This window comes from Gigantopelta aegis, chromosome 15 (assembly GCF_016097555.1).
Source record: "Gigantopelta aegis isolate Gae_Host chromosome 15, Gae_host_genome, whole genome shotgun sequence".
NCBI lineage: Eukaryota > Metazoa > Mollusca > Gastropoda > Neomphalida > Peltospiridae > Gigantopelta > Gigantopelta aegis.
Genome location: NC_054713.1, coordinates 44,409,598 through 44,478,749, shown reverse-complemented (window position 1 = coordinate 44,478,749; position 69,152 = coordinate 44,409,598). Strand labels below are relative to the sequence as shown.

Here is a 69,152-nt window from a genome sequence, read left to right as displayed (position 1 = left end):
TTAATTATTGAATGGTGAGTCCGATAATTACCAAATGTTGCAGGATTGTTCACAATTCACTCTAGTCCATTGTGAGTCAGTGATAGGACACACCACCAAGGTCAAGGTCATCTGGAGTCAATACCGGGTGTGGCCTCCGCGTGTGTTGAGAACTGCCTGGCACCGCCTGCCCATTGAAGCAACCAGAGTACGGATGAGGTCCCGGGGGATGGTGGCCCACTCGGCCTGCAAGGCTGCTGCCAGCTCGGGCAGGGTCTGGGGGTGTGGTTGTCGTTGTCGGAGGCGTCGGTCCAACTCGTCCCATAGATTCTCAATTGGGTTCAAATCCGGTGATATCGATGGCCAAGGAAGGACATTAATGTTGTTGTTCTGTAGGAAAGCCGTTGTGAGACGTGCTGTGTGAGGCCTGGCGTTGTCATGTTGGAACACTGCGTTGGCGTTGGCCATAACTGGAACGATGTGTGGCCGGAGGATCTGGTCAATGTAGCCCTGTGCATTCAGGTTGCCCTGCACGTGGACCAGGTCAGTTCTGCCAGTGTGTGAGATGGCTGCCCACACTATGACACTACCCCCGCCGAATCTGTCCACTTCCTGCACGCAGTTTGCCGCATAACGTTCACCACGACGCCTATACACGCGACATCTTCCATCATGACGTCGGAGCAGAAATCGGGACTCGTCACTGAACCACACCTGTCTCCATCGCATTTGAGGCCATTGTCGATGAATCTGGCACCACTGCAGTCGGAGTCGACGGTGTTGTGGTGTTAAGATGACACCTCGAACTGGACGTCTGGCACGAATTCCTACCTCACGTAGGCGGTTCCGTACGGTCTGGTCGGATATCCTGCGCAAACCTGGTATTGCTGCGGCTGTGGAGGTGGCAGTAGTCAATCGTTCCCGAAGGTGGCGTACCCGGATGTAGCGGTCCTGCCCGGGGGTAGTGACCCGTGGTCGACCGGATCTAGGGAGGTCACGTGTTGATCCATGTTGCTGGTAACGGTCCCCCAGTCTGGAGATGGTACTTGGGGACACATGGAATGCCCTGGCAACGGCCGTTCTGGATTCGCCTGCGTCTAGTCGGCCGATGGCATTGTTTCTCTGCGGTTCACTGAGACGTGGCATGTCCTGGATTGTCAACTGTCGGCCAGATACAGAGGCCAGGTAAGCGAACACCCTGCACTTTTATACTGTCGGTGTTCATGTTGCACGTGCAGACAACGCACGTGCAGACAACGCACGTGCAGTGGTGACATGGTTTGCACGTGGCTGCGTTTTTGCGAATATTCACATTTTGGAACTTTATTGTACAGTAGCTGCGTTTTATCGAATGTAACCGTGGGAATGTGTTTGGGACATGCAATGACCTTATATTCACAAAGCATGAACCGGTAGGAAACATAAAATCGGAGTTATAACCCATTTGTACCCTTTTGCGTTTCTTTTTTTGAAGAGTATATATATATATATGTTGTATTTTGCCAATGGCAATGTTTCGCCCCAGCCATTGCACCGCGCCTGTTATACCAAATACCGTGGTATGTGCTATCGTATTTGTGCATATAAACGACTCCTTGCTACTAATGGAAAAAAAGTAGCGGGTTTCCTCTCTAAGAATATATGTTTAAATCACTGTGCTCTAGTGCTGTCGTTAAACAAAACAAACTTTAACTTTAGGCAATGTTTGTGTTAGCTAAAAGTGAAGCTATATAGTTTAGCTTAACGGCTGTTTGACCGAATGATGCCCAGGTTACTGATCTGTAACCAGACCAATGACCTGTCCATTTGTAATTGTAGAGTAACGTTTTCGAAAAGATCGAGGCAACTTCTACTCTTACAACTTGATTGCCTGACCGATTAGTTATTAGAGAGAGAGAGAGAGAGAGAGAGAGAGGGAGAGAGAGAGAGAGAGAGAGAGAGAGAGAGAGAGAGAGAGAGAGAGAGAGAGAGAGAGAGAGAGAGAGAGAGAGAGAGAGAGAGAGAGAGAGAGATTTTCAACTTAGACTTACCTCTTAGATTTCATTTGCTGCCTCTTGGTCTAGCTGTGCGTAAAAAGTGCTCTGTTGATCAAATTCTGGGGACGATGCTATGTATATATAAATATCTATCTAGACCTCCGCGACGGCTCGCCCTATTGCATTGCACCAACATCCGGTTGTTAGCCATCTTCTGTGGATACCTATTTCCATTAATTCGAGTGTCCCGTCTTTAATGGAAAAGCACCGGCAATCACTGCCGTCTCTCATTGTTACAATTTTGTTCTACGGAATTGTGTCTTTGGGTTCTAACTGCCGGTCTTCTGAATGGGTTTTGTTTGAAATTCCGTTACACCGTGCATCATTTAGTAGATTGCTGTCGTGCACTGTTGTTTAAGACGTCATATCTGTGTATTAAAGGTCGGGATTTTTTATTTTTTATTAAAAGGTATTGGCTTGGTTCCATCAGGATTCCATTGTTTCTCTTTTTATTATAATGCTACAGGACTCGCTTGTCCTCATTGTATACCATCTTTTACTAACACAAACAGAACCACATGCATAATAAACTCAGTGTTTTGTCATGTCTCCACTTCACCATCAACAGATAAGATCTAGATACAGTCAATTCAGAACCATACTGTGACCTAGACTTGGAGAGCGAGTTTTGTCTACATGTTCCCTAGAAACCTACATGTAAACTAACAGCCCACTATTGTACTGTAAAACATGTTTTAGCCTCAACGGTGGTGGGTGTGGGTTTCGTTCAAATCCTCGCAGCCTATGCCCTTACAACTGCCCATGTAATTATCAAGTGTCGTCGCCATTTTGTTAACTACGAAACAAGTCTACAATTATATTATTATAGAAAGAAAGAAATATTTTATTTAACGACGCACTCAACACATTTTATTTACGGTTATATGGCGTCAGACATGGTTAAGGACCACACATATTTTGAGAGGAAACCCGCTGTCGCCACTACATGGGCCACTCTTTCCGATTAGCAGCAAGGGATATTTTATTTGCGCTTCCCACAGGCAGGACAGCACAAACCATGGCCTTTGTTGAATCAGTTATGGATCACTGGTCGGTGCAAGTGGTTTACACCTACCAATTGAGCCTTGCGGAGCACACGCTCAGGGTTTGGAGTCGGTATCTGGATTAAAAATCCCATGCCTCGATTGGGATCCGAACCCAGTACCTACCAGCCTTTGGCCGATGGCCTAACCACGGCGACACCGAGGCCGGTCATATTATTATAGATATAGGTGGTCTCTGATCTGACCAGAATTGCAAAATTCAGACCAGGACTGGAATGTGGAGGTGGACAGCGAAAGAAGATGAAAGATAGGAGCTGCCAGATCGGGAAGAAATGAGATGGAATTCAGACCAGGACTGGGATGTGGAGGTGGACAGCGAAAGAAGATGAAAGATAGGAGCTGCCAGATCGGGAAGAAATGAGATGGAATTCAGACCAGGACTGGGATGTGGAGGTGGACAGCGAAAGAAGATGAAAGATAGGAGGAGCTGCCAGATCGGGAAGAAATGAGATGGAATTCAGACCAGGACTGGGATGTGGAGGTGGACAGCGAAAGAAGATGAAAGATAGGAGGAGCTGCCAGATCGGGAAGAAATGAGATGGAATTCAGACCAGGACTGGGATGTGGAGGTGGACAGCGAAAGAAGATGAAAGATAGGAGGAGCTGCCAGATCGGGAAGAAATGAGATGGAATTCAGACCAGGACTGGGATGTGGAGGTGGACAGCGAAAGAAGATGAAAGATAGGAGGAGCTGCCAGATCGGGAAGAAATGAGATGGAATTCAGACCAGGACTGGGATGTGGAGGTGGACAGCGAAAGAAGATGAAAGATAGGAGGAGCTGCCAGATCGGGAAGAAATGAGATGGAATTCAGACCAGGACTGGGATGTGGAGGTGGACAGCGAAAGAAGATGAAAGATAGGAGGAGCTGCCAGATCGGGAAGAAATGAGATGGAATTCAGACCAGGACTGGGATGTGGAGGTGGACAGCGAAAGAAGATGAAAGATAGGAGGAGCTGCCAGATCGGGAAGAAATGAGATGGAATTCAGACCAGGACTGGGATGTGGAGGTGGACAGCGAAAGAAGATGAAAGATAGGAGGAGCTGCCAGATCGGGAAGAAATGAGATGGAATTCAGACCAGGACTGGGATGTGGAGGTGGACAGCGAAAGAAGATGAAAGATAGGAGGAGCTGCCAGATCGGGAAGAAATGAGATGGAATTCAGACCAGGACTGGGATGTGGAGGTGGACAGCGAAAGAAGATGAAAGATTGGAGGAGCTGCCAGATCGGGAAGAAATGAGATGGAATTCAGACCAGGACTGGGATGTGGAGGTGGACAGCGAAAGAAGATGAAAGATAGGAGGAGCTGCCAGATCGGGAAGAAATGAGATGGAATTCAGACCAGGACTGGGATGTGGAGGTGGACAGCGAAAGAAGATGAAAGATAGGAGGAGCTGCCAGATCGGGAAGAAATGAGATGGAATTCAGACCAGGACTGGGATGTGGAGGTGGACAGCGAAAGAAGATGAAAGATAGGAGCTGCCAGATCGGGAAGAAATGAGATGGAATTCAGACCAGGACTGGGATGTGGAGGTGGACAGCGAAAGAAGATGAAAGATAGGAGGAGCTGCCAGATCGGGAAGAAATGAGATGGAATTCAGACCAGGACTGGGATGTGGAGGTGGACAGCGAAAGAAGATGAAAGATAGGAGGAGCTGCCAGATCGGGAAGAAATGAGATGGAATTCAGACCAGGACTGGGATGTGGAGGTGGACAGCGAAAGAAGATGAAAGATAGGAGGAGCTGCCAGATCGGGAAGAAATGAGATGGAATTCAGACCAGGACTGGGATGTGGAGGTGGACAGCGAAAGAAGATGAAAGATAGGAGGAGCTGCCAGATCGGGAAGAAATGAGATGGAATTCAGACCAGGACTGGGATGTGGAGGTGGACAGCGAAAGAAGATGAAAGATAGGAGGAGCTGCCAGATCGGGAAGAAATGAGATGGAATTCAGACCAGGACTGGGATGTGGAGGTGGACAGCGAAAGAAGATGAAAGATAGGAGGAGCTGCCAGATCGGGAAGAAATGAGATGGAATTCAGACCAGGACTGGGATGTGGAGGTGGACAGCGAAAGAAGATGAAAGATAGGAGGAGCTGCCAGATCGGGAAGAAATGAGATGGAATTCAGACCAGGACTGGGATGTGGAGGTGGACAGCGAAAGAAGATGAAAGATAGGAGGAGCTGCCAGATCGGGAAGAAATGAGATGGAATTCAGACCAGGACTGGGATGTGGAGGTGGACAGCGAAAGAAGATGAAAGATAGGAGGAGCTGCCAGATCGGGAAGAAATGAGATGGAATTCAGACCAGGACTGGGATGTGGAGGTGGACAGCGAAAGAAGATGAAAGATAGGAGGAGCTGCCAGATCGGGAAGAAATGAGATGGAATTCAGACCAGGACTGGGATGTGGAGGTGGACAGCGAAAGAAGATGAAAGATAGGAGCTGCCAGATCGGGAAGAAATGAGATGGAATTCAGACCAGGACTGGGATGTGGAGGTGGACAGCGAAAGAAGATGAAAGATAGGAGGAGCTGCCAGATCGGGAAGAAATGAGATGGAATTCAGACCAGGACTGGGATGTGGAGGTGGACAGCGAAAGAAGATGAAAGATAGGAGGAGCTGCCAGATCGGGAAGAAATGAGATGGAATTCAGACCAGGACTGGGATGTGGAGGTGGACAGCGAAAGAAGATGAAAGATAGGAGGAGCTGCCAGATCGGGAAGAAATGAGATGGAATTCAGACCAGGACTGGGATGTGGAGGTGGACAGCGAAAGAAGATGAAAGATAGGAGGAGCTGCCAGATCGGGAAGAAATGAGATGGAATTCAGACCAGGACTGGGATGTGGAGGTGGACAGCGAAAGAAGATGAAAGATAGGAGGCGTTGCCAGATCGGGAAGAAATGAGATGGAATTCAGACCAGGACTGGGATGTGGAGGTGGACAGCGAAAGAAGATGAAAGATAGGAGGCGTTGCCAGATCGGGAAGAAATGAGATAGAATTCAAAGGAGTAAAGGGAAAGGGCAGTGGGATAAAAAAAAAAAAAAAAAAAAAAAAAGAGATAAAAAAAAAGTTGCAGAATTCCCCCCCTCCCCCCCATGTTCTTCTCACTGCCAATGGTGAATCCTCATTTTCCATTGTAGGCCTAACTAAAATGCTTTGCTTCCAAATGACGTCATGGTGCGACACGATATTGTTCGAGGCAGCGCTGCATTATACTAGGCACAAATTACCAAGTATAAACTGTCACGACGGAGTTGGCCAACTGGCCAATTTTTCGACTTGGTCCGTAACCATGTCTGACGCCATATAACCGTAAATATAATGTGTTGAGTGCGTCGTTAAATAAAAATAAAAAATTCTTCTTTCTATTCTTACAACTAGATTCCCTGACCGATTAGTTGTTAATCTGAGCGCACCCATTTTAGTCGGGAGTTGGGGAAATTACAACGTAAGCATCGAGTTGGCAAACACCGCCGTGGCAGCTGATAGTCTAATACTAGCATTGATATGGTATGGATGGTGCTGTTGTAGTTACCGCGAGAAATTTAAGGTAAGAAAAGTTGACACGAGACCTGCAATATATAAATTTATGCATGTATGTTACTTGTGTATGTACGCACGCACACACACACACACACACAAACACACACAGATACTAATATTTATTTGCCTAATGTAAAACACATATTTTAATGAACAAACATATTTCTCAAGCAGTTTGGTGATGAGATGCGAGAGGCAGCTTCAGGCTACTAGTATATGTGAGCCTTTACCCCCCAAGTAGTATAAAATACTCAATACCCAGTTGAATTGAAACAGGTCATTTATTGGCGACTTGAGAAACGACAATAACCGACACTATTGAAATAATGTACATGTATAATTATAGTTAATTACAAAACTATATTATGTGATAAATTAAATTTAACTACATACATCTCTCTCAGTCTCCCTCTCTTTCTCTCAGAATATCTTTCTTTCTTTCGCTCTCTGATACAGTACGTCTTCCATTCCCCCTTTCTCGACCAAAGTAATGTTAAAATAACCATGCTAGACAGCACATATAATCTAAAACGTGCTCATGTATTACTAACCAAACGTTCCTCTCCTTTCATTCCTTGATGACATTCCAACCGATTCCCATCTCGAGTCTCCATGACTACTCGAGCACTGGCAGAGTCTAGCAAGACTCGAGTACCCGTGCAAGGAAGACAACTCTAATTTAAAAACAATTAATGTTACGTCATTTTGCCCAATGCTTGCCAGCTGTTACATTATAGGGCTATGAGACCTGGAGACAAACAAAAGTTGAATGTGTGGAATGAGTTACAACGTCATGATTTGACATCCATGTTCAGCGCTAGAATTAAGATGCATTTAATGCTATATATTTTACTATATTACGTAGTCTCGTTATCATCTAGTGTAAGTGTCGGGTATGAGTCGAGTTCGAAACTCGAGTACTCGAGTCCAGTACTGCCAACATTGATTAATCTTTGAGCAGTGCAGGATGGATGTCCTGTCCAGTAAAGGAACTCCTCGGGAGTGGCTGTCCTCATATGAACGAGACACTAGATAGAGATTCATAGAATCAACCACTATTTCGCCACTCGACTTTGCATTGTGCAGATGTACGGTCTTAATCATAGATAATGGTTTTATCGTCCAGATTAGCTGTACATCTTTTATTTTGTTCTTCAATAATATAATGAAACTCCACACGTTAAGTCCAGGCGCGTTTCGGGAGTATAAACCCCTCCATGTTCAAACAAATTTTCTTTTTTCTCAATATATTTTCTGGGACATCTGGATCCATATTCACAAAATATCGTAAGCCTAGTTTTACACGTAAACGTAAATCTACGACTGAAGAGCTATTCACGAAACAACGAAAACGTAAGTTACGTGTAAAGTTGGACGTAAATATAAGAGTGCCTCAGGTTGCAAGTAACGCTGCACGTAAGTTGTGTACATATAATAAATCAAGCACGATCGCCGTTATTTACTATTATTTACAAAAACTAGCAGTATTTCCAATAAATGAAGCAGTTTGCGATGGCGAACGCCCAGGGATTGAACATATTTTTGTTCGTGATCGAACGGATGTTTTCGACTCGGCCAATTTCTCCTGAGTTATCTTTTCCTTTTTAAGAAATGTCCCCAAGTTCGTACCAAAACGCGGATCCCCACCAATACCAAAATGCCATGGTTCACTGTTCGCAATGTTATTGTTAGCAGACGACAAACAAAATTGCGTTTTGCGCATTTGTTATTTACCCGGTAGCCATCGTTTTTTTAATGTGTTTTTATTAATTACTCCAGTGAGAATGTTAAATCGTAGATTTACGTCCAACTAAGTTACGTTTACATTTACGACCATCTTTGAGAATAAGGTGCTTCTTGCACGTAAACGTAAATCTACGGCACACGTAAGTGCTAGTCGTAGACGTAAATTTACACTTTTTTTGTGAATATGGGTCCAGGACTCTACCTTCTATTAACTTCTAGCCTTACATTCTAGATACCCCCACCCGTGCGAAAATTCCGACTACCCCCTATAAACTACCGGCGCCACAGTCAAGATATCTCTGATAAAATCCCGACTCTACCCCCTATAAACCTCTGGCGCCAGTGAAGACACCCCTGATAAAATTCCGACTCTACACCCTATAACCTAGCGCCACAGTCTAAACCCACCCCCTCTTGTTAAAATTCCGACTCTACCCCTATGATTTGCTATCGCACCAATTTAAACCCACCCTCGCCCTTGCTAAATATTCTACACACGCGCCTGCATTTGAATTTTTAAGATATCCCAAATTTGATATGGCGAATACGGACCCCCAGTCAAAACACCCCTCCTAAAATTCCGACTACCACCTATAAACTCCTGGCGCAACAGTCAAGACACCCCTGATACAAATCCGACTCTACCCCCTCCCCCATAAACTTCTGGCGCAACAATCATGACACCCCTGATAAAATTCCGACTCTACCCTCCTATAAACTTCAAGCGCCAGTCTAATACCCATCCAACCCCCCTTGTTAAAATTACTGCTGGCGCGCCTTTGAATTTTTTAAATATCCCAAACATCATGGCGAATACGGTTCTTCCACACAAGCTGGAAGCACTTTTAGTATTGGGCAGCGGCTGGGATTTTCATCAGCGATCATCAGTTTTAATCGGGTTTGGACAAATCAGTCACCTTTCGATTATATCGGAATGACAAAACCGTATTCGGTGATCAAAATCGACCTTTCCACAAGGCAGAGTCGAAAAGATATTTTAAGCAAATTCGTGATCCACCATCAGTTGCTCGTCAGCCTCTCCCGTAGCAGGATGTTTTGACATCCGTCTTGCAACATCAGGGTTTCTGCCAGAAAGAAATTTTTAGGTATGGCGCTATGGAATTGAATATTTACAATGTGTGTGCTAATGCAAACACAGTGGACAGGGGTTATGGGTGGCCTCCCACCGAAAGAAAATGCGTTAGGTTTAGAGTGAGGGTTAAAATAAAAAAATCATAACTATGTCAAAAGGTTAACTTAAAAAAAAAAAATAATAAAAAAAAAATCTGTAAGATTTGGGTATGGCGCGATACCCGTTTTACCCACTGGCGGAAATCCTGACCAGTTAGGAATGTATGAACTGAAGGAGGATTTCAATTATTATAACGATCTATTGTCGTGCAAGTCGGGACAAATAACCCTACAAATGACTCATTTTACAATTAAAGGGACATTTAAAGGGATTTACTGCATTTTACGATGTTTCCGACTAATAAAATATTTCTACGATTAAACTTTCACATTAAATATATTTTCATATTTAGAATATCCGTGTCTGTATGTTCAATGCGTTTCTGGTTGTCTTAATATTTGTATGAAGCCCAAACTGGATTTCGTCTTCAAATACTAGTAATTTTGTACATACGAAAAAACAACAACCCATAATTAAGAAATATAATGAAATTTAAACCTAGTACAAATATTAGAACGATCAGAAACACGTTTAATATACAGCCACTAATATGTTATGCAGAAAAATATATTTGATTTATAATAAAAAACGTTAAAACGTATGTTAGTCGATAACATCTTAAAAAATGCAGCAAACTCAGGAATGTCCCTTTAAGAAAAACAAACTATAATCTTTAACTTTTAGTATCTATTCAATATCTGTTTTATTCACGTATATTTGAAAACAAACAGAAATTTCAGCTTATTTACAACAAAGTTTGTTTTGTTTAACGACACCACTAGAGCACATTGATTTATTAATCAACGGCTACTGGACGTCAAACATATTATGGTCATTTTGAGAGAAAACCAGTTACATTTTTCCATTAGTAGCAAGGGATCTTTTATGTGCATCATTCCACAGACAGGATAGCACATACCACGACCTTTGATATACCAGTCGTGGTGCACTGGCTGGAACGAGAAACAGCTCAATGGGCCCACCGACGGGGATCGATCATAGACCGACCGCGCAGCAGGCGAACGCTTTTCGACTGGATTACGTCCCGCCCAGGTTATTTACAACACTGTCATCATCTAAACTGTAAGAACAACCACGGGTGCCATTTTTTTTTCACAACTTATTACAAACTTTTACAATCGATATTCCCGTATAGAAACCAACCGATAAATTTTCGATTACTGTCGATCATTGGACTAGTTCTAACTTTGTGGCGGAAAATATGGGGGATTCCCCAAAATCCTATTTACTTATTCATACGCTATTTCTCGCTGTTTACTTGGACGTACTTACTTTTAAAATACCAATGTTAAGTCTTTTTTTCTGACCATTCGCGGGCGTTAATGTTTATTTTACAGTCGCAAATATCCGTTTTACCATCTTCGCTCCACAACAAAGCTAATCGGTTTGAAAAGAGACAGTCCCAGATTAACAGAGTCCACAACCTTACCCGCTGGGCAACCGGGATTTGAAAAATGGAAACCCAATTAACCGTAGTTGAGGAAGTGTGCTGGCAAACACTCGGTCTAAAACTAATGTAATAATTTGGTATTAATATACAATTAATATGTTGAAATCTGCATACATTATTTTACTGCTGACATGCCAAACATTTGAAACACTAAATGCGCTGTGATGCGCACTGAGTACGGTTTATCTTTCAGTTGTTCCAACATCATCTTCGGTTACGAAGTACTTTGATGCATGTCTAATCTACTGAACATCCTTATATTACTATGTGCAAGTTGGAATTCACATCCAGCTCATTTCGTTGTGGTTTTCTTTTTAACGAAATTAAAACGGAACCAGAACTTGGAATTGACTTCCAGTTCTGCTGGGTTGTGTTTTTTTCAATGACGGGTAAAATCTCCAGTAAAGGATCTCCCCGGGAGTGACTGTCCTCCTATACAATGAGCCACTATTTTGCCAAAATGCCCAAGAGATATGACCCTGGGCTCCGTTTTGCGAAGCGATCTAAGCACTAAGATCATCACAAGTGCATAAGGTAGCTATGCACTTAAGATGGTCTTAGCGCTAAGATCGTTTCGTAAAAAGGGGCCCTGGTCACGTATTACGGTTTTGTCGTTCAGATCTGGTGTGTCATCGGTGAATGACAGAATGCGATTCTAATTGCTTGCAGTTATACGAAAGCAATGACAGATTCCCAAACATGACGTCATAATGAAAGAATAGGACCCTCCTCTTGTATCACAACCGTATTCTGTTTATTGCATCAGTTTTGCAGCAATGCGCTTTCGCGGCCGGCGTGACGAGGGTTAACATCAAGGAATCCACTTCCCGTTCACTACTGATTGATTGATTAATTAATCATCGGCTATTGGATGTCTTCCAGTTCAAAGCGCACCAGAGGACATCGATGCGCATTCGACAAACCAAACGTGTTGTGTCAACCGCATTTGTTCAACTTAAAAAAAAAACCAGTGTGAGGTTTAGCCGAAAATGGCCGTGTCGTTGATTTTCAATGATTTCAAGAGTTGTTTGAAGTCCGTGTCCATCCAGAGGTCGGCGGACGTAGCCACTGACTTGTGGCTGCTGCTGTGTGGACTGAAACGAAAAGAAGAATAAATTAAAATAAACATTAAAGGAACATTCCTGAATTTGCTGCAATTTTTAATATGTTATCGACTAACAGACTTTTTGACGACTGTAATTACATATCAAGTATATTTTTCTGCATAAAATATTAGTGGCTGTATATTAAACGTGTTTCTAATCGTTCTAATATCTGTACTAGGTTAAATTTCATTGTATTTCCCAATTCCTTGTACGTACGAAATTATTTGAAGACAAAATCCAGTGTGGGCTTCTTACAAATATTAAGACGACCAGAAACACATTGAATATATAGACACTGACATTCTAAACAAGAACATATATTTAATATGTAAGTTTAATCGTAGAAATATTTATTAGTTGGAAACATCTTACAATGCTGCAAACTCGGGAATGTTCCTTTAACAAGGGTCACAAGTCAAGGGTAACCTTTGTACAGCCATAATAAATTTCAGGACGTGTGTGTTTTTATTTAGTAAACTAGTCTGTGAGTGACAGTCCTCTTTTTTTGGCAGTGCTGGAAGGATGTATTGTCCAGTAAAAGATCCTGTAGACAATCAGGAGTGACTGTCCCGTAGACAACCAGGAGTGACTGTCCCGTAGACAACCAGGAGTGACTGTCCCGTAGACAATCAGGAGTGGCTGTCCCGTAGACAACCAGGAGTGACTGTCCTGTAGACGAGACACTAGACAGAGATTCATGGAAATCCCTATTTGGGCTAAGCCCCGTTAGACTCTGCATTGTACGGAGATATGGTTTTGATAGTGGATAACGGCTTTGTCGTTCAGATTTGTAAATTCTTTGGTAATTGAAAATACACTGTTGAACCACGACAAGCAAGATGTCCACAGAAGTAAAGGGTTCGCCTGCCAGTCACTGTCTCGGTGCGACTGTGATGTACAAACTTAGGTCCTAGTAAAAACCAAGTTTCACTGATCTAAGACTTACTGATTTAAATGCAAAACTTTTAACACAAAGGTTGATGCTTAAGCAATACTTAATTATGGTCACTTTTTGTTTTTGAAACTCTGTAACACATTTGGGTTACAATAGAGTGAAAGAAGAGTCTGTGACGCTAAAATGGGGAAATATAAAAACAACAATCTCCATGACTTCATGTTGACGGGGTCACTGAATGTGACCAACAACAACTACAAAACAACAACAACAACAATAAATACAATACCAACAACCACCGAGGCCAGTATTGTAACACTTTAATGATTATTATTTATTTCAAATTTTTTTGCTGGACTGTCAAGCGTTAAAATCATTGACCTTAGTGACAATACTCAATGTACGACTCCCACTACTATGACTACTACTACAAATACAACACCAACTACAACTCTAACTACAACTACTATAACACCAACAACTACTACAATAACTACAACTACTACAACAACTACAAGCACTACTACTACTACAACTACTACTACTAAAACACCAACAACAACTACTACTACAACACCTAAACAACTAGAACACAAACAACAACTACTACAACTACAACAACTAAACACCAACAACACAAACAACACTACTACTACAAAAACTGCAACAACTACAACTACTACTGTGACTACAACTACAAGATCAACTACAATTACTACAACAACTACTACAACAACTACAACAACACCAACTACTACAAAACTCTGACTGACTTGATGTTGACGGGGTCGTTGAATGTGACGAGGATGTCGGTGGTGAAGGCCGGTAGCCGGAAGAGGCCGAGGTGGATGTTGACGGTGTTCTTTGCGGCCTCCTTGAATTTGGCAATCTTCTGTTGCCCGCGAACGTAGAACGCCTTCTCGCATCTGGAATACGCAACAAACACACAGGTCTTGGAGAGGAAACATGATACATTTTTAGTACCCAGCAGCAAGGGATGTTTTTATATACACGATCTCACAGACAGGATAACACATCACACAGCCTTTGATATACCAGTCGTGGAGCACTGGCTGGAGCGAGAAATATCCCAGTATGACTACCGACGCGGATGGATCCCAGACCGACCGCGCATCAGGCGATAGCTGTACCACTGGGCTACATCCCGACCCCTTGTAGCATAGGTTTGAGCGGGCAATCACCAAATACCAGCAGATTGATGTATTAATCATCGGCTATTGGATGTCAAACATTTGGTAATTTCGACATATGGTCTTGGAGAGGAAACCTGCTATATTTTTCCATTAGTAGCAAGGGATCTTTTATATGCACCATCCCACAGACAGGATAGCACAGCCTTTGGTGTACCAGTCGTGGTGGACTGGCTGGAATGAGAAACAGCCAAATGGTCCTAGTGATGGGGATTGATCCCAGAACGACAACGAAGCCACTAACAAAACAAAAAGCTTCAAAGTCCAATTTCTCAAGCAATATCTATAAAGATTTTTTTTTTTTTAAACAATATTTATTGACGTTTGTGTTAACGTTGGGGATTGACCAACAGATGCCTTTATTAAAGAGACATTCCCGAGTTTGCTGCATTGTAAGATGTTGTCGACTAATAAAATATTTCTACGATTAAACTTACATATTAAATATATTTTCTTGTTTAGAATATCAGAATTCAGTGTGATTCTGGTCATGTTAATATTTGTAAGAAGCCCAAACTGGATTTTGTCTTCAAATAATTTCGTACATACGAAAAAACTATATTTTAGGAAATAAGAGCAAATTTAACCTAGTACAAATATTAGAACGATCAGAAACACGTTCAATATACAGCCACTAATATTTTATCCAGAAAAATATATTTGATATGTAACTATAGTTGTTAAAAAGTCTCTGTTAGTCGATAACATCTTAAACGTTGCAGCAAACTCGGGAATGTCCCTTTAAGGTCTCGCACACTGATTGTGATGGATTTTTATTTTTTATTATTACTGTTTTTTAAAAACACACTGTTTATGGGGGATGTACTGTAGTTTACAGATGCTGATATAGAAGCTAGAGCCCCTCGTCCACCCCCACTCCTCAAAAGGCAAAAAAAAAAAAAAAAGAGAAAAAGGCAACAAAAAAACCCCAAAAAAACCCAGACAAAAAGACTAGTGATTAACAATGAGGTGATAAATGCCAGGTCGTCTGAAGAAAACCCATTGTGTGTTGAAAATAATGGGTAGCTGAGCCCGATAACCGGGCTTTTGGGCCTACGAGTTGGGTTTTCAGTTGGCCGCTGTGCTGACTAAAATCAAACATGTGAGCTGTCAGAGGAAACATGTGAGACGAGAAGAGACCATCCCGAGCACAGAAGTCTTTGACCGGCAGCTGTCACTGGGTCACTGGGCTGTGACCGGTCCGAGATTTGAGAACTAATGTGCTTGCCTCTTGTTATGTGGCGTTTGTTATTAAAGGCTAAAAGATTCTGTCCCGAGACATGTTCGAAGCTCTAGTGGCATATGAGCATGTTCAAAACGTACCCGACCCGACTAAAACATTGGCTGCGTCTACTAAAGACTTAATTAAGCATTTGTTTAAATCAGGGCGGGACAGACCCCAGTGGTATAGCGCTCATCTAATGCACAGTCAGTCTGGGATCGATCCCCATCGATGGGCCCATTGGGCTATTTCTCATTCCAGCCAGTGCACCACGATTGGTATATCAAAGGCAGAGGTATGTGCTATCCTGTCTGCTGGATGGTGCATATAAAAGATCCTTTGCTACTAATGAAAAAATAAATGTAGTGGGTTTCTTTTCTAAGACTACATGTACATCTACATGAACAATTGCTATTACTATTTACCCGGTATATTACTTATTAATAACAAAACAAAGAACTAGCATGAATAAAATGGCACTAATAAGTATCACTTAAAAAAAAAAAAAAAAAAAAATCTAAACTTATCACCGGTCATTTACAATGTAGCTATGGGTCGTTGTGATCAAGTGACAGTATTAAAATTATTAGCGCAAAATAAGCAGCTTATGAATAAGTTTTCATTGAGCAACTTAAATTTTAATTTAAATATAGATATATAGAAGTATATATACACATTTAATAAGGAAACCGACGAACTGGCATGCAACTTCATAATGAAGAAAGTTAAAATTCATATAAAAACAATTGATTAACTTTTGAACCCATACCAACTCAAATAACAATTTTTGAAAAATAAATCCAGTATATATAAATATATATATATATATTTTTTTTTTTTTTATTATTATTTTTTTTTTTTTTACAGATTACCATTAAATTATACAGATTAAATCTCATTTATAATACAGGGGTGAAGACAAAATGATAGAACAGCCAAGGTTTGCACCTTGACTTGCATTGTTTCAGAAGTATGTAGTACAGAGACTAAAGTTAGACCTGCGCGTACAATTAGTCTGGGAGTGGCAGTCCTCTGTGTGGCTATGCAAGAGGGATGAAATCGCTAGTAAAGGATTTCCTCGGAGTGGCTGTCCTCCTATATACGAGGCACTATATAGAGATATTATAAATGCTACAGTAGTACGCTACTAATAAAATAAATAAGAAAAGAAATATAAATTTGTGAACCCCCCCCCCCCCCCCAAAAAAAAAACCCACACAAAAAAAAACCCCAAAACCCCCCAGCAGCATTGTATCAGTTTAAACACCCCTGCGTGTGCTGTAACCTCACCGTGGTGCAGGGGTGTAACATTCTCTTTGAGAATGGCCAATACAGCACAAAATTGAAGTTTTGAGTAAAATTCAGTATCCGTAAAATTCTGTGATATTTGTGTTTTTGCACAGTTCTTTACACTGTTTTAGTTTGTCTTGAATTTTTATATTGATGTTGATCATCACTTTATTTATTTGCATTACCATAGTTTGCCACCCAATAGCCGATGTATTGTTCGTGCTGGGGTGTCGTTAAACATTCATTCATTCATTCATTCATTCAGTTTAAACAAGCATCTGAGGGTAATGCTAAAGCAATACATGTCCCCTACCGAACCTAGGAATTTTTTGTATCTCCCAAGTTCAAGGGCCATAACTCCCTTTCTCAAATTTGATCTGTAACAGCACATGATAAGGCTATAAATAAAATTTCAGCTCAATATCTCAAGGCTTCCTGCAAAAAAACAAAGAGTCCGGAATTTTTTTTTTTACATCTCCTAAGTTCAAGGGCTATAACTTCATCGAGAATGGTTAACTCGCCATGAAAGTCAAACTTGATCTGCAACAGTACATGATAAAGCTATACACAAAATTTCAGCTAAATATTTTGACAATTTCCAGGAAGGTCGATTAATCACTGTGGAACATTATTTCTGTCAATCTAACACACACACCCCCCCCCCCCCCCCCCCCCCCACCAAATATTTGGTGGTCATAAAACCTACCATAATACTGAACTACCGGTTGTAATATTTGCCCAATTAATTCACTATTATCATATAACCATTCCCCACAGCAAATATACCTTACAATTTTAGCAATTATAAATTCTTATTAGAGTTCCCCGACTTTTTTTCGAAGAGTATATTTCCTCCCCGACACATCCTTACAATATGTATTCCCACTGTAAGGCAATGATGCAAGGATCGCCAACCTTCACATTGTAGTCCAGTGGTCCAGTGGTAAAGCGCTCAATTGATGCATGGTTGGTTTGGGATCAATTCCCATCAATGAGCCCATTGGGCTATTTCTTGTTCCAGACAGTGCACCACGACTGGTATATCAAAGATCATGGTATGTGCTATCCTGTATGTGGGATGGTGCTTATAAAAGATCCCTTGTTACTAATGGAAAAATGTCTCCTCTCTAAGACTATATGTGAAAATTACCAAAATGTTTGACATCCAGTAGCCGATGATTAATAAATCCATGTGCTCTAATGATGTCGTTAAAGAAAACTTTAATTCTACTCATCTAACTTTATTTCACTTTGACTGTCATCAAACAAGCAGGCACAACAGTTACTGTGTCAGAATATCAAATTGCATATTCTTTGCAGAAGGGAACTGGCTTCAATATTGTTTATATAAAGTGACCAGCAGTGGTGGACTTGTCATAACACTACCTGAAAATTTTAATCGCTTTATGTCTAATTCAGTATTCAGTGGCCATTTTGGAAGACAAATATAAAAAATTAAAAAACTGTCCTGCCTCTCGTGAATGAGAACAAGTACAACTACACATACTGAGCCATGGCCAGCTGATCGGCGGGAATCACCTCCACGACATGGATCTGGGAATCGTCGGCACTCACAGCATCATTACTGTCCGCCAGATCATCAAAGTGAGTCCTGGAGATAAAAAACAATCACACGGTAAAACAGTCACACTGTAAAACAGTCACACTGTAAAACAATCACTGTAAAACATAAAACAGTCACATTGTAAAAAATCATACTGTAAAACATAAAACAGTCATACACACTGTAAAACATAAAACAGTCACACTGTAAAACATAAAACAGTTACACTGTAAAAAATCATACTTTAAAACATAAAACAGTCATACACGCTGTAAAACATAAAACAGTCACACTGTAAAACATAAAACAGTCACACTGTAAAACAATCACTGTAAAACATAAAACAGTCACACTGTAAAACAATCACTGTAAAACATAAAACAGTCACACTGTAAAACAATCACTGTAAAACATAAAACAGTCACACTGTAAAACAATCACTGTAAAACATAAAACAATCACACTGTAAAATAGTCACACTGTAAAACATAAAACAGTCACACTGTAAAACAGTCACACTGTAAAACATAAAACAGTCACACTGTAAAACAATCACAATGTAAAACAGTGACACTGCAAAACAGTCGCATGGTAAAACGAATGAATGAACGTTTAACGACACCCCAGCACAAAAAATACATCGGCTGTTGGGTGTCCAGGAGCCAGGTCGATTTATCAATGTCAGAGAGTCAGGAAGTTTTGAACAAAGATTCTTATGTAAAAGTATGTGTAGATTTCAGATCTGCAACTCTTACTTGTCTAAACCTGTACGTTAATTGGGAATTGGCATATTTTTAATGGTACGTTAAAGTAAATTTGTTTGTAAATGTTTTTGTGATGCTTAATACCAAACTTTCCATTTTGATTTGCTGGACTTTCATAATTGGTCAATTTGACCTACATTTTCAAGGTCAAATGAAGGACATTGTTTCTGAATATATAATATGCTGTAAATGACACAAATCATTCCTTTCTTTTAATTATTTCCAATAATATTGATCAATAATGTTCATATTATGACTTTGGTTTATAGATATATCCATTACACATCTAGTAGGGGTGCTTTCTGGTTGAAATTTCAGGGGCAGATCCATAATTCAATGAAAGGGGGACATGTTTAGGAAAAGGTTATGTCCACATGTTGGAGCATGGTTTATTAGAAATTAGATGGGGATCAATGCTTTCCGAGGTCTGTACAGGGTATGATTTATGGCGAGGATGGATGCAGTTTATGATGACGATGGATGTGGTTTATGGTGAGGTAGGTACCCATGCAAAAGTGACCTTTAAAGGTAATTTTGGGGGTCATTTAAGGCCATTTAACGTAAAATTAGGAAAAATTAACTTTTCACAACTTTGAGGGTAGGGCTTTTTACAAATATGCTACATAAGGTTCACTCTTCATACATGTAGATATGATTACATTAGAATTTAGATAGGAAATCCGCTACATTACCCAGGGATCTTTTATATGCACCACCCCACGGACAGAATAGAACATACCACAACATATTATGGGGAATCTTGATATTAAAATCAATTTATCTCGAAACAATGTGTCTAAAACATGTCTTTTAAAAAAACATAATGGTACACATGCTTATTGTGGTCTGTGCAGGGTAAGGTTTATGGTGAGGGTAGGTACCCATGCTAAATTGACCTTTATTGAGATCTATGTAGAGTATGGTTTATGGTAAAGGTAGGTACTCATGTCATTTTGATCTTTGGGTGTTATTTTAGAAGCTAGTTGGGGTCAAAATCGAAATGTTTATTTTTTTTATCTGTAAGTCTATATTATTTCCAGAAAGTGCTATTAAAAGTTTACTTTTGATTATTAAATGTATCTAATTGGTCAGTATAATCTGCATGTTAACTGGGAAATCTGGAATAAAAAATGCATTTATTTTACAGTATAAATTTTGTGCGATACATTCTTCTAAATATTGTATGTAATTTGGAAATATGAAACGAAAAATGCATTTATTTTACAATACTAATTTCGTGCAATACATTCTTCCAGATACTGTATGTAGATAACTGGTTCTACAATGCATACAAACTGACAGGCTATTATAATTTGCATTGGTATAGCAGTACGTTAACTGGGAATGTGCATGAAAGAAATGTTTTATTTAACGACGCACTCAACACATTTTATTTACAGTTATATGGCGTCAGACATATGGTTAAGGACCACACAGATTTTGAGAGGAAACCCGCTGTCGCCACTACATGGGCTACTCTTCCGATTAGCAGCAAGGGATCTTTTATTTGTCCTTCCCACAGGCAGGATAGCACAAACCATGACCTTTGTTGAACCAGTTATGGATCACTGGTTGGTGCAAGTGGTTTACACCTACCCATTGAGTCTTGCGGAGCACTCACTCAGGGTATGGAGTCGGTATCTGGATTAAAAATCCCATTCCTCGACTGGGATCCGAACCCAGTACCTACCAGCCTGTAGACCTATGGCCTGCCACGATGCCACCGAAGCCGGTCGGAGAATGTGCATGTTTTTAATTGTATGTCGAAATTGTTTCCTCTGTCAGCCACTACCCAAAGACAAAGAAGTACTCACTAAATCGACTGTTTCTCACCCTGAATAAAGTCAAATGCTATTTTTAAGTGAACCAATTGTTCGAAAGATGTTTATGAATAAAAATATGAAATATAAATTTATACATGTTTTGTTTAGTCTTTGGTTTTGGTGTAGAATGAAATGAAATATGCTTCATATAATATTATTGGGGATTTAAACAGATCCCATCTGCCTTTCGAAACGAGTAGGCAAATACAATTTCAGGCATGTTTTGTTAGAAATGGGGACACATGCTTAATGTTATATAGTGTAAGATTTACAAAGAGGGTAGGTACCCCGTCATGTTAAGATCATTTGAAGTAATTTGGCATAAATTAAGGAAAATTATTATTATTATTATTATTATTATTATTATTGTTATAATTATTGGGCGGTTTTTTTTGGGGGGGTGGTGGTGGTTGAATATCATCAATATTTAAGATATAATGTTATTATCTAATTAAAGACAATATCACTGTTTATTCTATCAACAATTAAAATGGTATGTCTTAATTGGTTTCTATGATTAAACTTATCATTCAACATGAACAAATGTCATATAACTAATCGGTTTTATATTATGATTGATAGATAGCATCACTGGACTGTAGTACATGTGTATTCTGGAATACATATCTGCCTTGTTTTGCTACATTCAAATTAGTTTTCCAATCTCCTTAAGCAGGAGGTAGACTACTGTCAAATTATGGAATGCTTTAAAAGTATGTTTAGAAATTAGCTCTTTTCAAATGTGGAAACACCTCCAGAGCCTTCTCTCCATCTTGGCTTTATCAATGATGTCGTATCACCATACAAATTATCAACTGGTTCAGGAAATCCACAATGTCTACTGCGATCCGTGACATCAATGTGTTTCAAGTGGAGTATGTCCTGTCCAGTATTTGATGACTACCCAAATGGTATCAAAGCTATAACCTTTAGGGTGACCAATATAGCAAGTCATTAATAGTGTTCTGGGGCATAGCCAGAGAGGAAAAAAACGTCTGTTTAATAAATATCAGTGTCATGAGAAAAATAAAATAAAGCTACGCCATTGGTGTTATGTGTCTGTCTGCATTCAACCTCGAGAATATGCTTCATGCTTGGATGAAAAATTGTGTATATATAGCTGCATCATAATTTCCTATTTGGTTGAATGTGCTATTTTTGGATCCACAACCATCTCCAATGATGAGCCCATACTTACAAACTAATATAACCCCATGTTCCATAGAATACTGAATAGAAACGAAAAAACATTGTTACTCTGATCCTGCATGATCAACTGGGATAATACTTGTGGAAAGGAAATCATCCGAATGCTACGTAGAGCGATAATTTGTAGACTGACAGTTTTCTTACCTTACATGTTTGATGGTTATGCTCTGATCTATGCATTAAACAAACCAATTGCAAACACATTTGTCAACATAGTTTTGGGAAAGATTGATGGTTCCATCAGAAAAGATGATATTATCTTTAACACTCATATTGAGAAACTGCCGCCCCAGTTCCGACGCCTCTGAAAACTGAAATTATTTACGAAAAAGTTTTATAGAATGATGGGACAAACTATAGCTGCAACACCTTTCATGGTAATATTTGTGCATCCATACAGGACGCAATTATTTATTATCGACTATTCGTAGAATATGTCAAACAGTATTCACATATCAGCATTACAAAACAAAAAATTTAATGGTTTCGTGCACAGATTTTTTGTATTGTGGTCCCATGTGTCGGCTTGGGGCCAAACGCACCAGAGCCGAAATGTCTTGAAAGTGTCTGTATCATTCTCTTTGATTACCGGCATGTAGCCAAGCCCTGTTGTGACGTCACACGTCATTATGTAACTCGGTGTGTAGCTTCGAGTGTTTTTTCCAGAGAAGGCTAAAAATGTGATCGATTATTACTAACATACATATATATAAAAAAAAAACCCGGCTTTTCAGATCTTTTTAAAATTTGGTAGGATTCATATACATTGTAAACATGATATATAAGTACCAAAAGATAGCAAAATATGTGTTTCATTACAGAGACACTTTAAACAGCAGTTGTCTTATTATAATCTTTATAAAAAAAAAAAAAAACATTTTAAATGTATCCATTAATTTCTAAGATGTTAGGTATGTAATTTTACTCTTCGTACCCTCTGGAAGAAACCCCCGACATCAGATCATGGGCAAACATCTCTCATACTCAGACAGACCGACACAAACATTGTATTTATTTCTTACTAGACAGCCTCTTCATCATCCTGGTCAACATATTCTAAAATCTCAATGATAATACTCTGATCTGTCACACTGTAAGTACATCTTATACACAGACCGACATTGTATTTATGATGTCATTCTTACTTGACAGCCTCTTCATCATCCTGGTCAACATATTCTAAAATCTCAACGATAATACTCTGATCGGTCAGATTGTGGGCAAATATTTCCTGGTTGTCAGGAATTTCTCGTATTGTACTGAAAAAAAGAGAGAAAAAACCCCCATTTCATTTCAACTTATTTTCGAGCTTACATCAAATTAAGGTTACACCTACCCATCGAGTCATTAAAACTTGCTCTAGGTGAGAGACGGTACCCTACAATACCTACCTGCCTTAAATCCGATGGCCTAACCACTTGACCACTGAGGCCAGTCATACCATCACCGAGTAACAGCAGCGCAGCTCCCTATTAATACCTAGGTGTGAGATACATGGACATTCCCATCATAGGTGTTATTTCGAGTCAGTCTAATTACCAGACTACGACTACATGTACATTGAACCTGTAGTATCTAAGCAATGGCTACCGTGTATAACAACGTAGCAACATAATGTGCCATACCCTAGTTTCTAACCGCTACTTAGGTATACTTATTTGAACTAGTGGAGATTGTCTTCAATAACTGAAATCAGATTTTGCATATAATATTTTATTGTTTAGATTAAAGGGGAAAGTAAACTCAAACATGAGCCTTATGTGTTGGAAAGATGCATACCCGGACGACCAACACATACTGACACTTTAAAGGGACAATAAACTCAAACATGAGCCTTGTGTGTTGGAAAGATGCATACCCGGACGACCAACACATACCGACACTTTAAAGGGAGAGTAAACTCAAACATGAGCCTTGTGTGTTGGAAAGATGCATACCCGGACCACCAACACATACCGACACTTTAAAGGGAGAGTAAACTCAAACATGAGCCTTGTGTGTTGGAAAGATGCATACCCGGACCACCAACACATACTGACACTTTAAAGGGACAGTAAACTCAAACATGAGCCTTGTGTGTTGGAAAGATGCATACCCGGACGACCAACACATACCGACACTTTAAAGGGAGAGTAAACTCAAACATGAGCCTTGTGTGTTGGAAAGATGCATACCCGGACCACCAACACATACCGACACTTTAAAGGGAGAGTAAACTCAAACATGAGCCTTGTGTGTTGGAAAGATGCATACCCGGACCACCAACACATACTGACACTTTAAAGGGACAGTAAACTCAAACATGAGCCTTGTGTGTTGGAAAGATGCATACCCGGACCACCAACACATACTGACACTTTAAAGGGACAGTAAACTCAAACATGAGCCTTGTGTGTTGGAAAGATGCATACCCGGATCACCAACACATACTGACACTTTAAAGGGACAGTAAACTCAAACATGAGCCTTGTGTGTTGGAAAGATGCATACCCGGACCACCAACACATACTGACACTTTAAAGGGACAGTAAACTCAAACATGAGCCTTATGTGTTGGAAAGATGCATACCCGGACCACCAACACATACTGACACTTTAAAGGGACAGTAAACTCAAACATGAGCCTTGTGTGTTGGAAAGATGCATACCCGGACCACCAACACATACTGACACTTTAAAGGTACACCAGTCCAAATATTTACACATCAAATTGGGAATTTTCATTGCCACAAATTTGCTTTATGTTCTGTAGCACAGAATGCCTGTCTAAATCAATGTTGATATTTTACATATTAAAAAAAAAACCTTGTGATGAATCCTCTATATTCAATGTTGGTTTACGAGACACACCTGACATCTTTGGCTTGTTTTGGTATAACTGCAGAAAGAGCTCCACCAAAGAGATCTGTGTGACCTTCACCTTCATCCATTTGTTTCTGTAATACACAAAACAAACTGAGTCAATGCACCTGCAAATACACATAAAAGACTGGGTCTTTGTATGTTTTGGTCTTTGTATGTTTTATATTATAATTCCTATTGTGTGGCCTCCTATTGTCTATGCCCCACAACGTGTACACAGGGCTATTTTTGCAAGATCTCGCACGAGTTCACGGTTAGCATCCACGAGTTGCTCCGCCACATGGACATGCGTAGTGGAATGTAAAAGAGGTGTATTGCACAGGTTAATAAAATGAATGAATGAATGAATGTTTAACGACACCCCAGCACGAAAAATACATGTACATCGGCTATTGGGTGTCAAACCATGGTAATGCAAACAAATAAAGCGATGATAAACATCAATATAAAAATTCAAGATTTAAATTAAAACACAGTGTGAAGAACTGTACAAAAATACAAATATCACAGATAGATACTGACTTACTTAAAACTTTATGTTGTATCCCAAAGAAAACAAGGGGATTTGTGCTGTATTGGCCATTCTCAAAGAGCATGTTACACCCCTGCACCACGGTGAGGTTACAGCACGCGTAGGGGCACAGGTTAATAAACTGTCATCACCAGATGTGATTTAAAGTTGAATCTGACAACTATAATAATGTTATTATCAATTTGCCAAAAAGCTATTTTGAAAACTGAGTGTCATTTGTGTGCGTATAGCTAGTTTAAATAAAAACATTATAATAATTCTGTTTTGCTAAATGCTACTTCAATTTGGCTACAGATTTTCTGAAGAAATCTGTCAAATTGCTATTAATGTTGGTCATCCAGCTTAAACTGTAATGATGGGAAACCTACACATACATGTATTTCTGACTAAAAGTTACAGTTTGTTCTATTTAAACTGTAATGATGGGAAACCTACACATACATGTATTTCTGACTAAAAGTTACAGTTTGTTCTATTTAAACTGTAATGATGGGAAACATACACATACATGTATTTCTGACTAAAAGTTACAGTTTGTTCTATTTAAACTGTAATGATGGGAAACCTACACATACATGTATTTCTGACTAAAAGTTACAGTTTGTTCTATTTAAACTGTAATGATGGGAAACATACACATACATGTATTTCTGACTAAAAGTTACAGTTTGTTCTATTTAAACTGTAATGATGGGAAACATACACATACATGTATTTCTGACTCAAAGTTACAGTTTGTTCTATTTAACGACACCACTACAACACACTGATTTAGTATTGTCATTTCATTTCAACTTATTTCCGTGCTTATATCCAATTAACGTTGAAGCACACTGTCCTGGGCACACACCTCAGCTATCTGGGCTGTCTGTCCAGGACAGTGGGTTAGTTGTTAGTTTAGTGATTTCCCTAGAAATTTGGCAAGGCATGGTAGACCAAACACTTTTGAGGCATTTCCACCATTTTCAGGGTACTTATTAATTAATAATACCTTTTTAGGTGTTTTATAAAGGCAAATTTATAATTAATTAGTGAAAAAGGCTTGTTTAATTTCAGGGCAGCATGGTGCTGATTAAGGCAAGATGGTGCTAGACTACTGAGGCATGGTGCTGCACCATGCTAAAACAAGCTAGGGAAAACACTATAGTTGGTTAGTGGTTAGTGAGAGAGAAGAGAGTGTAGTGGCCTTACACCTACCCATTGAGCCCTTCGGAGGGCTTGATCAGTTGGGCAATTTTCCCGGTTCTACCCTTCAGAGGGCATGGCCAGTTGTTGGGAGCACCTCGTGGGAGTCTTTGTTGAGTAGCAAGGGAACTTTTATATATGCACCATCCCACAAACAGGATAGCACATACCACATCCTTTGATATACCATGTGCTATGGCTAGAGCGAGAAATAGCCCAATGGGTCCATTGGCGGGGATTGATCCCAGACCAACCACATCGATTACCCGGTATGTGTTAAAAAAAACAAAAAAAGAAAGATGTAGTACATGTATATAAAACATTAGGATCAACAAGCTTTTGCTGCAACCAAGATACAGCCTTCAGCAGAAAAGGAGTGCTTCAGTTATTGCTGGATGAAAATACATGTACCTGCAATCAGTTAAGAGTGCTGTAGTCAGGCCAAACTTATGGTGGGTGAGCATGTAAATAGACATTAGAATTACCATCAGGTTATTGAGTACATTTGTAGTTTCTGGCTCTAGTCAGAAATTGTGCTCGCAACGAGCGTGCTTAAACATTAAATTGATATAAGCACGTTAATTCCCGACATCTGACCTGACAGTTATTTGTGGGCATACATACATACGTACGTACATACGTATGTATGTACGTACATACGTATGTAAGTACGTACATACATACCATTGGTAACAAATTCTTAAAGTGGGAGTCCTGGATAATCAGTAACATACTGAAAATGTTAGTTTGTTTTGTTTAAAGACACCACTAGAGCACATCGATTTATTAATCATCGGATACTGCATGTCTCGGAACTCGAGAAACAATCATACGTGATTTTTGCAGATGCTTCGCAATGTTCTGTAATAATATCCATCCCAGTAAGCATGATAATTTTGACTTGTAGCACACACCACGGCCTTTGATATACCAGTCGTGGTGCACTGGCTAGAATGAGAAATAGCCCAATGGGCCTACCGATGGCAGGGCTTCTAGATTACGGTAGCCCGACTCCCATGGCTAGTGATATTCAATGTTGGGCTAGTAAATAACTACTATTGCCATGCCAGACAGGGCTTCTAGATTATGGTAGCCCGACTCCCATGGCTAGTGATATTCAATGTTGGGCTAGTAAATAACTACTATTGCCATGCCCAATGGCTAGTGAAAAACATTTGTCAAATACAGCAGTTAGATATATTTTGTAAATATGAACATCCTGACCGACCCACCCACCCACAATGTTAGAGTTTTTAGGCTTAATCTCCCTCTTTAGATGACATATCTGATTATTACCGGTACTATTATTTAGTAAAATTGTATTAAATTTAAGTTAAGTAGGTACAGTGAATTTTTAATCATGGATAGTAAATGTTTTAAATCACTGATCCCATGGCTAGTGGATTTAAGAAAAAATTCTAGAAGCCCTGGATGGGGATCGATCCAAGACCCACCACACATCAAACGAGCACTTTACCATTGGGCTATGTCCCGCACTAAACAAACTGAATATACAGACTTTAATATTATAATGAGGCAAGATGTAGCTCTAGGATCGATCCCCGTCGGTGGGCCCATTGGGCTATCTCCCGCACTAAACACACTGAATATACAGACTTTAATATTATAATGAGGCAGGATGTAGCTCTAGGATCGATCCCCGTCGGTGGGCCCATTGGGCTATCTCCCGCACTAAACACACTGAATATACAGACTTTAATATTATAATGAGGCAGGATGTAGCTCTAGGATCGATCCCCGTCGGTGGACCCATTGGGCTATCTCCCGCACTAAACAAACTGAATATACAGACTTTAATATTATAATGAGGCAAGATGTAGCTCTAGGATCGATCCCCGTCGGTGGACCCATTGGGCTATCTCCCGCACTAAACAAACTGAATATACAGACTTTAATATTATAATGAGGCAGGATGTAGCTCTAGGATCGATCCCCGTCGGTGGACCCATTGGGCTATCTCCCGCACTAAACACACTGAATATACAGACTTTAATATTATAATGAGGCAGGATGTAGCTCTAGGATTGATCCCCGTCGGTGGACCCATTGGGCTATCTCCCGCACTAAACAAACTGAATATACAGACTTTAATATTATAATGAGGCAAGATGTAGCTCTAGGATTGATCCCTGTCAGTGGGCCCATTGGGCTATCTCCCACACTAAACAAACTGAATATACAGACTTTAATATTATAATGAGGCAAGATGTAGCTCTAGGATTGATCCCTGTCAGTGGGCCCATTGGGCTATCTCCCACACTAAACAAACTGAATATACAGACTTTAATATTATAATGAGGCAGGATGTAGCTCTAGGATCGATCCCCGTCGGTGGACCTCCCGCACTAAACAAACTGAATATACAGACTTTAATATTATAATGAGGCAAGATGTAGCTCTAGGATTGATCCCTGTCAGTGGGCCCATTGGGCTATCTCCCACACTAAACAAACTGAATATACAGACTTTAATATTATAATGAGGCAGGATGTAGCTCTAGGATTGATCCCCGTCGGTGGGCCCATTGGGCTATCTCCCGCACTAAACACACTGAATATACAGACTTTAATATTATAATGAGGCAGGATGTAGCTCTAGGGTCGATCCCCGTCGGTGGACCCATTGGGCTATCTCCCGCACTAAACAAACTGAATATACAGACTTTAATATTATAATGAGGCAGGATGTAGCTCTAGGGTCGATCCCCGTCGGTGGACCCATTGGGCTATCTCCCGCACTAAACAAACTGAATATACAGACTTTAATATTATAATGAGGCAAGATGTAGCTCTAGGATTGATCCCTGTCAGTGGGCCCATTGGGCTATCTCCCACACTAAACAAACTGAATATACAGACTTTAATATTATAATGAGGCAAGATGTAGCTCTAGGATTGATCCCCGTCGGTGGGCCCATTGGGCTATCTCCCGCACTAAACAAACTGAATATACAGACTTTAATATTATAATGAGGCAGGATGTAGCTCTAGGATCGATCCCCGTTGGTGGACCCATTGGGCTATCTCCCGCACTAAACAAACTGAATATACAGACTTTAATATTATAATGAGGCAAGATGTAGCTCTAGGATCGATCCCAGTCGGTGGACCCATTGGGCTATCTCCCGCACTAAACAAACTGAATATACAGACTTTAATATTATAATGAGGCAGGATGTAGCTCTAGGGTCGATCCCCGTCGGTGGACCCATTGGGCTATCTCCCGCACTAAACACACTGAATATACAGACTTTAATATTATAATGAGGCAGGATGTAGCTCTAGGATTGATCCCCGTCGGTGGGCCCATTGGGCTATCTCCCGCACTAAACAAACTGAATATACAGACTTTAATATATAATGAGGCAGGATGTAGCTCTAGGATCGATTGGTGGACCCATTGGGCTATCTCCCGCACTAAACAAACTGAATATACAGACTTTAATATTATAATGAGGCAAGATGTAGCTCTAGGATCGATCCCCGTCGGTGGACCCATTGGGCTATCTCCCGCACTAAACAAACTGAATATACAGACTTTAATATTATAATGAGGCAGGATGTAGCTCTAGGATCGATCCCCGTCGGTGGACCTCCCGCACTAAACAAACTGAATATACAGACTTTAATATTATAATGAGGCAAGATGTAGCTCTAGGATTGATCCCTGTCAGTGGGCCCATTGGGCTATCTCCCACACTAAACAAACTGAATATACAGACTTTAATATTATAATGAGGCAAGATGTAGCTCTAGGATTGATCCCTGTCAGTGGGCCCATTGGGCTATCTCCCACACTAAACAAACTGAATATACAGACTTTAATATTATAATGAGGCAGGATGTAGCTCTAGGATTGATCCCCGTCGGTGGACCCATTGGGCTATCTCCCGCACTAAACAAACTGAATATACAGACTTTAATATTATAATGAGGCAGGATGTAGCTCTAGGATCGATCCCCGTCGGTGGACCCATTGGGCTATCTCCCGCACTAAACAAACTGAATATACAGACTTTAATATTATAATGAGGCAGGATGTAGCTCTAGGATTGATCCCCGTCGGTGGACCCATTGGGCTATCTCCCGCACTAAACACACTGAATATACAGACTTTAATATTATAATGAGGCAGGATGTAGCTCTAGGATTGATCCCTGTCAGTGGGCCCATTGGGCTATCTCCCGCACTAAACAAACTGAATATACAGACTTTAATATTATAATGAGGCAGGATGTAGCTCTAGGATCGATCCCTGTCGGTGGGCCCATTGGGCTATCTCCCGCACTAAACAAACTGAATATACAGACTTTAATATTATAATGAGGCAGGATGTAGCTCTAGGATCGATCCCTGTCGGTGGGCCCATTGGGCTATTTCTCATTCCAGCCATTCACAATGACTGATATCTCAAAGGCTGCGGTATGTGTTTTCATGTGTGTGCATAAAAAAAATCACTTGCTGTAAAAATGTAGTGGGTTTCCTCTAATGACTATGTGTAAGAATCACCAACTGTTTGACATCCAATAGCCGATGATTAATTAATCATTGTGCTCCAATGGTGTTGTTATTTAAACAAAACAAACTTTAACGTTTAACTGATATTATAAACAAGTAAATGTATTTAATATGCAAGTTTAGCTGTTAAAAAGTCACAGTTAATCAGAAGTATCTTAATAATGTATCAGTAATGACAGCATTTCATTCACAATAAACTTACCGAGGTCATCACCTGTACTAAGTATTAGTAACACCAATGAAAGACACTGAAAAAATAATGTACTTATAATGATTTAATGTTACCAGCAATAGAAATTCAAATAAGCAGAATATTTCACTAGTCCTCTGGATAACTACATCTAGAAAACTTCCTGTCCACCAACACTTTCACCCGTCCAAATAAGCTAATAGTTTTATTCAAGTGCAAGAACAATGTTTTTGATTGATCAAAGTCAGTGCATAAAATTTGGCACAGACAATTTTGTCGTTTGTCTGTCGGTTAAGCAAAACCAACATCAACATAAATTACGGACTGTTTGTGCAAAACCTGCAATTGATCATCAGAAAATTACAAAAGATGTGTTGGCTAATCTTATCAGCGTTTTGGGAAGAAAATAATTTAAGAGAATGTGCCTACATTGCTGGTGTGATAAAAATACAAAGTATCTCTTTGAAATCAGCATTGCAGTCGACAGAAGTCACGAAAAAGTTTATAACACAGTTGAATGTTCCCTTTGATCATTTCGCTATGTGCACAAAATCATTTGCTGTTCGGAAAAGATATTTTTTTACCAATTCACCAAAATGTGACCGTTAAAAAATTACAGATTAATCTAGATTATACCATGTTATGTTTTGTGCTTATATTATGGTTCAAGCGTGCTGTTCCAGGCTTACAAATCAACCAACTAGGGTGTCTAAGCAGAACGGTGGGTTAGTTGTTAGTGGCTAGTGAGAGAGAAGAGGGTGTAGTGGTCTTACCCACCAAGTTGTTAAACTATGAGTGGATGCCGATCCCGAGATGCAAACTCCGTGCATACCACTTGTAAGTCTGATGACTTAACCACAGCACTACCAAGGCCAGTAATTGCAGCAAACTCAGCAAGTGAACATTTGTTAGGTGATACAACATAAAATGGGGAAAATACTCACAACAGACTGAGACAGTAATATATATATATATTATATAGTCAAAATACACATGAAAGACTGGGTCTCCATATGTCCAGTGGTGCAAGGGAAGTAAGTTTGATTTGTTTAATGACACCATTACAGCACACTGATTTATTAATCATCGGTTATTGGGTGTCAAACATTTGGTAATTTTGATATAGCCTAAGGGAGGAAACCTCAAACCCGACGGTGTGCACTGGCTGGGTGAGAAATAGCCCAGCGAGCCCACCGACGGGGTGCACTGGCTGGATGAGAAATAGCCCAGCGAGCCCACCGACGGGGTGCACTGGCTGAATGAGAAATAGCCCAGCGAGCCCACTGACGGGGTGCACTGGCTGGATGAGAAATAGCCCAGCGAGCCCACCGACGGTGTGCACTGGCTGGATGAGAAATAGCCCAGCGAGCCCACCGACGGGGTGCACTGGCTGGATGAGAAATTGCCCAATGGGCCCACCGACGAAGTGCTTACATAAGATGCAAAGGTTGTAGGATCAATCACCTTCTATGAACTGAGATGTTTTTCTGTCCCAACGAGTAGGACTCGAAACAAACTGTGGCCAGGTCGCCAAATGCGACCAATGTCCCGTTTTGGCAATTTAAAGGGACAGTCAACTCAAACAAGAGCCTTATGTGTCTGAAAGATGCACACCCAGACCACCAACACATACTGACACTTTAACAAATGAAAAACGCGTAATTGTAGAGTTAATAAAAAAAAAACCCATGATTATTCCTGCTAACTGGGGGGCAGCCATTTTGTTTCGATTGTGTGGCGTCCGGTAGTATAGCTTGGGGTGAAGTGACATCAGCTCCGACCAACTCTTGTATGCACAGTGTAAACAAATGCTCTAATTTATGACAAGGCGCTTCGCTTTCACCAACCTGACTTGTAAAACAACATAAATGACTTGAGAGTATAATAAACTATTTAACTAAATATAATTCAATTTGCATCAATAGAACGAAACTGAGTTACAGTATTTTTCTGTCTTAAAAAAAATCCCCCCCAAAAATGGTGCATATTATTAGCCTATTGGTAGAGTATGTTTGAGCCAAAACGACCACTCATGATACCCAAGTGATAATGTTCTTTTCTTTGAGACTAAGTAATTGGTCAGTTTTGTGATTTTAGATGGGAAAGTCTATTTAATCAAGGGTTTTACAGAATTATGTACAGTAATAAAGCAGGATGGCTGATATTGCTATTACGATTTTAGGGGCGTCCGCGCAGTTATCACACAATACCCTGTGATCTTAAGAAAAGAGGCACGTGTTTTTAGTGTGTGTAGACACATTGACTGGGGACTGTCTAAATATACACTTGCCAATCAGGAATATGAGGGATCTAATTCACTGTTACCTTACAAAAGTGGATTGTTTCGAATTAACAATAAATTAAATAGGCAAAGGAGTTTTGATCGGATTGGTATGTCTTCAAAGATGTCTATTAAACCAGTGTTTTTCGATTTGTATAGCAAAGATAAGTACCAGTCATATATTAATAGCTTGCATGGATGCTACCGTTCACGTCACATTTTTCTTCTGGTATTATTAAATGGGTCTTTCATAAAGTAAATAGTGGCAATCAGTAGGTATACACAATTATTTTATGTGCGCTGTTTGTTAAGTGTAACGTGCGTTATTTTTCACACTTGCCAGATTGAAATTATGTGCGCTGTACCATACATATTGAGTCACATGTACCAGCGCGATCGCACTCGCGCACCTTAAAAGACAAGGTCTGTGTATGTATGTATACATGTGTGTATTGATGTATGAATATCTATATATTGACGGTTACATACATAGATATTAATGCACTGGCACAGGGAATAATTAAATCCTTTCTGGCCTAGAGCTGTATGTATGTATGTACGAATGTATGTATGAATATATCTGTGTGTGTGTGGCGTACTACGTAATATGTAATGAATAGTCACGCACTCCATCCTATTTGTTCTATCAGTTCGGCAGTTTTCGTTTGTAGACCCTTATATTTGGTATTAGAGAAAACTAACTTTTCACCGATGAAAAAACAAATGATTTAAATCACATAGCAAAATGTTTTCAATTTAGACAAACTCTGTTAACGGACCAGGAAGTGTAACTTGTTTTATCATTTGCTGATAAATGTGACATCACTGATTTGCTAGTGCTCGCAAGCTTTAGAAAATATCAATTAATATGTGATGTGTGCAACTATTATTATTTTATTTCAACTTATTTTCGTGCTTATATCCAATTAAGGTTTAAGCATGCTGTCCTGGGCACACACCTCAGCTATCTGGCCAGCACAGTTGGTTAGTTGTCAGTGGTTAGTAGGGGTGCAACAATATGGTCGAAACCATATTGCGATACATTCATAATATATTGCGATATAAGAAACCATATTGCAATATGTATTGCAATATAGTTGATATTATTTAAATTTAATATTTATGGGTTTGTTTTGTTTTTTAAATGACAGCAGAAGGCATAAACTTTTTAATGATCTTTATTAGTTTCAGCTGTCAGGCTAAATGTTTTAGGCCCCAATTTGTTTTTTAAACACGATACTAGTCTACTAGAACACCGGTGTGACGGTGTCAAACTATTTATAACTTGTCACATTTGGAAATCCTTACTATCGGGCTTTTCCATTGTTGCTCGCTTGACACGGAAATATACATATTGAGTCACAATGTTTTGGCAGACCGACCGAACCAGAGGTTATTGGCCGAGGTGTTTTGAACGATCGGCCGAAATATTCCGAGTTCAAGGAAAAACAGCGAAATGCAATTCTCACTTTATTTCTTTGAAGATGATAGCCATAGCCGTATTCCTATTTCAAGTCAATTAAGATACAAGGAAAAAATAGCATGTAAACATCATGATACGCAAAACTGTACCGCGGTTCATATCGAGCTGATCAATTATCGCGGTATACCAGTATACTGATTTATCGTTGCAGCACTAGTGGTTAGTGTGAGAGAAGAGGGTGTAGTGGTATTACACCTACCAATAAGAGTCATTAAAATAAGCTCATAAACTGTTGTTTAATGGCTTAACGGTTAACCACGACATCACTGAGCGACTATTGATTACTGATATTGGTTCATCAAGATAAATATTGAAAGCAAGTACACGTCGAGTTACGCTCGACATTTATCTTAATGAATTAACCAAAAATTACATTTACTGCTCGGATATAAAAAAAATATAAAAAAAGAAAGAAAATATTTTTAAAAATAAGTTTTAATAATATTGATTCTGGATCCAGATAAATGGGTGAATTAAATGTGTGTATATTGTTGGTGTATGTATGGGGGGGGGAGTCGGCTACTTTGCTCTAATTTTACTCACTACGAGTCTTCTGACTTGTGCATTCAAACATCCAGTTAAATCGGACTACACAAAGTTAAATTGCACAACCGTTTCATGGGGGCAGCCATATTGTTTTGTCTTATGTGTGTTTTCCATTCGTTGTCAGAGCATCACCAAAATAAAGGACCGATCACGTTTAAAAGCTATAAACTTAGAAATAAATCATTAATATAAATATAAGGAATAATACTAATTTAAGTACCGTTTTGGTAAAGTTCGTACGGTTAACACCTAGCTCGAGTGTCGTCTAACTCTGGTCTGTTTATATCTAAGACTAAATCAGATGTAAACAGAGCAGCGCTAGAGGACGCTGGCACTATATAGGTAACACTATAGCCCGAGTACTCTGACTGTAAGAGAGCTAGACGGACATTTGGACATAAATACGCTCTCATTACAGTCAGAGACCAAGCTATGTATTTTTTTGGCAATTGCCGACAACCAAAAAGTTGGCAAAGATTTCCGCTCTAATACCACAACAATCCTATGTTTGACGTGAAATACCTTTACACCTTTACATCGATCATTTTCGAGTTGATTGATTAAAAGAAATTCAGATATTAATCACTAATACACACACTACAGAAAGAAACCCGACAGCACCCACATTCAGCTAATCTTCGGCAAACTCCGGACAGCAGAATTCTAAGTTCACCGACCTATATCGTGACGAAGCGTCACATGATCGCCCACTCAGCCATTCCGTCTTCCAGGGGCCGTCTCAAAACGACAAGTGCCCGACAATCACCAAAAAAAGTTTGTTTTGTGTAACGACACCACTAGAGCACATTGATTCATTAATCATCGGTTATTGGATGTCAAATATTTGGTAATTTTATCACTGTGTTAGAGATCACGTGATCTACGTCACGAAATAGGTCACCGAGCTTTGTAATTCTTGCGATGGAGTGTCACGAAGCGTAGCTGAATGTGGGTGCTGTCGGATTTCTTTCTGTAGTATGTGTATTAGTGATTAATATGTGGATTTTTTTTTAATCAGTTAACTCGAAAATTATCGATGTAAAGGTATTTGACGTCAAACATAGGATTGTTGTGGTATTAGAGCGGAAATCTTTGCCAACTTTTTGGTTGTCGGGAATTGCCAAAAAAATACATAGCTTGGTCTCTGACTGTAATGAGAGCGTATTTATGTCCAAATTTACGTCTAGCTCTCTTACAGTCAGAGGTGTTGCTGAGATTAAGATGGAACTAACTTAGCCCCCATTCTGTTGTGATTTAATTCAGGTCTAACGATGGGTGATTGTAGTAGGCTGTTTATTTCTAAAGTGTATTTATGTTTACTGAAAATATACCCGTCTTCTACGTGAGGTTTAATCAGGTGGTATACACACTACCTTCTGTCGTCCCCGCCTAGGAAGACAAGGAGCAGCCATTTCATTAGTTCATTAAGATTAATAATCTTGATGAACTACAATTTAATATACAATCCAATAGGGGGCCTATGTGGTCTTTGTCTGGTATCAAACATATAAAAGGGTGTAATATAAACAGTATGTAAGACATGACATCACACACGTACACCAGCGACAATTCGTAAATGAAGTTTGACGCGTCTCGTTATACCATACGTCCAAGCCAACAGGAACGGTTAGACATGGAATCGAAATCCAGTATCGGTTCTCAAACACACGCGAACAGACGCCGTTTTAAATTAGACTGCTACCCGCCACGCGTTCAGTGACAGCGAGCGACGCTAACGGTTGAACTATACCAAATAAAATTCCATAGACGACCATGTTAACATTTATTGTTAAAACACTATATGCAATTTATCAACCAAACTATGACTCATAAATATCAGTACTACAACCACTAACTCAAAGTATTTACTGAAGAAAATGGTACCTTTCCACATTTCATGGCTCATTTTCGATTTAACCAGATGTTTTTACAACACCTCTAGTTTTGCACAAAATTTTAGTACTTTTGTTTACAGGTACCCCAGGGGCGTAGCGTGAGCTGGACCTGGGGTGGGGGTCGAATATGAACCAAGTGGACCTTTTCTACTTTGTTTTTGCACCACCAGAAACTCCATATGTATAAAGCTGTATGTTTTAGTTCTGAAAACGGACCATTTGCTTCAGCGGGGGGGGGGGGGGGGGGAGGGGGGAGAGAGGGGTCGGATCCCCGACCCCCCCCCCCAGCCTACGCCCCTGTACCCCATACATGTTTCATGCACAAGGCTACTTGACATATTGGTTATAGATGAAAGAAAGTTGCATACATGTTCTGCCCAGATAAAACTAATTTTGCTTACACCCAACACACACTTATCAACAATCACAGGACTTGTGGTGTTAACTACTCAATTACAAGTGCACCTCGAACTTTGACCCAGCCAGAAGTTATTTGGTTTAGTACTACCTAACATTATCAACGATAATGATTCTATAGCTGACTGAGTCTGATATAGTCCTCTTTTTTTTGATCCCGTAGGAATTTTATATATGTTTTCTATGTTGCTCAGTATATTTTAAAATTATTTAGCTACTAACTAAAATGAGGTTGTAAAAAATGGTGGTCGACGCTCACTGCTTTAAGATTACATATGTATTTATCATGTATCTGCACATTTATAAATATATACTTTCCCCAAAACGAATAGCACAATGTTTGATGTTATTCATATATGTGACACTTTTACTCATAACGATGTACAAATCATGAATATAGTGCCATTTGGTGATCCACACATATTGCCTTTTTTTACAGTTAACAAAGCGCATCCATCGTGAAATACAGAATACAGTCGTGCTAATTTCGTTAATTCACTTCAACTTCATTGGATACAAGCACGAAAATCAGTTAAAATAAATGAAATGATTATCTATATTACTTCTGTAAAACCCTTGATTAAGTAGACTTTCCCATCTAAAATCACAAAACTGACCAATTACGTAGTCCCAAAGAAAAGAAAATTATTACTTGGGTATCGTGAGTGGTCGTTTTTGCTCGAACGTACCCTACCAATAGGCCTAATAATATGCATTTTTTTCTTTGGATTATTTAAAAGAGTAAAATACTATAGCTCCATTTCGTTCTATTGATGCAAATTAACATATATTTAGTTAAATAGTTTATTATACTATCAAGTCATTTATGTTGTTTTACAAGTCAGGTTGATGAAAGCGAAGCACCTTGTCGTAAATTAGAGCGTTTGTTTACACTGTGCATAATAGAGAAGTTGGACGGAGCTGACGTCACTTCGCCCCAAGCTATACCACCGGACGTCACAAAAACGAAACAAAATGGCTACCCCCAGTTAGCAGGAATAATCACGAGTTTTTTTTATTAACTCTAAAATTACGCGTTTTTCATGTCTTAAAGTGTCAGTATTTGTTGGTGGTTCGGGTATGCATCTTTCCAACACATAAAGCTCTTATTTGAGTTTACCCTCCCTTTAAACATAATAGCCGTCACATTTAAGCGTTTTATTAATTAACTGTACGATTATACCTGTTGATATTAAGCAATAATGTGCATTATATATCGTTGACTATGCATACCAGGCCAAATGCCTTAATTGACCTCTCCTTTAAGTCCGTATACTTTTTACACTGGAGAAATACATGTAGTTGGTCTTCAATAAAAAAAAACCCTCATTATTTCTACAAAAAGGGCACCATCTTAGTGCATAGGTTATATTGTTAAATTTGCCAGTGTATACAGCTAACCAAAAGTTATTGCATCTAAACTTCGCAAGGCCCTTTTCACATGTACCGCACAGTTAAGTTGCAAGTACCGTTCGATATTCAATAGAGATTTATACTGCTTGTATTAATAACATGAGGCAGATATATTTATATCAGCTGACCATTGTTGCTGTACATTGTCATAAAGTTTTTGTTTAAACAGAGATAAACAAATCAATATTACCTACTTCCTGACATAGCCACACAAAACCAAAACCATAATTAAATAAAATCTGTTTCACTGTTGTAGCCCAATTAATGTACCCGACATCATCTAACGATTTTAAAATCAAATAACTTTGACAAGGTAATCTGAAAAGTGGTAATTGAATAAGTTTACACCAATATTTGATAACTTTTGTCATATAAATAAGATGAATATAGACCCTACCACACTCACCCAACACAATATAATTTTTTGCTGATTTCCCAACCTTAAACAAGTATTTACAAACTTTAAATCAAAGGCACACAGAACAGTAATTTCAAAGCTTATACTCATATTTTTGAACATATAAATATAAGTAAATTCACAGCTGTAGTTACAGTAAAGAAGTATCAAGTAGTGATAGCGACAGTGATTAATTATTAATCTCTGGTGAACCAAGATATTTTACAGGTGTGTCTGTGCTGTGCTCTACTGCCCCCCCCCCCCTCTCTCTCTCTCATCTGTGTGTGTGTGTGTGTGTGTGTGTGTGTGTGTGTGTGTGAGTGTGTGTGTGTGTGTGTGTATGTGGCTAACACCAATATAAACAATTGGAATGTTCATTTTCTAGTATATACTGAATTTTTACTGATATGCTGATATGGTTTATTGTTACAACCATTCATAGTTCTCTCAAAGCATGACAGTATTAAAAAAAAAATTGGCTAATGTCATGCAGACCAACTTTAAAAACGTTAATGAACACTGATGTCTTGTACGTGCTGTAAGGTATCTAACTTACAGTTTTTAAGTTGTTAGCATACAAATAATTGATCATCAATAAAGTACTAATCAAATACTTGATTAGATGTATGATTTTGAGCGTCGTCTGAAATCTGTGACCTTTTGACCTCTGATGACCTACTTATTGACCCAATTGAATATATCACTGGTGTGCGTTTACCTCTCACCAATATCAATATGTGGAATGGCAGTTTTCTTATATACACTGATCTGGTTTAGTGATATGACCATTTTTATTTCCCCTTAGATACAGTTACATTTTTGTTAACGTTAAAAATACGACCTTTTTCCATTTGTCATGCAAACACTACTTTGCAAAATAAATGAACACTAACACCTCGGATTTATTACAAAATTTCCCTACAATTTTCAAGTTGTTAACACCAAAAAAATAATTGAATACTAAAAGAATACTAATCAAATAAATACTTATATGTCAGATTTTGAGCATTGCCTGACATCCGTGACCTTTTGACCTCTGATGACCTACCTATTGACCCCAATTGAATCTTTCACTGGTATGCGTGTACCTCTCACCAATATTAATATGTGCAATGTCAGCTTGCTAGTAAACACTGCTCTGGTTTAGAGATATGACCATTTTTATTTCCCCTTAGCTACTGCTACATTTTTGTTAACGTTAAAGATATGACCTTTTTCCATTTGTCACGCAAACAATACTTTGAACACTAACACTTCGGATTTGTTGCAAGATGTGTCCCCTACAGTTTTCAAGTTGTTAACACAAAATAATTTAATTAAATGCTTATATGTCAGATTTTAGCATTGCCTGAAATCTGTGACCTTTTGACCTTTTGTAATCTACATAATGATACAGTAATTATAATATACACACCAACGAACAGAGGCCACCAATACCAATATTTTGAGTGGTCATAAAGTATTCTCTGTCAATTTAAACTTAAGATATGCCCATTTTTGTTATCCCTACCACATAATTCTAATTCCAAAAATCTTGCGTCATGGTTCACTTTAACTCCTCCAAAACCATAGTGCGTCCCTCTTTATCCAATGTTAACATTCATAATCCTAAAATATAGGTCCGAAACTGTTAGAAAAACATAGTTTGGTCAATTCTTGTGTGTGTGTGGGGGGGGGGGGGGGGGGGGGTGGGGGGGGGGTGGGGAGTGCAAGGTGGGCCCCTTCAGCCCACGGACTATATGTTCTACCTAACTTTATGATGAATCAGAAATATTTAGCTGAAACATATCACATAAAAATAAGGATATATGGCATAAGACCTACAAAAATCATAAAGTGAATTAAAGGTGGAACTGACTTGCACATGGACAGCTTTCACAAAAGCATTTTTAAAATATTAATGCTAAACAATGAAACAGATGCACACAGTTTTAAACTCATGTATGTTTTTCTATGATGTGTGAAGTGGGACAACATACATCCTGTACCTTTGGATTTGAAAAATCAGGACATATCTTTACTACTAAACGCAATAATACTTCATCTAACTGTTAGTGAAAATGGCACATGAGGATTTGGTGACAAAAAACTAAATTCATAAGTCATATGTACAACAGGTATAATTATCAAAGAAAACCAAAACAGTCAGTGCAAAATACTGAAAATAATTCATTCACATTGCACCATAGTATTGCATTTGTATGATTGATATCTTACGTAAATGGGGTGGGGCATGCAAAACATGAAGTGCCTCTGTTTGGGCTTGCTGGTCTGGGGCCTAATTCACAAAGGTCTTTTAGGCTCTGCTAGACAACTAAACATCCTCTTTGTAAGACTTTTAACACTGCACTGCGATATCGCAAAGTAGCGAGATGAAAATAAAGAATGGTCAGTTCCACTCATTTAAAAGCATCTTTGCTTGCACACTATCCCTACCTCAAAACTGCATTTGAAGATAGAAATTTCGTATTGACATATCACTAACAATAGTAAATTAATTTGAATGGTGTGTAGTGTTCTGTTCAGTCAGCCGTTCATCCAACGGATGATGTGAGGAACAGACAGAAACTGTAATCCCCTGCTCGTTGCTTGTAATAGTGAATACGATTCTCCATCCAACCAATAGAGGACAGATTCCAGGGCAGCACTCTATCTGACTTAACAGCATGAACCAGATTTTACACATTCATTTATAACAATTTCCGCCATCAACCAAACCTAAAAGTACACTGATTCAGTTGGATATTTTTGATAAAGCTCATTAAACATGTCTTCTAGTACCGGCAAAATGTTGCGTCTGTCAACTTCATGTGCAGTAAAAACAGTTTCTAATGACTTAGATTCATACTTATTATGTCATTTCTGTTAGATTATTTTCTACTATTAACGTAAATGTGCATTTATTTTAGTTTCATTTTCAATGAACGTCAAAATCGCAATGAAAAATATTTCAAAGGTGTACGGCGGCTTGAATGTAGAGTGTACGGCTGATTGGTTTTACTCCGTATGGAAGGTGTACGGCGGCTTGAATGTAGAGTGTACGGCTGATTGGTTTTACTCCGTATGGAAGGTGTACGGCGGCTTGAATGTAGAGTGTACGGCTGATTGGTTTTACTCCGTATGGAAGGTGTACAGCTTCTTGAAAACAACATTTTTCTTAAATGCCATATTTTAAAAATATTAAGCATTATATGGTGTATATAACAAATAAATTTTATCAAGACATCAAAAACCATTAGGTACATGTAAAAAATATGTTACTTCGGAAACGTTTTAGGCAATGGTGAAGTGATAAAAATTAAAAGTTCCTATAAAAATGGATTAAGATAATTAAGTGATGTGATACGATGTAATTGAACAATTATATTATGCAAACAATTATTTTTCTATTTCCAGGATGTTAAGGTATAGCTGCCCATATTGCCGAAGCATATGTTCCACTTTAACAGACATTATATCTCACCTAACGATTGAACATAGAGACAAGTACCTAAAATTTACACGTCACGATGGAACGTCATCAAAACTGTGCAATTTCAAAATCATTCCAGAGTTGTGTAAAGAGCAAGGGAGAACAATTACCATTAAAACAGGCGATGAAAAGATACATCTATCTCGACCTAATATCGCTTCAAAAGACAGTCCATGTTGAAAACTTTTCAAAGTCTCTGAGGATAGCAACGTAGATTTCAACACTACTACAGAACTTGAAGACAGTCAGTGTCATGACATTGTAGATGAAAGCTACATTGTTTATAAAGAGATTATTTCACTTCTTCCATCAGTGATAGAAGAACTAAAACGCATAGGAAAAATAGAAGAATTCTTTAATAAAATATTTTGTATGTTTATTTTTGACATGTAAATTATAGCCAAAGCGACTTTTGTAGATCTTCCCACACATGTCACAAATGTACCTACTTGGGTCTGACTACGATTTTATTGGAGTACTTGTCATTGGTTGTGGGTGCATCCTCTTTACATGTTTATTCAAGTTGCTTTTGTTCTTTGTTGTGTATCCACACGCTTGGTCAGGACATCTTCTAACACTTTCGGGCTCAATGTCTATCTCAGCTGAAATACCCAGTGATGCATTGGATACATCCATGTTCTGAAATATTACAGCATTATTTTTATTTATGAAAATTTTGTCAAAAAGCACTACCACTTTATTGATAAATAGGTACAAAGAGTAAGTTAAAATATGTTAATAGACATAGTATGCTAAATAGAGATTAACTACATCATACTGCTGTTTTGTTCATCTAGGACGAAGGTAAAAATCCCGAAATAATCAGAAAGCACGCTACTACGGTTTATAACTGTGTAGATTTTACTTGTATGTACTGGTGACATGTATTGGTTCCGTGAAGTGTGTTTTACCTTTACATGTAGGTAGTTTGAGGCCGTGAAAATAATTCATGTCCTAAATGGCTGGATCCAACCAGAATTGAATTTGTATGATGTAAATACAAATTAATCACATACACTTTGGAATAAAAACAACTTTATATTTTGTACACCCACTGCCTATGACTGGTATGTGTGTGTGTGTGTGTGTGTGTGTGTGTATCAATAACTGAGAACCTATAAATTGTCTATGCGGTATTGTAATCATGTTTTAGCGGTCTGTCTTTGTCAGTATGCCGTACACTACCATACCAATATGCCGTACACACATTATTTAATAATATACAAGCCGCCGTACACCTCTGAAATATTTTTGTTTGCGATTTTGACGTTCATTTAAAATGAAACTAAAATAAATGCACATTTACGTTAATAGTAGAAAATAATCTAAGAGAAATGACATAATAAGTATGAATCTAAGTCATTAGAAACTGCTTTTACTGCTCATGAAGTTGACAGACGCAACATTTTGCCGGTACTAGATGACATGTTTAATGAGCTTTATCAAAAATATCCAACTGAATCAGTATACTTTTAGGTTTGGTTGATGGTGGAAGTTGTTATAAATGAATGTGTAAAATCTGGTTCATGTGTGTTACTTATAAATGTAGTAATTGTCAGAAATCTCACCTCACGTGTAGCCTTCTCACACATTTCTATCGCTTCGCTTAGTACCAATATCTGGTGTCGCTCCCATACAGTGAAGTAGTGACGGACATCAAGCAGCGGAGGTAGCGCGTACAGGCTGATTCATACTTCACTCGCCGACCTCTGTGCGAAACGGAAATTTAGGTCGCCACAAAGTTGCCGACAAAAAAAACCCGTCGAGCAAACTCGCATGTAAGGCATACGCAAGATTTCAGCGTTCGCACGCTTGATCCATTTCCAATCCGCCCCAGATTAATTTTATTTATCTTTTTGCGAATTGCGTTTCTGCTTTGTTGAGATAAAAATAAAGATAGCTGGCGTTAAAAAAGTTCATTTTTTTCAATAGAAGACGAATTTCTCATTAACGAAGTTCGTAAGTATCCAAACCTGTATGATACCAGTTTACCAGAATACAGGGACCATTGGCGGACAGAACAATCATGGATTGCAGTAGGCAGTATTTTTGAAAATAAAGATCGTGGAGGGAAATGAAAGATAGATGAAAGTATTTGCGGGATCAATACACCAAATGTAAACGGTCCAACGTGGGAAGAAATGGAGATCCTGTCATTAAAAACCCCACAAATGGAATAACTACGACCTACTGAGTTTTCTATCCGACCATGTAAAACATAAATAAACAGATGGGAACCTATCCAGATCAGGGCCGTAGCTAGCGGGGGGGGGGGGGGGGGGGGGGGGGGGGGGGGGGGGGGGGGGGGGGGGGGGGGGGGGGGGGGGGGGGGATATAACTGTTTACGGAGTTTTTTTAGGACTATTAAACAAAAAACTATTAACTACTCAGTTGCCCCCCCTCTGCCCCCCCCCCCCAACCAACAAAAAATCCTAGCTACGGCCCTGCAGGTATATCAAATCTAAAATCTGTTTTTCAGTTCACTGTGTGTGTAGATATCTATATCTAATATATCTATCTATATATATATATATATTTATATATATATATATATATATATTATATCGTCAGGAATTATAACTATCTATCTATATATATATATATATATATATATATATATATATATACACACACACACAGTCAGACCTGTATTAAGCGGCCACACAAGGGAGTAGATAAAAGTGGCCGCTTAAGACAGGTGGCTGCTGAGTACAGGTGCCACATATATAGTCTTTAAAACATTTGTTGTTGTTTCTTGTTTTACTGTCTGTACTGCTAATCAACGGATGTGTGCTTCACAGTTGACTATAAATCAACTTTTGACATGTCGTCTCCTTCAGAAATAGACCGACCTCGGTGGCGCCGTGGTTAGCCATCGGTCTACAGGCTGGTAGGTACTGGGTTCGGATCCCAGTCGAGGCATGGGGTTTTTAATCCAGATACCGACTTCAAACCCTGAGTGAGTGCTCCCAAGGCTCAATGGGTAGGTGTAAACCACTTGCACCGACCAGTGATCCATAACTGGTTCAACAAAGGCCATGGTTTGTGCTATCCTGCCTGTGGGAAGCGCAAATAAAATATCCCTTGCTGCCTGTCGTAAAAGAGTAGCCTATGTGGCGATAGCGGGTTTCATCTCAAAATCTGTGTGGTCCTTAACCATACGTCTGACGCCATATAACCGTAAATAAAATGTGTTGAGTGCGTCATTAAATAAAACATTTCTTTCCTTCAGAAATAATGCAAATAGAATGTATTAAATTAACCGTTCTCAACCAGTTTGTTTTCATTTTCCATTTAATTATTGAATTCCTACGTCATGCGGTGTATTGTCATAGTAAGTGAATCTACAAATGTCAAGCGTAGCCTGCCCAGAGGCAATTCGATGCATTCCAGAGTCATACTTTCTTAACTGATACACCGTGGAGATGTCGGGACTGATATATATATATATATATATATATATATATATATATATATATATATATCTGATGATGAATCCATTTGTAGTGCAGGTCACGACAACATGCAAAGTATGAATTGTCAGCCGTAAAAAACGCACGTTAAAATTCCGAAATGCACTCGTTTGTTGAACGGCGAGCTTGAGGAAAGCGGACTGAGTATGAACAGAATGACGACGGAGTGTGCCATATACCCGCCGACCAGTGTCGGCAGAGAAGTATGAACCTATGTTGAGGCCCATTTTGTAATAAACGACCAATTTTGTAATATGTACCCATTTTGTAATAAAAAACGACCCATTTTGTAATAAGTACCCATTTTGTAATAAAAAACGACCCATTCTGTAATAAACGTAGGTACCCATTTTGTAATAAAATCGGACCCATTTTGTAATAAAAAATAGGTACCCATTTTGTAATTTAAAAAATGCCCATTCTGTAATAAAGGCTTAAAACGTCAGAATACGACATAGATGTTAAATATATACAAATTGAAATAATTTTAAACTTTGTGTTTAGATTTTTTTTTTTCAATGGTTGGGAGTTCGTCAGGGGTACGAATATGTCTTAAGGTTGATTCTGTAAGTGAACCTATTCAGTTTTTCCGTTCATCCATTACTCCAGACCGCTCGCTTGTAAAACTGGTATACTAAAAGCCCTGGTATGTACTAACCTGACTATGGAAAAGTGCATATAAAATATCCTTGCTGTTTTTCGTAACCCATCGTGTGGTATTATCTATCATGATCGGGGCGGGATCTAGCTTAATCGGTTGAACGTTCGCCTGGGGGACTTGGGTAACAGGATAGAACCTCCTCGGTGAACACATCAATTGGGCTTTTTGCCGTTCCAACCAGTTCCTTCTTCCCCCCCCCCCCCCCCCCCATTACGCCATGACTATTACATTATAATCTAAGTGTAGATATGTGTAAGAGAAAGTAACCTACATGAATGTGTTGTAAAAGCCGTAGCAGCTGATTAAAAACAGTGGGTTTAATCGACAACTACTTAAGCTGAAATACACTTAAACTAGTATCCGTCAAAAGTGATTTCCCACTGACACTCCCTCCCTACCCCCCACCCCCAGCCGCCCTACCCCATCCCCCACCCACCACGAGAAAGTGAACAATACACATAAAACACATGTGATCATTCAGCCGATGGTTGTGGAAGTTAATTCTACAATTATTGTGTACAGGTACTGTCCATTAACCGATTTACCGCTTACACTGTACTTTAGTTTGCCGCCTGACTATGTGCTCATATGCGGTCTTGAATGCATATATACAGGGGACAATATTTCGAAATCTGAGGTAACCGGGAGTCGGTTCACGTGGTTTTTACCTAGGTAACCAATTGTTCGGTTACGTTAAGTATATTTGCGTAACCTGTGGATTACCTGCTCGGTTATCTCAAAGTTACGTTGAAATTATATTTTAAATACATAATTTTTAGCTCAAACATTAAGTTAAAACAAAATACAAAAGAAAACGTTTTATAAAACAGTTTCTGTAATGCTTGCAAATCGAAACAAGTGACTTGTAGATGTTTCTTTTGTTTTCGTACGATCGTAGCGTTGTAGATTATTATTATTATTTTTATTATTATTATTATTATTATTCACTACTTGCCATCGGGATCGCAAAAAGTAATCTTTAGTTGCCCGAATCTAAAAAACACTGTCCTCGGGCATCGGGACACCGTATTCTAGAACCTCTGTGCAGCTTGCTGAAGTTAACACTATTAGCTCAGTACTGAAACAAAATAGATACATTTGGAGGGAAAATGCCCATTCCCTGGATCCTCTGAAGAATAATGCAAAACGCTCAGTCACTCACTGGTGCATGATTAGACTAATAATTTGTTATATATAAATAACAAATAAAGGCCACCATTTGTCACTGATAATATGTAAAATTTAGTATACAGCAGATTTAAAACCCCCCACCAAAAACCCAAACAACAAATGTCCAGTTCCTCTGACCTATAAAACAGGCTACTCATTGGTGCATGATTAAATTCATAAAAATAAATCTTATAATAAAGACCACAATTTGACATTGATATTTTGCGGTGGCTATACTACTTTCACTTTATGGATGGTACTTCTATACTACAGTGACGTTCCAAATGTTTGTTATTTAAAGCTCATTATGCGATGTTAGTATTTTTCAGCTTTTGTGACATTTTTGCATTTTTGTTTACGTTAAAACCGTTTTCAACCTTTGTAAAATTATAGGCAATCCAATATTATGTCTACATATATTCCTTTAGATATAGAATAGCAGCAGATAATTTAAGCGCCTTAGCAGTCCGTGCACATTTCTTTAAAACGTTTGGCTGGTCTCTATTCTGAGCCTTCGTCGCAAGTCACAACCGTGGTAATATACCGTTGTCTACTAGTTTTCCGCACATCAAGTATCTAAAAATCGGTGTAAAACATTTGTCAGAATACTAGTAGTATGTCTGCACGAATACACCTGTAATCGTGAAGTCTGCAAGTTTTAATTTCTGAATGTCTACAGGTCACGACGTAACCGATTTGCGGTTCGCGTAAATTTAATTTTGCGTAACCGACACGCGAACAGAACGGCGGTTCGCGTGAAATATTGTGCCCTGTATGTATATATATATATATATATATATATATATATATATATATATATATATATATATATATTTCTTTCTAAACTTCTATGTACATTTGCTAATAATCCCATAAATATGAACATTTTAAATATATACAGTGTAATAATATTACAGAATTTTGAATAAAATATTATGTTTTCAACTTGCCGCTTTAGCGGCTACTTTATCAAAGGATCTGAAAAAAGAAAATTGATGTGTAATCTATAGTACGAATAAACAACATTTAGTTAAAAGTAAACTGATGCAAATTAAGGAGAATTCAAGGGCTGGGGTAGAAAAATGTGCAGCTTACATATGCATTCATTGGATTGTGTATATGTATTCATTCACCTTTGTATTATTTTAGCTAGGATCCAAATTTTCATCCATACGGAGAGTATAATCAATGCACGACAAAATAATCATCTCCTGTTTTAAATGTATATGTGTTTCAATTCAATTATTTTATTATCAGCACAGCATATATACACAGTATGTATAAACGCACAAGAGAATTCAATTATTATATTCATCAATTACACGCTTTTGGTTTTCATGTTAGGTAATAATACAATGAAATATATAAACTAAATGTTACCTACATGCATAAAAGTATTACATTCACAAACAGTATAAAAGAAAAGTGACAACTAGTATGCTTTTAGACAAGAGAGTGCCTTAACTTATAATTTTTATGCCAAACTAATATACTTATCAATATTAATGAAATCTTTAATGTATGCTTCTTTAACATCACAAAGTATTGTAATCAGCTGTTGCTGTTCCGATAATTATGATACAGACTACCCACACAAGCTACTATATTTGATACACAGCTGTAGAACATACTTGGTTCTTCATACCCCAACCGAATAGCACTGGTTGGAACAAGAAAACAATGTATATTTAGGGGGTTAGCGTTAGAAATTTCGTATCCCAGGCGAACCATCGACCATCGAAATAAATCTAAACACAAAGTTTAATATTATTTCACTTTGTATATATTAAACAAAGGCCTATACCTATGTTGTAATCTGACGTTTTAAGCCTTTATTACAGAATGGGTATTTTTTTATTACAAAATGGGCACCTATTTATTATTACAAAATGGGTCCGATTTTATTACAAAATGGGTACCTACGTTTATTACAGAATGGGTCGTTTTTTATTACAAAATGGGTACATATTACAAAATGGGTCGTTTTTTATTACAAAATGGGTACATATTACAAAATGGGTCGTTTATTACAAAATGGGCCTCAACAAACCTAGTTGTAAAGTTAGCGCACTCTCGACAACTGGGCTCTCCTGGCCTATGACAATCTTTACGGTGGCTGATTTCCGCCAAACAAACTTACAACTTTTTAGTACGGCGTTATAACGCCATATACAGCATTATAATGCCCTATACAGCGTTATAACACCTTATTTTACGGAATTACAACGCTCTAATTTAGGGCTTTGTAATGCCGTAAAATAAGGCGTTATAACGCTGTATAGGGCATTATAATGATGTATATGGCGTTATAACGCCGTACTAAAAAGTTGCAATCTTATATTATGTTTACCCACACCTTCCTACCACAAACAAATACTTTTAGTACGGCGAATTAATGCCGTAATAGGGCATTATAACGCCGTATTACAGCGTTATAATGCCCTCTTACGGCGTTATAATGCACTCTTACTGCATTATAACGCCCTATTTTACGGCATATTAACGCCATAATTTACGGCGTTAATTCGCTATAATAGTGTAGGGGCATATGTAGTTAAAATAGGTCCCGTGGGAATTTCATGTTAATTTTTGGAACCAATGATATTAATAATCATTATTGTATACAGATTCAGAAAAAAATATGGTGCCATTTTTTCTAACGAATATCAAGGTCATTCTGAGGTCACTAAAGGTCATCACTATAAATCTGTTCAAGGCGCTAATTGAAATAATGTGTCACCGTATACTGTCTTTAAAATACTGGCATGTAGTATGTTAAAAGAAAGGAAACCATGTAAACTACATTAAAACATCAGTAAATATTTGTTTTATTAAATGGGGGTGGGTGTGAAATATAACTACTAGATGTTATATCATATTTGGTCAAATTAACCACATTATAGCGAATTAACGCCGTAAATTATGGCGTTAATATGCCGTAAAATAGGGCGTTATAATGCAGTAATAGTGCGTTATAACGCCATAAGAGGGCATTATAACGCTGTAATACGGCGTTATAATGCCCTATTACGGCATTAAAACGCCATACTAAAAGTAGTGATTTATTTGTTTTGGCGGAAATCAGCCACCGTACAATCTTGATCATTCTGTGCAGAGATGAGTTGTCCATTTTCGGCACTAGGAGTCCCTGGTTGTACGAGTCATTCCACCGCTTGGTGAGGCAGACTAAGGCAACTCCATCACTGGTGGTGGTCGGATGTAGTGAATACTCACCCTCGCCACTGTGAAGTGGTTGGAAGGTGAGCAGTTGACCTTTAACAAAAAGTCTGTCTCCTCTGGTGTCCGGTCTGATAAGATCGCGGTTTCAACTTAGGCTCCGTCAGGAAAAACTCCCCTGGTTCAGTGGTATAGCGTTTGCTTGATGCGCGGTCGGTCTAGGATCGATCCCTGTCGGTGGACCCATTAGGCTATTTCTCGTTCCAGCCAGTGCTCCACAACTGGTGTAACAAAGGCCGTGGTATGCACTATCCTGTCTGGGATGGTGCATATAAAATATTTCTGGCTGCTAATCGAAAAGAGTAGCCCATGAAGTGGCGACAGCGGGTTTCCTCTCTCAATATCTCCTTAACCATATGTCTGACGCCATATAACCGTAACTAAAATGTGTGGAGTGCGTCGTTAAATAAAATATTTCTTTCCTTCCTCCGGATTCGGCTGCGGCGGCTGTGCGCGAGCCATGTTGGACTGGTCGCTAGGTGTTGTAGCCTTCCTCTTCGCAGCAACATGCCTCAAGCGGACCGGCGTCTCAACAGGATATTAAAGGCATACTGTCACGGATTTAAGGACCTTATTTCTCTAAAAATGGATAACAAATAAAAATTACATTAATTGTTGGAAACCAAATCTAGCTATCGCTAACTGAAACATGATGGAGTGAAATCCATTCCAACCCTCTCGGCAATTTTAGTTTTTGAATTATGGACCATTGCCATAATTCAATTATTTTTACAAAATATCATTAATAAATGGAGTATGGTGGTTATGAAGATGGTTGAATAAAGTACATTTAGGGACAAATCGAATTACTTTTGTTCAGGTAATACTTTGTTAGGTCATTAAATAGGTCAGTGATCTGTGACAATATGCCTTTAAGCAATAATATGCATTATATATCGTTGAATATGCATACCAGTTCAAAGGTCTTGCGCGAGCATTCCTTAAATTTGATGGTTTGATTTGCGTGCCCAAGCTTTCTTCGTTCCTTTAACGTATTTTAGTACTTATATCCAAATCAATGTGCTCCAGTGGTGTCCTTAAACAACACACACGTTAAAAAAACCCTTGCTTATATCCAATTAAGGTTCAAATACGCTGAGGGCAGACACACATCAGCTATCTGGGCTGTCTGTCCAGGACAGTGGGTTAGTTGTTAGTGGTTAGTGAAACAGAAGAGGGTGCAGTGGTTTTACATCTAACCATTGAGTCGCTAAAACTCGCTTTAAGTGGGAGCCGGTACCGGGCTGCGAACTCTATACCTACCAGACTTATGTCCGATGGCATAACCACAACACCACCGAGGCCGGTGTACCCAAGCTAAATGCTGGAGATTATAAACCTGGACTACTTTAATTGGTTGTTTTATTATTCATAGTTGATACAGTGGATACCGTAAACAAAACCAAAGTAATCGATCCCCGAGGAAAGGCGGGTCACAATCTCAGTGTGTAGTTTATTATCGAGAACAAATTATTTAAAGGTACTGGGGACAATTTGCCCCCAGCCTCTCTATGACTCTCTCCATCTATGTACACCCTTTCTCTCTCTCTCTCTCTCTCTCTCTCTCTCTCTCTCTCTCTCTCTCTGTCTCTCTATCTGTTTCTCGCTTTCTTTCTCTTGCTTTTTCTATCGTCTCTGTCTCTGTCTGTCTCTGTCTGTCTCTGTCTGTCTCTGTCTCTCTCTCTCTCTCTCTCTCTCTCTCTCTCTGCACAAGTCCAATCTCCTAATCGTAGACCAGACTGGAAAGAGCGGGCAACATTTTTAACGTCTCTAGCAGCCACTGGTGTTCTTAGCAGTATGCCTGACAGTGTTCGAGAAGCACTGTTGTCGTTAGTGCTTAAGAAGGAGTAAATAACGAGGACGTTATTTTAATTAGTGAGGGGAGAATGTAACCATGTGGGTTTTATTGTTTTAATGATTTTAGTATGCACAAAACACATGCACCTAAACCTTTGGCTAGGAGCTGTAGGGACATGCATTTACCTGTCTAAACCTCTGACCTCTGACCAGGGACAGTGACGATCAACCAATAGACTGACCAGCTGTGTTTGACCCATTTGGTGGCTATTCACTGTCACTCACCTGACATTCCTTTACATGTCACGATCTGCACAGGCTACACACTCTTGATCTGCTTTAAACATACACTGGGATAATTTCTAATTCACTTTACTATTTTACTAACATATAAAGTACAGTTTATAAATTATAAATAAGGTTTAAATAAATAACTACTTAAATTAACATTTACTTTGATAAAGGAATAAACTGAATTAATGAAAGTATTAGAATTTGGGCGTGACACTTACGCTGTAACAATAATGGATATTCCTATAGCCAGGCCATAATTAAATGAGTCGTTATTATTGTTTTAGAAATGTATGTGAATAGTGTGTATGTGCATGTATATTAAATTAGAATAGTATTAGTTTTATTTTACTTGTTTCTTGTAGACTTTTTGACGATTGGTGTTACTGCCCTAAAACCCACACCTGAAGGTAATAGTATTTCAGTGTCTGGGTAAACCGTATCACCTATGAGGATAATGTTTTGTGTGCCTTACCTTTATTTTATTATACTATATATCGCCATATGTGTAATTGTTTGCTGTAAATAATGATTTAAGATTATCAGCGATTGATTAATGTTCAGTCGTTTAACATACGGTAATTATGTACTGTGTATTATGCCTATATTTGATGCTTACTGTAGCGATGTTAAATATTGCTCAGTGTATGGTTGTATATTGTGTTTATTCGATTTGCTATTTTCTATAGATAATAACTAGACTGCTGAATGTATTTATATATATTATAATGTGTTTTAATATGGTGTTTTAAGACTGTTTATGTATAGTTGTGAATGTACTTTAATAATGCTATTTTTGCTTATAGGGTTTGTTTGACTATTTATCCGTATTCTCTGGAATAAAGAACCCTATAAAACTTGCACAGAATTACATCGAGTTCTTTGGGGGGGCATTTCATGTATTGGTCTGGACTCATTGATTGATTGTAGATAGTTTTCAAAAATGCGCATGTCGTATAGAGTTTTTTTTGGCAGTATTCTTATTTTCATTTTCTGTAATGACATTACCAATCATCGTATCATCTACTTCTACAAATCTACGAGTTTTGTTTTTGGGCCTGCCGGATTGTGGCATCTGCTTCGATGTCCGTTTGTACTAACTAAACGTTCTGGTGACAATTCAGCTTGAATCATAACTATATAATTACCGGAAGGTAGAGTTGCTTTGATTGTAGCACTTCCTTTTTTATCGATAGTAACGCTATCTCCGACTTCAAAAGACGCCATGTTTGTTTGTCAACAATTTTGACAGGTGAAAATAGTTCTACGTTTTCGGTATATAATTTGCATAATAATGTAATTTGCATACTTATGTTCTAAATATTTGCATACTTATGTCTCAAAATATGTGATTTATGTAATGGGCGTGTCCAATGCTATTCCTTAGTAGTGATATGATATATATATATATATATATATATATATATATATATATATATATATATATATATATATATATATATATATATATATATATATTATCCCACATAGTTCAAGATATTCAGGGAAATATAATCAGTATGACCCACGTGTGTTATAATGATTTCACGTGCACCACGAATGACGTAATTTTGTGAAGCGACGTCATAACTTCATGTGGCTTCATCAGTGTAAACAGTTGTCAAAAATGTCGTTTCGTCGTTTTAGTTACGTTTCAATTTTTTTTACATTGTCCTAGCTTGTTATTCATAAAAATAATATTTTGGATAATGTGGATAATAAAGAAATTATTACACTCGCGTGTGAACCGTACTGACTTTACGAAACTTGTGTCAGGATTCATGTATTAATACAATAATCCTGAAACTCGTTTCGTAAAATCAGTACGACACACAAGCTCGTATAATACTCTCTCTGTCTGTCCCTGTCTCTGTCTGTCTGTCTGTCTGTCTGTCTGTCTGTCTGTCTCTCTCTCTCTCTCTCTCTCTCTCTCTCTCTCTCTCTCTCTCTCTCTCTCTCTCTCTCTCTCTCTCTCTCTCTCTCTCTCTCTCTCTCTCTCTCTCTCTCTCTCTCCACACTGAGGGGTTCAATCTCGTCTAAAAGTGCCCCAAAGTTTAACATTGCTTTCTGTTAACCAGTTCTTGTCCATACACGTTTGTACGTCTTGTCCATACGCGTTTGAACACACACACACACACACACACACACACACACACACACACACACACACACACACACACACACACACACACATATATATATATATATATATATATATATATATATATATATATATATATATATATATATATATATATATATATATACTATTCAAAACAAGTAGGGGAACTCTAATAAGAATTTACAATCGCCAAAATTGTAAGGTATATTAGCTGTGGGGAATGGTTATATGATAAAAGTGAATTAATTGGGCAAACATTACAACCGGTAGTTAAGTATTACAGTAGGGTTTATGACGATCACAGATCTTGAAGGACGACTGGGGTCAGAAGTGAAATTTGAAAGTTGACGGGGTTTTTTTATCAGTAAATCGCAAATTCAATCAATAAAAACAAAATAATAACAACTGTATGATCAACAGAATGAAAAAGATTAACAGAAATAATATTCCACAGTGATTAACGGACCTTCCTGGAAATTGTGAAAATCGAGAATGACACCCCACGCACGTGCACGGGGCAGCTGCCTGATGCATGTGCAAACTATGGAATGTGTTTTGGTGTGTTGATAAACAGACCTGAACGTTCTTTACTAGGATGTCTGTGGTCAAAACGTATAACATTAATATTTCAGGTTCCCCTACTTTTTTTGAAGAGTATATATATATATATATATATATATATATTATCACCTAACTAAATGTGACAGATGTTATTCACGTGGACCCTTCACATAGTGATGCTAGGATCAGATAATCAATTATCACGACAGGGTTCACCAACTCGCCGCTCTCTCGACTTCTGCGACTGTCCAGTTGCTAGTCTGAGAGCTCTTACAACTCTATTTTCGCAGTATACAGTACCTACGACCGATTAGTTGTTAATCTGAGCGCACTAGTCGTCAGTTAGGAGAGGGGGAAATTACAACGCAACTGTAGAGTTGGCCAACTATGTCGTGCCATTTGATAGTCTGGGACTAGCCTTAATTAGCATTCACATTGATGCAATCCTACAACTTAAACACCTTTTTTTATATACGCCCGTCCATGACGGGTCGTATTATGGTATGACGTTGTTCGTCCGTCCCTCCGTCCGTCTCTCCGTCCGTCCGTCCGTCCGTCCACTGTGTAAAAAAAAAAAAGTACTCATATTCAGAGCGAAATTACGGATGTTGTAAAAACGTCCTGTTGTATCACACAACAGAACAGAACAAAACTTTATTACACTCCGTCCATGACAGGAAAGGTGGGGGGAGGGGAGGGGAGGGACCGCCTGCACTGGCAGGTGCAAGGGAGCAACAGCAGCCCAATCAAATCGGTAGCAGGTGGTTGGGGGTGGTGGTGGTGCTACGGAATTTGAATGGAGCAGTTAAATGCCAAAGAGAAAAGGGTGCGCAATTTTGATTGAGGGAATTTGGAGCAATTTTGAACGGTCGGTCGAAAGGTAAATGGCCGAGCTAATATAGGTTTTGATATTAGTGAATCGAGAGTAGCTCGTTAATTTTACACCTTTACGATGCTGTGGTGTCTCCCTAGGTTGCCCATAGGGCCCTTATAAAGGGCCTGACCGCTTCATATATATATATATATATATATATATATATATATATATATATATATATATATATATTAGATAAATCTCTATATAGGTCACGTGACATAAGCCAGACTCGACTCGAGTATTTTAGACTAGATTTTCAATAAACATACTCTTTAAATCATTTCTTTTAGTACAGTAAATGGAAATAAATTTTAGTTTTGCTATAACAATACAAAACTTGTATATTTGTTTATGAATTGGAGTTAAGAAACACTTTTTGAATGTGACAGAATGTAGCTAACAAAGAATGACGTCATGTATCTTGCATGACGTCATATGGCAAAAGCCTTGCTAGGTTGACGATACTCAATTTGCGTACATAAAAATGGAATAAATAATGATTTTCCGACTATTCCTGTAGAATTGCAGGATAAAAGAAATAACTGGTTATTGTCTTAAGATCTCGGCTTTATCCTGCTTAGGTCAAATGGCAGAGCCTAGCTGCATTCGCCATTATAACCTTCGCAGGATAAAGCCGATATCTTAAGACAGTAACTAGTTATTCTCTATATAGAGATATGTGTATCACCAATATAGATACATGATATTACATTATAGAGGTATGTGTATTAACAATATAAATACATGACATTACATTATTGAGGTATGTGTATTAACAATATAAATACATGATATTACACTATATAAATATGTGTATTAACAATATAAATACATGATATTACATTATAGAGATATGTATATTAACAATATAGATACTTGATATTACATTATAGAGATATGTATATTAACAATATATATAGACATGATATTACAGTATATATATATATATATATATATATATATATATATATATATATATATATAAATATAAATATATATATTAACAATATAGATACATGATATTACATTATAGAGATATGTGTATTAACATTATAGATACATGATATTACAATACAGAGATATGGGTATTAATAATATAAACATATGATATTACATTATAGAGATATGTGTGTTAACAACATAGATACATGATATGACATTTTAGAGATAGTTATATTAACAATATAAATACATGATATTACAGTATAGAGATGTGTATTAACAATATAGATACATGATATTACATTATAGAGATATGTGTTTTAACAATATAAACACATGATATTACATTATAGAGATATGTGTATTAACACAATACATACATGATATTACAATACAGAGATATGGATATTAATAATATAAACATATGATATTACATTATAGAGATATGTGTGTTAACAACATAGATACATGATATGACATTTTAGAGATAGTTATATTAACAATATAGATACATGATATTGCATTATAGAGATATGTGTTTTAACAATATAAACACATGATATTATATTACACAGATATGTGTATTAACAATAGAAACACATATTACATTATAGAGGTATGTGTATTAACAATATAAATACATGACATTACATTATTGAGGTATGTGTATTAACAATATAAATACATGGTATTACCTTATAGAGATATGTATATTAACAATATAGATACATGATATTACATTATAGAGATATGTATATTAACAGTATAGATACATGATATTACATTATGGAGATATTTGTATTAACAATATAGATACATGATATTACATTATAGAGATATGTATATTAACATCATATATACATGATATTACAGCATAGAGATATATGTATTAACAATATAGAAACATGATATTACAATACAGAGATATGGGTATTAACAATATAGATACATGATATTACGTTATAGAGATATGTATATTAACAATATAAATACATGCTATTACAGTATAGAGATATGTGTTTTACCAATATAAACACATGATATTACATTATAAAGATATGTGTATTATCACTATAGATACATGATATTACATTATAAAGATATGTTTGTTAACAATATAGATACATGATATTACATTATAGAGATATGTGTTTTAACAATATAAACACATGATATTACATTACACAGATATGTGTATTAACAATATAAACACATGATATTACATTATAGAGGTATGTGTATTAACAATATAAATGTACATGACATTACATTATAGAGGTGTGTGTATTAACAATATAAATACATGACATTATATTATTGAGGTATGTGTATTAACAATATAAATACATGACATTACATTATTGAGGTATCTGTATTAACAATATAAATATATGATATTACATTATAGAGATATGTATATTAACAATACAGATACATGATATTACATTATAGAGATATATGTATTAACAATATAGATACATGATATTACATCATAGAGATATGTATATTAACAATATATATATATATATATATATATATATATATATATATATATATATATATATATATATATATGCTATTACAGTATAGAGATATATGTATTAACAATATAGATACATGATATTACATTATAGAGATATATGTATTAACAATATAGATACATGATATTACATTATAGAGATATGTATATTAACAATATATATACATGATATTACAGTATAGAGATATATGTATTAACAATATAGATACATGATATTACATTATAGAGATATGTATATTAACAATATATATACATGATATTACAGTATAGAGATATATGTATTAACAATATAGATACATGATATTACATTATAGAGATATGTATATTAACACCATAGATACATGATATTACAATATAGAGATATGGGTATTAATAATATAAACACATGATATTACATTATAAAGATATGTGTGTTAACAACATAAATACATGATATGACATTTTAGAGATATGTATATTCAAAATATAAATACATGATATTACAGTATGGAGACGTGTATTAACAATATAGATACGTGCTATTACATTATAGAGATATGTGTTTTAACAGTATAAACACATGATATTACATTATAGAGATATGTGTATTAACACTATAGATACATGATATTACAATACAGAGATATGGGTATTAATAATATAAACATATGATATTACATTTTAGAGATATGTGTGTTAACAACATAGATACATGATATGACATTTTAGAAATAGTTATATTAACAATATATATACATGATATTACATTATAGAGATATGTGTTTTAACAATATAAACACATGATATTACATTACACAGATATGTGTATTAACAATATAAACAGATATTACATTATAGAGGTATATGTATTAACAATATAATGACATTACATTATTGAGGTATGTGTATTAACAATATAAATACATGACATTACATTATTGAGGTATGTGTATTAACAATATAAATATATGCTATTACATTATAGAGATATGTATATTAACAATATAGATACATGATATTACGTAATAGAGATATATGTATTAACAATATAGATACATGATATTACATTATAGAGATATGTATATTAACAATATGGATAGATGATATTACATTATAGAGATATATGTATTAACAATATAGATACATGATATTACATTATAAAGATATGTTTATTAAGAATATAGATACATGATATTACATTATAGCGATATGTGTTTTAACAATATAAACACCTGATATTACATTACACAGATATGTGTATTAACAATATAAATACATGACATTACATTATAGAGGTGTGTGTATTAACAATATAAATACATGACATTACATTATAGAGGTATGTGTATTAACAATATAAATACATGACATTACATTATAGAGGTATGTGTATTAACAATATAAATACATGATATTACATTATAGAGGTGTGTGTATTAACAATATAAATACATGACATTATATTATTGAGGTATGTGTATTAACAATATAAATACATGACATTACATTATTGAGGTATGTGTATTAACAATATAAATATATGATATTACATTATAGAGATATGTATATTAACAATACAGATACATGATATTACATTATAGAGATATGTATATTAACAATATATATATATATATATATGATATTACAGTATAGAGATATATATATTAACAATATAGATACATGATATTACATTATAGAGATATATGTATTAACAATATAGACACATGATATTACATTATAGAGATATGTGTTTTAACAATATAAACACATGATATTACATTATAGAGATATGTGTATTAACACTATAGATACATGATATTACATTATAGAGATATGTATATTAACAATATAGATAGATGATATTACATTATAGAGATATGTATATTAACAATATAGATACATGATATTACATTATAGAGATATTTGTATTAACAATATAGATACATGATATTACAGTATAGAGATATGTATTTTAACATTATATATACATGATAATACAGCATAGAGATATATGTATTAACAATATAGATACATGATATTACATTATAGAGATATGTGTATTAACACTATAGATACATGATATTACAATATAGAGATATGGGTATTAATAATATAAATACATGATATTACATTATAGAGATATGTGTGTTAACAACATAGATATGTGATATACCATTTTAGAGATATGTATATTAACAATATAAATACATGATATCACAGTTTGGAGATGTGTATTAACAATATAGATACATGCTATTACATTATAGAGATATGTTTTAACATTATAAATACATGATATTACATTATAAAGATATGTGTATTAACACTATAGATACATGATATTACATTATAAAGATATGTTTAATAACAATATAGATACATGATATTACATTATAGAGATATGTGTTTTAACAATATAAAAACATGATATTACATTACAAAGATATGTGTATTAACAATATAAACACATGATATTACATTATAGAGGTATGTGTATTAACAATATAAATACATGACATTACATTATAGAGGTGTGTGTATTAACAATATAAATATATGACATTACATTATTGAGGTATGTGTATTAACAATAAAAATACATGACATTACATTATTAAGGTATGTGTATTAACAATATAAATATATGATATTACATTATAGAGATATGTATATTAACAATATAGATACATGATATTACATTATAGAGATATATGTATAATATAGATACATGATATTACATTATAGAGATATGTATATTAACAATATATATATATGACATTACAGTATAGAGATATATGTATTAACAATATAGATACATGATATTACAATATAAAGATATATGTATTAACAATATAGATACTTGATATTACATTTCAGAGATATGTATATTAACAATATATATACATGATATTACAGTATAGAGATATATGTATTAACAATATAGATACATGATATTACATTATAGAGATATGTATATTAACACCATAGATACATGATATTAAAATATAGAGATATGTGTGTTAACATCATAGATACATTATATGCCATTTTAGCGATATGTGTATTAACAATATAGATACATTCTATTACATTATAGAGATATGTGTTTTAACAATATAAATACATGATATTACATATACTCATATGTGTATTAACAATATAGATACATTATATTACATTATAAAGATATGTGTATTTACAATATAGATACATGATATTACATTATAGAGATATGTATTTTAACAATATAAATACATGATACTACAATATAGAGATATGTGTTTTAACATTATAAATACATGATATTACATTATAAAGATATGTGTATTAACACTATAGATACATGATATTACATTATAAAGATATGTTTATTAACAATATAGACACATGATATTACATTATAGAGATATGTGTTCTAACAATATAAACACATGATATTACATTACACAGATATGTGTATTAACAATATAAACACATGATATTACATTATAGAGGTATGTGTATTAACAATATAAATACATGACATTACATTATAGAAGTGTGTGTATTAACAATATAAATACATGACATTACATTATTGAGGTATGTGTATTAACAATATAAATACATGACATTACATTATTGAGGTATGTGTATTAACAATATAAATATATGATATTACATTATAGAGATATGTATATTAACAATATAGATACGTGATATTACATTATAGAGATATATGTATTAACAATATAGATACATGATATTACATTATAGAGATATGTATATTAACAATATATATATATATATATATATATTACAGTATAGAGATATATGTATTAACAATATAGATACATGATATTACATTATAAAGATATATGTATTAACAATATAGATACATGATATTACATTATAGAGATATGTATATTAACAATATATATACATGATATTACAGTATAGAGATATATGTATTAACAATATAGATACATGATATTACATTATAGAGATATGTATATTAACACTACAGATACATGATATTTAGACAATAACTAACGAGCTACGAGGAATTACGAATTATCTGTCCCGAGTGAATGAATGTTGTAAACCCGAGCCTTTGGCGAGGGTTTTACAACATTCATTCACGAGGGACAGATAATTCGTAACTCATCGTAGCGAGTTGGTTATTCTCTTTATTACCCATTGTCAATTTTGACTGATTTTTAATGTAAAAATTCCTCTGCAGTCTACAACAAAGCCATCAGCCATTACGTCATATAAACTTACGCACATTACATGACGTAATGTAAATGACATCATAGCATAACGGCGTTCTTTTTACAGGGAAATGTTTACAGTACAAAATAATACGACTGTATTTGCATTTGAAAATAATTATTTTTATATATTACTAAAGCCGCTGCTTATGAAAATATACCATTTCATGTTTACGAAACAAGTGAGTCTATTTGTTTTTGTAAATCTTTGTATATAGTATAACGTATGTGTAATCTGACTCATGAATGGAAACATTATATGAATGAAAGTGAAGTTCCGGCCATGACAAGCAACCAAACAAACATCGTGATTTTTAAGCCAGCCAATCAGTGGCTGTAGAAGCAATCTGCACACTGTCCAGAGATTGAACAAATATTACCCCATATATTTGAGCCCATATGGGTAATAATACAATATAGAGATATGGGTATTAATAATATAAACACATGATATTACATTACAGAGATATGTGTATTAACAATATAAACACATGACATTACATTATAGAGGTATGTGTATTAACAATATAAATACATGACATTACATTATAAAGATATGTGTATTAACAATATAGATACATGATAGTACTGTATAGAGATATGTGTATTAACAATATAAATACATGATATTACATTACAGAGATATGTGTATTAACAATATAAACACATGACATTACATTATAGAGGTATGTGTATTAACAATATAAATACATGACATTACATTATTAAGGTATGTGTATTAACAATATAAATACATGATATTACATTATGGAGATATGTATATTAACAATATAGATACATGATATTACATTATAGAGATATGTATATTAACAATATAGATACATGATATTACAGTATAGAGATATATGTATTAACAATATAGATACATGATATGACATTATAGAGATATGTATATTAACAATATATATATATATATATATATATATATATATGATAGATTATAGTATAGAGATATATGTATTAACAATATAGATACATGATATTACATTATAAAGATATGTGTATTAACACTATAGATACATGATATTATAATATAGAGATATGGGTATTAATAATATAAACACATGATATTACATTATTGAGATATGTGTGATAAGAACATAGATACATGTTATGACATTTTAGAGATATATGTATTAACAATATAGATACATGATATCACATTATAGAGATATGTATATTAATATATATATATATATATATATATATATATATATATATATATATATATATATATATATATATATGATATTATAGTATAGAGATATATGTATTAACAATATAGATACATTATATTACATTATAAAGATATGTGTATTTACAATATAGATACATTATATTACATTATAGAGATATGTGTATTAACAATATAACATTATAGAGATATGTGTATTAACAATATAGATACATGATATTACATTATAAGGATATGTGTATTGACAACATAGATACATGATATTACATTATAAAGATATGTGTATTAACAAAATAGATACATGATATTACATTATAAAGATATGTGTATTAACAATATAGATACATGATATTACTGTACAGAGATATGTGTATTAACAATATAAATACATGATATTACATTACAGAGATATGTGTATTAACAATATAAATACATGATAATACATTACAGAGATATGTGTATTAACAATATAAATACATGATAATACATTACAGAGATATGTGTCTTAACAATATAAATACATGATAATACATTGCAGAGATATGTGTATTAACAATATAGAAAAATTCTGCGGTGTAACGGAGTAGAGATATATTATAAAATATAATTATTCGGAATATTTCAATTACAACAGTGTACTTTACAATTCTTGATATAACAATATATAGATATAAATATTTAGTGCATTTCAGTTTTTGTTATAAACGTGTATAATTTGATGTAAACAAAAATATATGAAAAATATAATAATAATAAAAATAAAGTTTCATAAATTGACACTAAAGATATAAAATAATGAAATACGATTTAAAATAGATCAAGCATAGTTGTATGTTAACCTTTAGTTTCATTAACTGGTTAATGTATGGTACTTTTGGTTGTTGTTGAGTATTGTTGTTGTTATAGGCGTTTAAATATTTGAAAAAATATATTCTTGAAGTTAGCTAATCTTTTTAGTGAGCTTATTCTTTTACTACTCATAAGTTCTCTAAATTTATATATATTTGGTCGTATATAATAATATGGACGTAGACATTCTTTCCGGATATTATTGAAAAAAACTACACCCAAATAAATAATGAAATTCGTCTCCTATATCGTTTTCATCACAAATAGTGCAAAGTCTATCTTCTAATAGAACTTTTTTCCAACGTCCAGTCTCAACAGGTAAATAATGGTTAGAAGTCCTAAATTTTATCATGATTCTGAAATATTATTTTTCCATGTTTGTAAATACTGGTCGTTTTGTGATATGCTAATTTGTTGTGATAGCCATTTTACCGATAGAAAGGTTTGTGATAGCCATATATTACTCATTCATAGATGATCTAAAATATTTTTAACAGCAGCAATTCAGTTATAGTTAGGTCCATTGCTAATATGGTCTCTCATTATAACAATAGAGATAGTTTTGACTGTTTTCCTGAGATAACTCGTGCCCAATGACATATTAATCTTTTGTGGATAGTCAACTCGAGTGGCATTCTACCAAGTTCACCACATAGCATGAAGAATGGGGTCGCTTTTTCACAGGAAGAATATGTCGTATAAAATTGATTTGAACAGAGTTATGGATGTCGTTGTTTTTGTATTCTCATATTTCACAGCCATATAATAATATTGGCAAAACCATCAAGTGAAACATTTTGTGTTTACATTCTATTAAAAACCGACCGCGCATCGAGCTAACGCTTTACCACTGGGTTACGTCCCGTCCCTAAGTAGATTAACTCTTCACAGGGGATAACCGCATGGGGGTAACTGTAGTTACTCGCGTCCAATATGGCGGAAGACGCACATGATGAGTATTAATCGATGAGAATTTCCATTCTTAACGGGCGTTTTTGAGATGTCAATATACAGAGACTTCATGAAAGGGAGATTAAAAAACAAAAACAAAAACTTGAGCTTAGCTCGGCAGCAGCCAAATGTGCGAAGCTGTCCGACGTCTTTAGGTATAAGTGCTTCAACTAAACTTAGTTTTGCCGTTTGAAATAATTATTAGCTGTGGACTTGAAGAGCACGTGTTGGCCGTGACCTCGGGCTTAGACCAGAAGACATTCGAGCTACTGTCCAGTCAGTACAAATGCATGACAACCACAACTATCAAGGCATCCGTATCCAACAAATTGCACAGGCTAGAGTCCAAGGTCATAAGGTGAAAACATTTTTGTCTGAGAAACTTGATAGGAAGTAAGTTGCCTTCGTGCCCCTCTTTTGAAGGAAATGTTTGCCTTGGTGGCCCTTCAACTTGCCTTAGTGCCCTAATGTTTGTTATTAAACCGAAGGCAACACTTGCGTAACGTTACGTAATATTTGAACAGCCCCGTTGTGAATAACGGGTGGGGGCACCCGTTATTCACAACGGAGCTGTTCAAATATTACGTAACGTTATTATGTAAACATTAGACACCCTCCCTCCCCTTTATTACAGTGCGGTGGAAGAGATAACCATGTAATATTTATCGTCTCTTCACATGAAAATACATATTTTAAAGAGACATACCCTAGTTTCAACCCGTGAATATTAACACTAAGTTTACTTAATCTATAAACCTGTAACACATTTGACTAAAGTTACAATTGAGTGAAACACGAGTCTATGACTTTGAAATGGTGAAATACCCTCTAAAAATAGACTAAAACTCGACTCCATAACTGTTACTTCTCAGACGCACGTGCGATTTTAAAAATATGAGAATGAATTTTGTGATATTAAAAAGACCAGGATGACCAAAACCACTTCGAATGTACGGAAATTGATCCACTGAACCATAAAATCTAAGTAAAGTATGATTTCAGTTATCAAAAACGGCTATAATAGTCAAAAAAATATGTCTTAGTGTTTAAAAACTAGGGTATGTCCCTTTAAGAGGTCATGACCTCCGATCATATGAGCAGAGGTGTCACACAGTACAACTCCGCATAGATGTTATACGAAAGGTGTGCACATGGTTCTTTTGATTCGTATTTTAAATCGGAAAAATACTTGCTGTGTATAATTAATGATAGCAGCATAATTTAACAAAATATATATTTTAATAATTTAGTTTAGCCTTGAATATGTTTATAATATTGTTTGTGTAAACTTCATTGATAGATGCGTGGCGCAGGAATGCAAAGTTTCATTGATAAATAGCTAAATGAAGTAGCCACAACATGACGTCATTTTTGTTCATTGATGCGCGGTGTAATAAATGAAATACTATATTCGTTCAAGTGTGAAACCGTATATATTAACACTCGTGTGTTTCTAAAATTAAACTCGTAATATGGCCTCAGATTACAGTTATCTTCCCATTTGGTTGTCCAAAATCCGGAAATTTGACCGCGCAAGTAGTCTGCTGTTTGACTGTGATTATTTCATGGCAGACAGCTATGAAGTGGCAACTATTTGACTGAAGTGACAGGGGAGGGCATGTAGTTTGTAAACATGTGTAACTTGTTGACATTGAAGACTTGTCTGTGGTAATTCCGGCCCATGAAAAGTAGTGCTTTTTGTGTAAAATGGGTGTACTCCGGCCTGGTTTAGGGGGTGTGTTTGTTTAAACCAATATGCTGGGAGAAAGAGCTGGACAACAGCGTTGTCCTTTTCAGGGTATGTGTCCTCCAGGCAGGCAAAGGTACATACAAAAATCAAAGAGCCTGCTGATATTAATAAAAATGTTATAGCCACTAAGGCTATATAGAAACATATAGCGAA

The 69,152-nt window shown here is 36.6% G+C and overlaps 1 protein-coding gene across 2 annotated transcripts; it reads right to left on the bottom strand.

Annotated features, from left to right (window-relative positions):
- Positions 1-11,140: 11,140 nt before the first annotated feature.
- On the bottom strand, positions 11,141-35,829 carry LOC121390487 (ran guanine nucleotide release factor-like). 2 transcript variants are annotated; one of them, XM_041522317.1, is made up of 6 exons: positions 35,734-35,829; positions 24,970-25,055; positions 23,265-23,378; positions 18,267-18,371; positions 13,810-13,962; positions 11,141-12,129 (listed from the first exon to the last, which is right to left on the bottom strand). In XM_041522317.1, the coding sequence occupies exons 2-6, from the start codon at positions 25,047-25,049 to the stop codon at positions 12,015-12,017; spliced, it is 567 nt and encodes a 188-aa protein (XP_041378251.1). In that variant the 5' UTR covers positions 25,050-25,055; positions 35,734-35,829; the 3' UTR covers positions 11,141-12,014. The 2 variants fall into 2 exon arrangements, with proteins under 2 accessions (XP_041378251.1, XP_041378250.1); XM_041522316.1 differs by lacking the exon at positions 35,734-35,829 and adding an exon at positions 31,439-31,476.
- Positions 35,830-69,152: the final 33,323 nt, after the last annotated feature.

Coding starts and splice junctions, on each gene's coding strand:
- LOC121390487 (XM_041522316.1), bottom strand. Junction 18,372..23,264: donor GATGATGAAGAGGCTGTCAA/GTAAGAATGACA, acceptor TTTTATCTCCAG/GACTCACTTTGATGATCTGG. Junction 12,130..13,809: donor AACGACCCCGTCAACATCAA/GTCAGTCAGAGT, acceptor TTTTCGTTTCAG/TCCACACAGCAGCAGCCACA.